This window comes from Lynx rufus, unplaced genomic scaffold (assembly GCF_022079265.1).
Source record: "Lynx rufus isolate CCGP_SWC_20201006 ecotype Redwood Valley unplaced genomic scaffold, mLynRuf1.p SCAF_7, whole genome shotgun sequence".
Classification (NCBI taxonomy): domain Eukaryota; kingdom Metazoa; phylum Chordata; class Mammalia; order Carnivora; family Felidae; genus Lynx; species Lynx rufus.
The window spans coordinates 89,202,906-89,267,923 of record NW_025814889.1 but is presented as its reverse complement, the minus strand read 5'-3'; the positions used below and the strand labels follow the sequence as shown (position 1 = coordinate 89,267,923).

General features: G+C 39.8%; 1 protein-coding gene and 1 pseudogene across 2 annotated transcripts; both read right to left on the bottom strand.

Annotated features, from left to right (window-relative positions):
- Positions 1-5,171: 5,171 nt before the first annotated feature.
- On the bottom strand, positions 5,172-31,658 carry RXYLT1 (ribitol xylosyltransferase 1). Of its 2 annotated transcripts, XM_047067226.1 has the most exons (6): positions 31,440-31,658; positions 30,493-30,648; positions 26,061-26,163; positions 11,465-11,779; positions 8,821-8,991; positions 5,172-5,865 (listed from the first exon to the last, which is right to left on the bottom strand). In XM_047067226.1, the coding sequence occupies exons 1-6, from the start codon at positions 31,606-31,608 to the stop codon at positions 5,448-5,450; spliced, it is 1,332 nt and encodes a 443-aa protein (XP_046923182.1). In that variant the 5' UTR covers positions 31,609-31,658; the 3' UTR covers positions 5,172-5,447. The 2 variants fall into 2 exon arrangements, with proteins under 2 accessions (XP_046923182.1, XP_046923183.1); XM_047067227.1 differs by lacking the exons at positions 11,465-11,779; positions 26,061-26,163; positions 30,493-30,648; positions 31,440-31,658 and adding an exon at positions 9,876-10,018.
- Positions 31,659-43,763: 12,105 nt separating this feature from the next.
- LOC124502614 (protein mago nashi homolog 2-like) lies at positions 43,764-44,548 on the bottom strand (annotated as a pseudogene).
- Between the last annotated feature and the right edge of the window lie 20,470 nt (positions 44,549-65,018).

Genomic DNA, 65,018 nt, shown 5'->3' with positions numbered 1-65,018 from the left:
CAGAGCATGAACGGGGGAGGGGCAGAGAGAGAGGGAGACACAGAATCGGAAACAGGCTCCAGGCTCCGAGCCATCAGCCCAGAGCCCGAGGCGGGGCTCGAACTCACGGACCGCGAGATCGTGACCTGGCTGAAGTCGGACGCTTAACCGACTGCGCCACCCAGGCGCCCCTGCCTTTTTTTTTTTTTCAAGATTTTATTTTTAGGTAATCTCTACACCTAACATGGGGCCCAACCCAGCGATTAAGAGTTATGTGCTCTCCTGACTGAGTTTGCAGTGCCCACACATGGCTATGTCTATCTTTTTTTTTTTTTTGATGTTTATTTATTTACTTAAAGAGAGAGAGAGAGTGAGAGAGGAAGAGGGGAAGAGAGAGAAAGAGAAAGAGAATCTGAAGCAGGCTCTGGGCTATCAGCTCAGAGCCTGATGCAGGGCTCAAACCCATGAACTCTGAGATCATGACCTGAGCCAGAACCAAGAGTCGGATGTTTAACCGACTGAGTCACCCACATGTCCCTTGGTTCACCCACGTGTCCCTCAAAATGAGTATTTTCATTCAATATTTGTTTTAAATTGTCAAAATGCAAAAGAACCCACAATGAACAAAAATATCAAAAGTTTGAATACAGACAAGATGGGTAGTATAACCTAGCAAAAGCTCACCAAAGAACTAAAGAATTATTTTATTATTTATTTATTGTAATGTTTATTTATTTTTAAGAAAGAGGCAGAGCATGAGCAGGGGAGGGACAGAGAGAGAGACACACACACACAGAATCCAAAGCAGGCTCCAGGCTCTGAGCTGTCAGCACAGAGCCTGACACGGGGTTCAAACTCACAAACTATGAGATCATGACCTGAGCTGAAGTCAGATGCTTAACTGACTGAGCCACCCAGATGCCCCAAGAATTATTTTTTTTTTAAAGAAAGGTTTTGATGCAACTAAAACAAATCCCAGCTGGAGTTTAGCAACAGGTAAGGAATAGAAAATCGGAAGGACATAATGAATAAAAGGTCAACATCAATTAGAAAACTGATTTTGACTTATTGACCCATTATCACATTTTTTGCTTTGTTTTTAGTGAGTTTTAAAAGGCTTTAATTAAAACGAGTATCTCAAACAACAGACTAGAAAAGAAGAACAAATCAAAAAGCGAAAACACCAACTTTAGAAACTGAGGTCTGACTGCATTAAGGAGGCCCCTTCTGGCCTGGCAGGAGATTCCTCTGTGGTTTTCAAAAACAAGGCTTCACTGTAGGTATATCCAGGAAGGTAAGTTGCAAGGATTGCTTCCATTTTCATTTCAGAAAGGTAAATAAGATAATATATTTAAAACAATTCAAATACATTTTAAGCAAGACAGGCTGTAGAAACCATGCTTGAACCTAAGATAAATTTAAACAAGTTGATTTAGCCATGCAGATATTCTAAGTGCAGCTTGTTTGTCTAACTTCTTTCAGTAAACAGTCTGAGAATCTATCATTTGCATTCGGATTGATAAAACATAATCCCTGTTATTATTTGAAAGAGGCAAGTGTGAGCTCTAGAAAGCAAATAAAAGACAAATGCAGCAGCATCGGAAAATATTTCCAAGTGCTTAATTTGTAATTTTATTTATTTATTTTCTTTAGCATTACCGGCTTTGCAAAATTTGAAGGTCGGCAGTGAGATTCATTCACAGAATCTGCGGTCCGCTGATTAGCAACATAGTAGGTATTCAACAGTTATTGTTGAGTGTGTTAGTTTTGCCACCGTCAGTCCCACATCAGAATGTAAAACATGCTATATTCACTTGCACTATTTACTCCTTTTGGCAAAAGTTATTTTAACTGTAAAAGAGGGCGCGTAAGAACCATTGCAATAAAATGATTTCAATAGAAGTACATCCTGACGGGTGAACAGCCCAGAGTGTAACTTCCTCTGTGACACTGCTGTGGCGGCCGCCTCACGTCCAGTACAAATGTAGGACCCCTAGGGACTGAGATTGCAAGTTGAAAAAAATAAAAAAAGAACAGGGGCACCTGGGTGGCTCAGTTGGTTAAATGTCCGACTTTGGCTCAGGTAATGATCTCACGGTTCGTGGGTTTCGAGCCCAGGGTCAGGCTTTTTGCTCACAGCTCAGTCTGGAGCCTGCTTTGGATTCTGTGTCTCCCTCTCTCTCTGCCCCTCCCCCACCTCTCAAAAACAAATAAACATTAAAAAAAAAAAAAGAACATAGTTTTGGGGCACCTGGGTGGCTCAGTTGGTTAAGCATCCAACTTTGGCTCAGGTCATGATCTTGTGGTTGGTGAGTTCGAGCTCCGCATTGGGCTCTTTGCTGTCAGTGTGGAGCCCGCTTCGGATCCTGTCTCCCCCCTCTCTCTGTCCCTCCCCTGCTTTCTCTCTCTCAACAATAAATAAACATAAAAAAGTAATTATTATTATTTTTATTGAGGTATAATTGACATATAACATTACATCACACTTAGGTGTACAACATAATGATTCAGTATTTGTATATATTAGTAAATGATCACCACAATAAGTCAACATCCATCCCCATACATAGTTGCAAAAATTTTTTCTTATAAGGTCTATATTAGAAATTATTGATACCATAAATAAACTTCATACTTCAGAAGTTCTGTTTGCCAGATATAGCTTTCACTTATTTTATAGATCAAATAATGTATCTTATATGTAAGGTTTTCTACATTATGTTTTCCGAAATTTGGAATTAATTTCAGTAACATCATATTATCTCTGAAGCAGATACTTGCTACCTGAAAAAAGATTATTTTATTACAAAATGTGCCTGAGCCAAATATAAATTTGAAGAGCCATAAAAGTATAGAACTTGGTAATTAATTGGAAGGCTAGGGAGAAATAAATAGGAATTTGCAGATTCTAGCTTGACAAACAGCATGGTTAGTGACACCATTTACTAAGATTAAGGTTTGAGAGGAAATAGGTGTGTGTGTGTGTGTGTGTGTGTGTGTATGTGTGTGTGTATTTTGGAAGAGGAAGACAACTAATTGTGTAGTTTAAGATGTTTGAAAGACATCTAAATGGAAACAAAAAAGTCACTTTAGGACCAGTGACACATGGAAGACACTATGGCAATAGGCCAGACAACTTGCATCAAGTGGGAGTGCAATTCCTTCTGGGAACTACCCTCTCAATGAGCCAGCTTTCAGTGATCCCCTGTGGGATGAATCCCCTGTGGGATGAATTCACTTGATGGATGGAGATAACTGAAACCCTTTGCCTGCGCTGATGGATGGTTCCATAGACCTAGTGGCAGTTAACCTGAGTAGCTTATAACCATCCCAGGAACCTGTCTTCTCCTCAAGCAATGCATCAGGAAAGTCTTGGTTCCAGCTGATCCTAGAGGAGAAAAAATTCTGCCCCAAAGTCCATATGCTGGTACTAAAAGATGCCATGAAATCTATTTATCCTTTAAATTCTACTCTAGACAAGTTCGGATGCTTTATCCATGGACAGACAGGTCTTTCTCTGAATTCCCATAGTTCTTTGTAAATATGTCTACTGGAATTCTTAGCACGAATGCTCTGTAATATTTGTGTAATTCTCTCTTCCAGCAGGCTGTGAGCTCTTGAGGACGGGACACAGTTTTTGTTGCTGTTGTTGTTTGTTTTTTAATTCCTTACATATAGGTACATTCCTGGTACATAGGGTATGTTGCAAAATATTTAATGTATGAATGCATTCAGCTGACTGGCTCCTTCTTGAGGTGTAAAATTCTGTATAAGTGACAGAAAAGCAACCTGAAATAGTGGAGTTCCCTCCCAGCATTGGCCTCAAAGCCTGTATTTCTGGTTTAGTGAAACTTTGAATTCAGACCTTGATGCGTTCTGGAGCTTCAAGCTTTAGGGACTCCAGTTTTGTCATGCAAATCGCCAGAACTATGTAGGCAGATTTCCAACTAAGTCTAGAGTCAACTGACAGCTTGGAGTTGCCCGTTAGAAAGTAACTCACAAACTCCGTAGAGTAAGGAAGGATGTTGGAAGACACTGGAACATTTCTTTTGATATGATTCACTTGTCTGTTGCCAAGGTCTTGACATTCCAAAGGCTTTGCTGGCAACAAATGGATCAATGCAGAAAGCATTCTTTGGAAGGTTGACAAGCAGCACCAAGTACCACATAAAGAGAAAGATGGTACCATCTTGTGGTAAAACACAGTACACAGGTGGATGAGTTTCCTTAGAATTGAATAGGGTTGTGGCAGGCACCACGATTCTCCAACGTGATGTGAAGATGAGGTCCTTCACGAGCAGGCTGCCAGACCTGGTGATATGGACACCCCTGTGGGAATTCCAGGTCTAACAAAGTGTGGGGGAAATTTAGACTTGTTGACTATCTAGGGCCATTCATATAATGAGGAGACAAAAATCTCCTGGAAGGGAACAATGGACGTAAATCCCCTCATTTCACGGGAGTTAAGCCATACGATTCCTGAGCGAATAAAAAGCGAGGTATAGTAACAGACTAACCTCAAGATTGCTTGTATCCATTCAGGAGCCCAAGGACCTGAAGATATAAGACTACTCACGCAGGCCTTACAGAGCCACTGCTCTCAGGCTATCAGCCAGGCTTCACGTGCAGCACTCCCCTCTGGGGGGCTAGTTTTACTCTGTACTTCAAGGACAACTTCTGTCCAGTTTAGGCACTAATTTTCTGGCTCTGTTTCCAGTATATGTTTTGTATGGATTATGACCAAATTGTACATCCAGGCACCTACTTCAACACAATCCAACAAAACTTGAGTAATCTGAACCTATAACTCTGTAAGATTTTTTTAAACTCTTTTTTTTAATGTTTATTTATTTTTGAGAGAGAGAGAGAGAGAATGAGTGGGCAAGGGGTAGAGAGGGAGTCACAGAATCCGAAGCAGGCTCCAGGCTCTGAGCTGTCAGCACAGACCCCGACGCGGAGCTTGGACTCACGAATCACGAGATTATGACTTGAGCTGAAGTTGTGTGCTTAACTGACTATGCTACCCAGGCGCCTCTCATATTTAAAATTTAACCTATGAGGTACCATGATCTTCATTTTACATAGAAAGGAACTGAGACTCACAACACTCAGATGGCTTGCTCAAGGTCCCCAGGTAGTAGGTGCAAAGTCAAGGTTTTAACCTAGATTTTGTCTGACTCCAAAGCCGTCTTTCTACCACACAATGCTGTGTTCCTAGGATGGGTTTAAATGGGCGAGAAGAGCCGATAAATGTTAAATCACCGAGTTTGTGAGTTTGAGTAACATTTAATTTCATTTTTGGGAGTGGCCTACTATGGAAGCGCTTGGTCAACATTACAGACATAATCTGTGGTCTACAAGTGTATCTCAAAGGACATTTATATGCACACACACACAAATACCCCCCCCCCCCCCGACTAGACATGATTTAAAAAAATCAGATCTTTGGTCAAAAAGATAATTCACAGTTACCCTTTATTATTCATTAAAAATGAACTTTCTAAAATATTAGTAAATCTCATTTTTAGCTCTGTTTTGAAGTGCTGATACCAGTGAAGTAACATTTTTCTTCTCTGAATCTTTTCTTGTAACACTAGAGTTTTCTCTTTCTCTAAAATAGCAGGAAGTTCGTTCCAGTTCTTAATAAAGATAAAGGGAGCGTCCATGGACTTGAGTAGCTGCAGAGGAGCGTTATGGTTAACAGACGTATTTCCACAGCTGCCAGCTGTCATTATGTCTTCTACCACAGGAACAGAGCCATAGGAGCAAGCCTCGTATATTCTGTAACATTCTGTGTTTACTCCTACTGGGCACAATGTGAGGTCACTCTGAAGCAAAGCATCTTGATAATTCTTAAGGCTTTCATTTGTTTCCTGAGGCTGCCACCTAAACAAATCAGAAAAACAACTGTAGTTTTCACTTTACTAAAGCAAGTCTTTTGTGAAAGCAAACGTCAGTTGTAAGAAATGGTAAACACATTTTAGAGATGACGGGCAGAAGAAATAGATAAAATCTTGCCCAAATAGATTTATTGAAAATATTTAAGAATGTGAAAAGTTTACAGCTGGTCATGTTTAAAATCTAGTAGTCACCTTGAAATTTCTGAACGAATGTGTATCCCGCCAATATTTTCTGTGTGCCAGGTCTCCTTTCCTTACCTCCCCCTCCAAAATTCTGCCTTTATGGAGCTCATATTCTAGGTCTAGTGGTGGAAATGGATAGTAATCAAGTGAGGTCAGTATCTTACTTAGGTGTTAATTACGTACTATGAAGAAAAATAAAGCAGAGAAGTGAGGAGTGAGTTTCTGAGCCAGCAGCGTTGCAGATTTAAATGGGTAATCAGGGAGCATCTCATCTCAGGGGCCTCTGAGCACAGAGCGAGAGGTGAGGCAGCAAACCACGCAGATGTTGAAGGGGTGAATCTAGTGAAGTGCAAGCATAAAAGCCATGGGACAGTGTGTGCCTGGCAAGTTCAAGGACCAGCAAGGAGGCCAGGGTGGCTGAAGCAGAGTGACTGAGGGGGAGAGGTGTAGAAGATGAAGTCAGAGCATCCCATCAAGCAGGGTTGTGATCAGGGGTGGCTGACCTGACCCATGTTTTATCAGAATTAATCCGGCCCTTGTGGTGAGAACAGACTGTCCAGGGGCAAGGGTAGAAGCTGAGAGACCTGTCAGAAAGCTAGACCTTCTCTCCTGACTGCTCCCATCTTCTCAGTGAAATAAGCAATAGGGTCAGAAGGTAATGGTGACTGGGAAGGGAGAAGGTACGAAACAGTCTTGTGGGAAAGGTGGAGAATACACAGACAAGGGAAATGTATGACTGCAGGGCACGTGAGAGTCAAGGTCATGTATTTAAAGCTAGGTCTACCGACACAATTCTGTGTGTGTGTGTGTGTGTGTGTGTGTGCACACACGTTGTGTGTGTTTGGCTGCCTGGTACAGGTATAGAGCAGATAGGAGAGCTGGATTTAACCACAGTTAGGGTTTGCTCCATTAGGGAACTAGGGAGTTGAATGTATACCAGTCATAGTTGACTATGAAATTTAAATGGGGAAAAGAAGAAAGCAGAGATGAGGTGAGCAAAGGACAATGAAAAGGTAGCAGGAACAATGAATTATAAATCTCAGCCAAATTGTTGGAGTCAAATATTTACAGGGAGTGAGATGGAATAACAGAAAATGGTGGTTACAGAGAGAGATGCTGGGACTTGAGATCACAGAGAAGACACAGTATGTGCTATGACAAGGTCTAAGAAATGACCATGACACTGAATGGCCAAACCAAATGGAGAACCAGATCACTGGATAAAGGGGGTAAGAAAAAGGTGATGGAAGGGCCATCTATATAGATTGGGCATTACGAAAAGTTAGGTAACAGTAACATCAGAGAGAGTGGGAGTGTGCCAGAACTAAACTCTGCAGAGACTGAAGGAGATAAACCCCAGGATCAGTAAATGATTTCAAAGAGGAAGAGCAATGAAAGGTTTTCTCTGCGGGCATAATATTTAAAATGGGAGATTTTAGGGAGGAAAACAGGGAGAATGGTCTGGAGGCAGCAATGAGAAGCAAGAAAGACACCCACTCCACCTCCTGGCTCAATGCTATGAGAGGAATTACAAGAAGAATTCTATTCCTACAATGAACTCTGATATTTTCCACTGCCTTCACTCATTCCTTTCCTGGTATGCTGTCCCTTGCGGCTCTTTACATCTGCGCTCTCTCTGCCTGCACTACCCTTCTCCTAAATAGACATGGGAGCGCCCCCCCCCCGCCCCTTCTTCAGGTCCATGTTTGCATGTAATCTTCACACTAGAGCTTTCTTTGGCCATTCTAGAACATCCGATGCTCTACTCCTGATTCCCAGTCCTTGCTACATCTCCCCTCTGCTCAACTCGTTTTACACAGCATTTATCATCTTCTGACACACAATATATTTTACTGGTTTGTCTCTTCCAACAAACATGTGAGTTCTAGGGGGGCATGGGCTTCTCACTGTTTTGTCCACTGCTGTATCCTTCATGGCTAAGATAGTTTCTGGCATACAGCAGTTGCTTGAAAAATATTTGTTGACTGAATGGATATAGCATGGTTACACTAACAGTAGAATTGGGAGTTATGCTTTCAAAAAGAGAGTATCTATTACAATTAATATATTTCTAGATCTGGAAGGACATTTTTTAGGCAGTTCTTCTCTGATTACTCTACACACAAAACTGCATTTATTTAAAAACAAAATGAATTAATTCCAAAGTTCCTTCCTTCACTCCATGAACATGTGTTTCATGACTACCATGTAAAAGATGGAAGAAAGTTAACCTATTAAATTCATCCATCCATCCATCCATCCATCCATCCATCCATCCACCATCCATCCACTCCCCATTTATCCTTGGCCTACTTTGTGTAGGATCCTATGTTGGATCTGGAGATTCAAAGAATAGCATGTCCTGTCCTCCTGTCCTCAGGGTGGTGTCAGGTTCTGATGATGAGAGGAGTACTTCATGCCAGTCTTGGAACACTGAATCTGGTCTGCTGAATATCTCAGGGATGAACCCAAGACCTTACTGGCACTCATAATGAATGTCTTGTGTGTCAGGTCTAGCTAACAGATACTGTTGCGGAATCTTAAAAATTGACATCTGCATAGGACAGTTACTAGTATTCCTCTTCAGGATGGATGATAGAAACCCAGTTTCTACACAGCTTTAACTACCAATATCTCTTCTGCAGAAAGACTGGTATGAATGAAGTTAACAAAGTCTCCTTGGAAACCTGTGCTGCTACATACAGCAACTCTCAGATTTGAGAACAAAGTGGGTGAATCAAGTAAACGTAGAACTTACTGTTCTCTTGCTGAAACCCAACAAAGCTTAGCATTCCCATCTTGTTTCAAAATGTTTATTAGTGCTTGTCTGGATGAATTTTCATAAATGGTTCCTAAGAAATTACATAAGTAGGGCCTTTCATTATGCAGCATTGACCAGCTTGCCTCCACCACAGGAAAATTCCTATATCTACAAAAATAAGTACATAGGAGTTAACAACGTATGACGATCAGATTGGCAAATTATCATAACCTAACATCTTAGGTAGCATGAGGGTGCAGAGAGAACAGATTTCAAATATGATCTTCTAAACTCCAAACTGTAATTTTCCAAGCTTACTTGGGAAAAGTCCCTTAATCTACTGACTTAAGAAAATAACCTCACATTGGAGTGTGGGACTCTTGATCTTGGGGTTGCAGGTTCAAGCCTCATGTTGGGTATAAGAGATTAAAAATAAAATCTTAAAAAAAATTTAAAAAGAAAATACCCTCACGCTGGCACCTTTTACAAAATTGATATAGAGATTAAGCGCATGAAGTGCTTTTGTTTTTTATATTCCTCAACTTCCATACGCTTGTAGTTATAAGGAAGGTTGAAATACCTTCAGAGTATAAATAATCTACATTCATAATGATCATGATTTAATGACTATTTTAGTTATATTTTTTGTCTAATTTTTATTATTTTGAGAGAGAGAGCGAGCGAGCGAGCGCTGGGTAGGGGCGGAGAGAGAGGAAGAGAAAATCCTAAGCAGGCTCTGTGCTGTCAGTGCAGAGCCTGATGCGGGGCTCAATCTCACCAACCGCAAGATCACAACCTGTGCGAAGTCGGTCGCTTAACTGACTGAGCCACCCAGGTGTCCCTTAATTACTGTTTTAGCCAGGCGATGGAAAGATTACAGAACACATACTGCTGTAGCAAAGAGCTCCAACTCCAAAGGCTTTTAAAGTAGATTACAAAGACAAACAAATGAAAAAACCTTGCAGCCATGCAGGAGAGGCCTGTTGCAATCAGCCCATTCTTATGGGCATTTGGAATAGACACCAAATTGTGCACCTGCGCTACAACCTTACCATATTGCCATTTTGGGCCAGTTCACTTTTTGTTGTGGAGACTGTCCTGTACATCGTAGGATATTTCACACCATCACTGGCCTCTGTCCACCAGATACCACTGTCACCTCCCCCTTCCACTTGTAACAAGTCAAAATATCTCCAGACATTGCCAAATGTTTCCTGGGGGGCAAAGGTGCATCGGGTTGGAAGTCACTGATCTATAAAAAAGTATTGGCCTAGTCCAACAATAACAGAATTACAAAGAGTTTCCATTCAATGTATGGAAACCGTATGAATAGCCTATGTAGTGTTACTGCAAAAGGGTAATTTTGTTTCAAAGCATTTTATAAGTATGAGCTCTACTCAAGGGATAGATTTTTCAAAGGGTCTTACACCCGGCTATACTTAATATAAATCTTTTGGTCTGGTTCTACCACAAACTTACTAAGTTGAAATACTGCAGCATGGGCCAGGAAATAGGTCTTGTGAATATGCTTATCTGATGATATTTGCGTAGCCAACCAAGTAGCAGTTTAAGGTCACATTTGGTAACAAGTGATAGTAATGAACAATGAGTATCTCATTCAAAACACATGTTGGTGAGATTTCTCCTAATTCATCCATTTGACAAGTATTTATTGTCTACTCTGTGCAGCCTTGGTTGGTTCCAGGCTCTGCTGGTAGTGTGAACAAGAGACAAATCCCCTGCTCTTAGGAAGTTTATGCAGCAGTGCTTGATCTAAGTTTAACTTACCTTAAAGTCAACTTGATTAAAAGCCCTCTATTAACAGAAAGATAAAAAATAAGCTTTCCATTTTATAAAGACTGTATAGACATCTTCAGAAGCCTTAGTTAGCTATTACTTAATTAGCCCCTCTTATTATAGAAGAAATTTGTGCCAGTTCAAGCAGTCTCGGTGGCAGATCTGAGCATATTATGATCTTCTCAAACCCTCAAGATACCATATGTTCCTGATTTCATATTGTTTGTCAAGTAAAATTTTGTTTGTTTTTACTATAAATTATATAGATTCTGTAAGTTGTTTTAAGAAGGCCTGCCGTTCTCTGTTAAACAATTCACCATCCTTTTTTTTTTTTTTTTTTAATTTGAGAGAGAGCGAGAATGTGTGAACTGGGGAGAGGGGGAGACGAGCACAGGGAGAGGGAGGGAGAGAATCTTAAGCAGGTTCTACATACACAGCATGGAGCCCGACATGGGGCTAGATCCCATGCCCCTGGGATCATGTCCTGAGCAGAAATCAACAGTCAGACACTCAACCAACTGAGCCACCCAGGTGCCCCAGTTAAACATCTCCTTAGGGCACTACTGATAAACTTGAAAATTCATCCTATACATTTGGAGTTTTTAGACACAAAAAACCCCTAATAACTTATATGCTCTCCTTGTAACATGCTAAAATACTCTAAAAAACATTATTATTATTACTGAAGCCTGAGACCAAACCAGATTTTTTTCCATGGAAAAGATTGTACGTGGCTTCCCAGATGACTCCAGAACTATGTTTATTACAAATTTAAAGCTCCGTTTTCCTGATTCAGAAATTCAGGTCTTAGGGTCTAGAAATATGTAATAATATTTGTACTTACGTTGCCACTCCTAAAGGCCACTGAAAGATATCCATGTCGTTAATCCAGGGGCTGTCATATATTATGAAAAGCAGCTCCACAAAGCCTCCATTTCTTTTGAGGAACTGGCTTATCCATTCATTATGACAATGTTCGTTTCCAAGCAACACAACAGCAAGATGCTGGAGTTTCTGAGTTTGCACTAAATTTTGTGCATAAAGTAACCACTGGGTGGCATAAAAGACCTTCGCTTTTTCTCTTCCATTTAGGATGAGTACCACATTATTCACATCAACAGGAAAATACCCTGGGACTACAGCTGGGCCAGTGATGAAGCTGTTAAAAACAAACAACAAAACAAAAACAAGAGACAAAAAAAAAACAGAACAAAAGTATTTGATGCCAGAAGTTTTATTTTTTTAACTATTTTTTGTTTTTACTTTAGACAGAGATGCGTGTGTGTGTGTGTGTGCATGTGCCCATGAGTGGGGGAGGCAGCAGAGGGGGAGGGAAAGAGGGAGAGAAGGAGGGAGAGAGAGAGAGAGAGAGAGAGAGAGAATATCCAAAGCAGGCTCCATGCACCGTGTGGGGCCCGACATGGGACTCATTACCATGACTCTGGGATCATGACCTGCTCCGAAATCAAGAGTTGGCTGCTCCATCAACTGAGCCACCCAAGTGCCCCTGATATCAGAAGTTTTAAATCATTTTACATAAAATCTACAATGAGATGTAATCTACATTCTTTCTAGAAACATAATTTCTCTAATACAAGTTTCTTTGAACATGTTTGAATGATAGAGCATGGCTGTCGATTAATGGGAAACTTGGTTGTATGCAGATCAATCGCATACGATAATCAGAAATGTGGTGGCTTTGGGGGTGCCTGCCTGGCTCAGTCAGTAGAACATGCAACTCTTGATCTCAGGGTCATGAGTTCAAGCCCCACAGGAATGGAGCCTACTTAACAAAAAAGACAAAAAAAGAAAAAAAATGTGACGGCTTTGTTGTTTTTAACCACATTCAAAATAAGCGCTGGCTAGAGTTTGAGGCGTTAAGCAAAGAAACACAGTTGAACAGTATGAAACTCCGTGTAGTTTACACTGGAAAGGTGTTTAGGTCAGTAGTTCCCATCCTCTTTAAGGTCTGAGTTGCCATTATGCCTTTATCTGAATGAACTGTAAGTGATGAACTGAGAAACGGATGCTGGTGTAAACATCCATGGAGGTTAAGTCTCAAAAACACAAGGTTAAGGGAAAAAGCAAGGTGCAGAATACCCACAGAATATGATAATTGTGTGCAAATTTGAAAGTATAATACAAAAATTATGCTTAAATTTTATAAGTATAAATATAAAAATGTGAATGGGAGGATACACACCAAATTCATTACAATGGTTGCTTCGGAGCAGGAAGAGAAAAGAAATGGGAACAGTACAAAGAAAGCTTCCCTTTTACTGGGAATATTTAATTCTTTTAAGAGGGAAGTTAAATATCTGAAGCAAATGGGAATTTTTTAGTTTTGGGTGATGGGTAAATGAGAATGTGCTCCTTAGCGTAATAAAAAAGTAATAAAAGGAACAGACATGTTTCATAACTTACATTTTTATATTATGTGCTCCTTTAGAACAACCAACAACACTGAATTATTTTATCTTTTAAAGTATTTATTTTTTTAAAGGATGTGTCTGCTGTGGGTTTTGTTTTTGTTTTTATTTTTCAAGCTCCGCATGCTAGGTGTGGAGCCCAATGCAGGGCTTGAATTCACAACCCTGAGATCAAGATGTGAGTTGAGATCAAGAGTTAGATACTTAACTGACTGAGACACCCATGTGCCCTTGCCTCTAAATTATTTTAACCTAAGTGTTAAATATAAAAAATAGCTTTAAGCTATGTTAAAATTAGTCACAGTGGTCCTGGATTCTTTATAACCTGCTAAACCATATAACCTGCTAGAGTCTTTATTTTTAAAAAGATTTTATTTTTTATTTTATTTTTTCCATTTGAGGGGGTAATTTATTTAAATTTTAATTAATTAACATACAGTGTAATATTGGTTTCAGGAGTAGAATTCAGTGATTCATCACTTACATACAACACCTGGTGATCATCACAAGTGCCCTCCTTAATAACCATCACCCATCTAGCCCATCTCCCACCTCCCTCCCTCCATCAGCCCTCAGTTTGTTCTCTATCATTAAGAGTCTCTTGTGGTTTGTTTCCCTCTCTTTTTTCCCCCCTTCCCATGTGTTCATCTGTTTTTTTTTTCTTAAATTCCACATGAGTGAAATCATATGGTATTTGTCTTTCTCTGACTTATTTCATTTAGTATAATACATTCTAGCTCCATCCATGTTGCAAACGGCAAGACTTCATTTTTTTTGATGGCCATGGTATATATACATATATACCACATCCTCTTTATCCATTCATCAGTTGATGGACATTTGGGCTCTCCATAGTTTGGCTATTGTTGATAATGCTGCTATAAACATTGGGGTGCAAGTGCCCCTTCGAATATGATTTTTTGTATCCTTTGAGTAAATACTGAATATTGCTGTACTGTAGGGTAGTTCTATTTTTGTTTTTTTGAGGAACCTCCATACTCTTCTCCAGAGTGGCTGCACCAGTTTGCATTCCCACCAACAGTTTAAGAAGGTTCCCCTTTCTTGGTATCCTTGCCAACACCTGTTGTTTCTTATGTTGCTAACTTTAGCCATTCTGACAGGTGTGAGGTGATATCTCATCATGATTTTGATTTGTATTTACCTAATGATGAGTGATGTTGAGCATCTTTTCATGTGTCTGTTGGCCATCTGGATGTCTTCTTTGTTAAAGTATCTGTTCATGTCTTCTGCCCATTTCTTGACTGGGTTGTTTTATTTTATTCTATTTTATTAAAAAATTTTAAATGTTTATTTTTGAGAGAGAGAGAGACAGAGTGTGAGCTGGGGAAGGGGCAGAGAGAGGGAGACAGAATCTGAAGCAGGCTCCAGGCTCTGAGCTGCCAGCACAGAGCCCGATGCAGAGCTCAAACCTACGAACTGTGAGATCATGACCTGAGTTGAAGCCGGTAGCTTAACTGACTGAGCCATCCAGGTGCCCCTATCTTATTTTTAAAAAGGTTTTATTTTAAAGTAATCTCTACACTCAACATGGGGCTCAAACTTACAACCCTGAGATCATTAGTCACATGCTCTACTGACTGAGCCAGTCAGGCTCCCCATAACCTGGTAGAGTTTTTAGTACAAATATGCTGAAATCCTGCTTTTATTGCTTACTATTGTTGGACAAAAAAACCTAACATTTATTAAATGCCTTTTATATAGATGATAGGCATTTTGCATAGGTTGTCATTTAACCTTTATCAACTCCACAGCATATTAATCCCCACTTTGCATTTGGGAAATCAGGCTTAAGTTACACAACTTGTAATGGCAACACTGAGTTGTAAGTTAAGACCTATCTACTTCAGAGGTTGTTTCCATGGCACTATGGTTAATAAATACTAGAGTTAGTAGATAATATTAAAAACCCAAGACCTAAATATATATTTTGTTTGTGTGTATGTATACTGTGTGGATTCTATGACTTTATTACACAATGACAGTAACCTACGAGAATGAGAACTGTGTTTTGTTTGTGTTGGACAGTACCTAGCATTGGGATGGCCAATGATTCAAGGATTCTTTAGCAATTTAAGAGAATCTGCAAAATCTGAGAGGTAGAGAATACTTTAGGGATCATGATAATAGTTATGACAGGGTTAAAAATTTATTATTGGTAGTATATGAACAATTAATTTCTCCTTTAGATTTATAGGGAGGCCTAATTCCTAGAGCACATGAGGTCTTCCAGTCTTACTTTCCTACCCTAGGTCAGTTTTACAAAGGAAGAAAAGGAAATTTTGAGAAAGGTTACATGACTTATATAAAGCTAGTAACACTAGATAGGCAATGGTAGAGATGGGCCTCAAACTTAGTTATTTGACATTTAAGTACATATATATCATGTGCCCAAACTATTTTAAAGAATGTCACACAGACTTCTGCACTATTTTTTTAAAAAGACATAAAACATTTTACTAAGGATAGTATCGAACTTATCTAATAATATTTCATTTCAATTTCTAACTAGATAAGACTGTGTCTAAAAATGTTTTTATCAGAATAATTTATAATAAGATTATCTAACAATACCAGGAGACTTTATGCCCTGAGAGATAATATCTTTACCTGTCATTGCTCATCCTTGATATAACTGCTTTAAAGTATTATTTATAAGTTACAGGGGTGCCTGGGTGGCTTAGTTGATTAAATGTCCAACTTCAGCTCAGGTCATGATCTCACGACTCATGGGTTCGAGCCCCCCCCAGGCTCTGTGCTGACAGCTCAGAGCCTGGAGCCTGTTTTGAATTCTGTGTCTCCCTCTGTCTCTGCCCCTCCCTCACTCACGCTCTGTCTCTCTCTTTCTTAAAAATAAACGTTAAAAAAAAAAAGCAATAGCGTTGTTTAAAAGCACAATAAAATAAGTAAATTCAGTATTCAAATTTTGCAAGTTCATTTGTTTTTAAAATTACATCTTTCTTTTTTAAGATAGGTTTATAATTAAAAAAATCATTTATTAGTTTGGTTATTAATAACCAAACGGTTATTACAATAACTTGGAAAATTCAAAAGATGTTTCCATCACTCATAATTCTGTGCCCATAATTCCAAAAACAGGGTTAGACAGCATTTTGTCATGTCTACTTCCAGTTTTTTTCTATTTATAGTATTATGTAATTAAAACTGAAGTACAGATATAATACTGTTTCCTGCTGTTTTGCAGATTAATAACATACACTGAGTGAAAGCGCCATGACCAATATTGTATAAAGTGCTTTACAACCATTACCCTTTATCCTTACAATCCACTGTTTCTGACTAAATTAGTTCCACTGCCCACGTGTAATCTCATTCTCCTATACACCCTTAAATCACAAACTTATCTGCCTCTCTGCCTTTGTTCATTACTTATATTTCCTGGAACACATTTCCACCTTTACCTTCCTCTTCTGATTCCCCTTTAATGTAAACTACCATAGCAATTTTATTCTGTATCACTTAATATAGCATTTAATATGTATTCTCATGTTAGTGTTTATTGAACTATAAAACACTGTGCAAGTGTTTTATCTATTACAATGTTATATAAAGAAATAAATATATATCAATTGAAAAATGCTTTATACCTCAAAGCCATAACCTGCAAATAATACTTAAAAAAATTTTTTTTTAATGTTTATTTACTTCTGAGAGAGAAAAAGAGAGACAAAGTGTGAGCGGGGGTGGGTTAAAGAGAGAGGGAGACAGACTCCAAACCAGGCTCCAGGCTTTGAGCTGTCAGCACAGAGCCCAACAGGGGCCTTGAACCTATGAGCCATGAGATCATGACCTGAGCTAAAGTTGGGCGCTTAACTGGCTGAGCCACCCAGGCGCCCCAACGCTGTTGCTTTATTAACTACCAGCAGGACTGGCCTGCAAAAGGGTGGTAGATGCTCTGGGCCCAGGGTATGTGTAGGATGTGAGGAGGAGGTGAAGATTGAGGCTTCTTTGAAGGAAAGGGGGTGGTCTGAAGTCAGGCCCGAGAGCCCCTTGGATTTACTTCTAGAAATGGGTGGACCTTGCAAAGGAGTCGTGACAAGCTACGGCCAGGCTGCCAATAAGGTTAACACATTCTCGGAGATTTAGCTGCCCATCAGAGTTGAGGTCCAGTTTCTTCATCGTGAGGTCAAGGACACCAGGGTCCTCTGAGTACTTTGTGAAGGCAGCTAGTTCTGTATTCAGAAAGCTCAGGGACTCTGTCTTGGAGAGTGTGCAGTTGTTAATAAGCTCCTTTCCAGCATACTTCTAGAAAACAAGAGACTCGATACACCACTCAGTCCCTGTAAGGCTGGACATCTTTTGTCTTGTCTGTGTGGAGCCAACGCAGAGGCGGTGACACTGGCACTGCCACAAGTTGATTTTTTTTATCTTCAAGTAATCTCTACACCCAACATGGGGCTCGAACGCAGAACCCTGAGATCAAGAGTCGCACACTCTTCAGACTCAGCCAGCGAGGTGCCCCCGGGTGCTGACTATTGTAAATAAGTTAAAAACCTTAAGCCAAACAGAAACAGATAAAGATAGAAGACATTTTATAATTTAGCCAGAAAAGGTAAACTATATTTACCTATCTTATAAAAATTTCAGTAACTCATAATGTTTTGGGCCTTTCTATCACAAAGGTCTCCAATAACTAGAAATATGCCATATCTGTATAGGAGGAAACCAAAAGATAACTTTGCACAGTATTAACTTAGCTGGACATTGCAAAACTTTTGTTCATATGTCATTAACTTGGGAGCCTACAGTAAGTGTTTTAGTACCTGGTTTTAGTTGTAAGTTAAAATAAAATAGTACAGTAAGCTGTGCTCAAATGTCACTTTCATGTGAAAGGAATACTTCTAATTTTATTGACTCACATAAACTAATGAAATGAGGTCTGAATCACTTGGGGCTCATTGGACTAGTCTTGGAATCTCCATAGCTCTCTTTTGCAGAGTGCTCTTATGTTCCAGCAGCAGGAACGTGGCTCTCATGCTCTGACTAATCGGCTTTCCAGACCTCGAGGTCATGTTTAGGTAATGGTGTGAGCCACAGCGTCAATGATGGGGAGCTGAGGTATAAATTTGAGGTTCCTAAACTTTCCTCATTCCCAGCACCTTCAGTGTTTCAGTAATTTCTTTTAGCCAAAAGAAATGAGTAATGGTTCAGTATGGTAAGTCATTAAGTCCAGGGGTGCCTGGGTGGCTCGGCTGGTTAAGTGTCTGACTTTAGATTTTGGCTCAGGTCATGATTTCATGGTTCCTGGGATGGAGCCCCACATTGGGCTCTGCACTGACAGCGAGGAGCCTGCTTAGGATTCTCTCTCTCCCTCTCCCTCTGTCCCTCCCCTTCTCTCTCTCTCTCTCTCTCTCTCTAATAAATACACTTAAAAAAGTCATTAAATCCAAACTACTTAGTATTTTTGTCCTAACTGCCCAAAAGTCACTGAGAAAAACAACAGGCACACACTGAAAGAAAAAAACCCCTATTTCATTCTTAACGAACCACAAATACCTTATAATGAGATGGATGTGTGCACCTGTTGAGGACTACACACCTTTGCAAACTTTTGAGTCAGAGTGGACACTGCCACTATCACTCCCTGTCCCACAGTGATTTTTGCACAGTACTTGAATTTTAGCACAGAAACCATGGAAAACCCAGCTCCACAAAGATATGACATCGCTGAAATAAATGTAGGGGGATATAATGTTGAGACTGTGAATTACTTCGAGCCAGTAGTTTGCATGGTGTCTGACAGATATGAAGTATAATAGTATTTCCCACAAATATTTAAAATATTTTGTGGTGCTGGGGTGCCTGGCTGGCTCAGTTGGTGGAGCATGTGACTCTTGATCTCTGGGTTGTGAGTCTGAGCCCCACGTTGGGTGTTGAGATTATTTAAAAATAAAATCTTTAAAAACATATATTTTATGGTGCCCCAGGGTGCCTCAGTACACAGTCTTGGAAACACGGACCTGGGTAAAGAAACTTCAGGGGTAAAAGAAAAATCCTATAAGATTCAAATAATTTTGTGTGTGTTGGGAGGTGTGTTAGTCAAATTGCCGTGGGTTGAGAGCGAGTGAGAAGTGAGGAATTGGGCATAGTGAATGCAGACGCTCTTGAAAGTTTGGATGAGAAGGTGGGAAAGCAATAGTGAGTGAAAGATTAAAGATGAAGGAGAGCAAGGTCTGGGAAGAAGCAGAAGGGAAGCACATGCGGAGGGAATTAACCTTGAACCAGGAAGTCTCAGAGCTAGGGAAAGACATAAGGTTAGGTGAGGGGTCAGATGGAGATCAGAAGGTGAACGTTAGAGAATATAATCATGGATCCACTCAATTTTCTTGAGGAAACAGGAGGCAGGGTTGTCTGTTGAGAAACAGGGAGTCAAGCAGGTGCTGTGCAGTGAGCTGGAGAGGAGTGGACAGACCTGCTCCTATTCCTGTATTTGCTATTTTGACCGCACACCAGCTATCCTGCCATGCAGGCTAGAAACGAGGGGGTTGTCAGATTTGCTTCTTGCTCTCATCCTCACATCTAATAATCCCTAAATTCTGATAGTTGGGCCCCAAAATATTTCTCAAACTTGTCCCTGGCTCCAACTGCGCCAGCATATTCTTATTTCACCCCTTACTTATATATCTGTTGGTCTGTTGGATACTTATAGTCTCCTAACTGGTCTGCCTGCACCCAGTTGTCTCCTTCAAATCATTTTTCCACATGGCTACTAGAGAAATCTACACCAAAAACATACCCGACAATACCACTATCTTGTCTAATCATCTTCAGTTGCTTTCACTGCCCAAAAATAAAGTCCAAGAGTCTTAACGTGGCACACATGAGGTCCACCGTGATCTGCCCCTTGCCCTGCACTCCCAATCTCAGGCACCCCATGCCATCATGATGCCCCAGGGGTTCTGAATGGTCTACAATTCCATGACCAAAATGGCTGTTTATCAGTTTTTAGTCTCTGATGTTGCCTCTGTGGGAATATAATCTCTCCTCTCACTGCTTTGCTAATTCCTACTAATCTCTGAAGACTCAGCTCAGCAGTCACCTCCTCTGGGAGGTCTTTCTTGATAGGCATCATACCCCCAACTCTACAACTCTACTTAGACTGGGTTAGTTGCCTTCTGTATTTCCCTACCTACTAACATGATAGAGTATTCACATCCTTATCAATATGCTTTATATGGGGTATGGAAATTATTTATGTATTTGTTTCAACCACTAGTCTGTGAACTCCCTGCGGCCAGAGAAAAGTATTTTGTTCACTTTGAAATCCTTAGAGCCTAGTATGAACAAGTAGTATAGGCTTCGGTAGATGCTGGATGAATAAGCATAATTCTCTCTCAGGGAGTTATTTGCCCTACCAATTTATTTAAATTCTCTTGCTGCATGTAAAGTATGAATTAAGTTACAAAAGTTCAATTTAATCATAACTTTCCAGCTATACATTTATTATATAAAGTAGGTCTTATTTATGAGATATTATCATATATTCACGCGTGATGAAAAGTACATTTTCATTTTCTAAGGTTATTAGTCAAGCAACAATCATAAAATTCCATTAACTGAAGAATAAGCATATTTAAAGAGCTCATACATAGAATTTTTAGAACAGTGATTTACTCTTGTGCATTTCTTAGCATATATTTAATAGTCAGGACTTATAATTTCCAATATTTTTTCTCTTCTCCTTGGCTTAGTTAAAATATCTCCTCCCAGCAAGTACTTTCAACATGTAGAAAGGCCAGAGAAATCATTCAAATTTTGAGTTTTAAGCTGAGTATGAACCGAATATATTTTTTAGAATCCAATGTAACTGTTTCATTTTTTCTAAATTCAACAAGTACTACTGAACTAACACTATATACACACCACTATGATATTAATAGAATTATAGATAAGATTACTAATTTGCCAGCTATGAGTCTGGCAAATGCCAGAATAAGTAAAAAATTAAGTAAAATAAGTAAATAAGATACGAATCAGTGCAGGGGTCCCTGGGTTGTTCAGTCAGCTAAGTGACTGAGTGTTGGTTTCAGCTCAAGTCATGATCTCACGGTTTGTGACCCTGAGCCCCGTGTCAGACTCTGTGCTGATGGTGCAGAGCCTGCTTGGGATTCTCTCTCTTTTCTTTCTGTTCCTCCCCTGCTTGTTCTCTCTCTCAAAATAGATAAACACCAAAAAAAAAAAAAAGAACAAAAAAAAAAAGAACAGGGGTGCCTGTGTGGCTCAGTCAGTTAAGTGTCTGCCTCTTGGTTTTGCCTCAGGTCATGATCTCATAGTTCTGTGGGTTCGAGTCCCCCATCAGGCTCTGTGCTGCTGGTGTAGAGGTTGCTTGGGATTCTCTCTCTTCTACTCTCTCTCAAAATAAATAAATAAACTTAAAAGAATAGTAAGTGCTGGGGCACCTGGGTGGCTCAGTTGGTTTAACTTTCAACTCTTGATTTCGGCTCAGGTCATGATCCCAGGGGATTGAGTCCCGTGTCAGGCTCCATGCTGGAGCCTGCCTGGGATTCTCTCTCTCTCCCTCTGCCCCTCACTCCCACTCTCTCTAAAACAAAAACAAAGGGGCGCCTGGGTGGCGCAGTCGGTTAAGCGTCCGACTTCAGCCAGGTCACGATCTCGCGGTCCGTGAGTTCGAGCCCCGCGTCAGGGTCTGGGCTGATGGCTCAGAGCCTGGAGCCTGTTTCCGATTCTGTGTCTCCCTCTCTCTCTGCCCCTCCCCCGTTCATGCTCTGTCTCTGTCCCAAAAATAAAAAAAAAATAAAAAAATAAAAAAAAATAAATAAAACAAAAAGAAAAACGTGCACAAGATGCGGTGCCTGGCTCAGTCAGTGGAGCACGTGACTCTTGATCTCCTGGTTGTGAGTTTGAGCCCCACACTAGGTGGAGAGATTACTTAAAAAATAAAATCTTAGAAAAAAAAAGAATACACAAGCTGTACTGTCCACACGTCTCTTAGGCACTGAATTTTATATCAATTTTGATTAATAAACAGTTTTTAAAATTTTGGTTTTACGAGCTAGGTATACTGAATTCATGAGCGGCCTTTACATTTGAATAGCTGCTGCAATTCACCCTGCTTTTGTGGTCGGCATTACCATCATGACTCCATACCTTGCCAATTCAACGTCTGTGATGGAATAGTCCGACTCTCATTCTCACATGGCTAGAGTGGGAGAATGCGAATTATGAAAGATTAACTACATTGTCTTTGTTTACCAGTGAGAATGTTATCTGAAACCCTCACTGATCTATGGTCCAGTGTTTGACTTAATGGTAGTCCCAGTAACCATTAATATTACGTATAAAAGCTTTCACTTACGTAGATGGTAGCTACACTTGTGGTGAGCACAGCAAAACATACAGAGTTGTTGAATCACAATGTGGTAGACCTGAAACTAAGGTAACACTGTGTGCTGACCATACTAAAAAAAAATTGAATCATATACTTAAAATGGGTGAATTTTAAAAAAATCTTATTTTTTATTTTTGTAAAAAAAATTTTTTTTTTAGTGTTTATTTATTTTTGAGGGAAAGATACAGAGTGCAAGTGGGGGAGGGGCAGAGAGAGAGAGAGGGAGACACAGAATCTGAAGCAGGCTCCAGGCTCTGAGCTCTCAGCACAGAGCCCAACACAGCACTTGAACTCACAAACTGTGAGATCATGACCTGAGCTGAAGTTAGAGGATTAACCGACTGAGCCACCCAGGCATCCCTAAATCTTATTTATTTTTTTAGAAACCTCTACGCTCAACATGTGACTCAAACTCGACTCTGAGATCAAGAGTTCTACACTCCTCTGACTTAGCCAGTCAGGTGCCCCCAAATGGGTGAATTTTATGAAATACAAATTAAAACTTAGTAGTTTTAAAAATCCTCTTTTAAAAGAAGGTTTCATTCATTGTGATGAGTAGTGAGCTCCCTAACTTCTTTTACTAGTAATATCTAGAAATTCTAAAAATAGAATCAGGCATATTTATTCTATCATGATCTTTAGAAATAAGTTCAACTTTTTCTTTTTTTTCCCCAACTTTTCCTTTCCTTTCTCTTTCCTTTCCTTTTCTTTCTTTTCAACTACGCTTCATGTCCAGGGCAGAGCCCCAACATGGGGCTTGAACTCACGACCCTGACGTCAAGATCTGAGCTGAGATCAACAGTCAGACGCTTAACCAACTGAGTCACCCAGGCACTCCATTTTTTTCAACTTTTTCCTAAGTAGCAGATGCTCATTGAAAATACCATAATTGAGCCCTGACGACAATAAATTAAGTAATTTAGCATCTAGCCTTCATTTTATCAAATGGATAGTCATTTATATATCTTATATAATGGCTGCACATGGATATTATAGGGTCTTGAATGCAGTCTTTTAAGGATGAGCAAAGGCCATGATGAACAGAGGTAAGATTCCTCCTAAGAAATTAAAAATGAAGTTGCCTCATGAAACGAAACTGTAAATCAATCTATGATAGCTATGAGTAGAGACAGGCAAAGTTTCTTCAAGAGACAGATTGAGTCCCAGGCAGGCTTGTAACCTAATTGAAGGTATTAATATAAAGAATGTATCAATAAGGTTTTTGTGGAGGAACATGAAGGTGAGATAATATTCAATACTGGAAACACAGAGAAGGAACTGAAAGGTAGGGAGATGTTGCAGTACCTATTTAAGTAATAGTAAAAGTAATAAAACTAGTAACAACACAAGACTTCTTTAGTGATTACTATGTGCCAGATACTGTTCTAAGCACTCTATACCTGTTAATGTTTAAGCTTCAAAATAATCCTGTGAAATAGAAACTATTATTTGCCATATTTTAAATTTATGGAAATCCAGGCAGAGAGGTTAAGAGATTTACCCAAGTTCAGACAGCTAATAAGAGATAAAGCGGGGGCACCTGGGTGGCTCAGTTAAGCAGCTGACTCTTGATTTTGGCTCAGGTCATAATCCCAGTCATGGGATCGAGCCTTGTCAGGCTCTGTGCTGATAGTTCGGAGCCTGCTTGGGATTCTCCCTCTCTGTCTCTATCTGCCTCTGCCCTGCTAGCATGCTCTCTCTCTCTCTCAAAACAAGTAAACAAACACTAAAAAATAAAGAGGTAAAGCTGGAATTTGAACTCAGATATTTTGGCTGCAGTACATGCTCTTTTTTCTTTAATTTTGTTTTGTTTCAGAGAGAGAGAGAGAGAGAGAGCGAGCGAGCATGTGCACAAGTGGGGGTGAGGCAGACAGAGAAGATGAGAGACAGAATTCCAGGCAGTCTCTGCCCCACGGACACTGCGGTGGGGTGGGGGTGGGGGGGCGTTGCTTAAACTCACAAACTGAACTGAAATCAGAGTTGGATGCTTAACAGACTGAGCGACCCAGGCGCCCCCACAGTGTGCAGCATTTCATCAGGCTGACTCAAAAATTCAGTTTACCATAAGTGTATTCATATCCTGAGCACAGACCACATGTGTTACTGATTCATGGTGAACAGAGTCATTTCTTCCCTCTGAAACAGAGACCTGAAGTACTACATGTAGTTAAACCCCATATCTTGATTCCATATTTAATCAAACAACCCTCATATAAATTGGGTATTACTTATAGTCCGTCTTTACTTTTCAAGAATGACTACTTTGAAAATATACATGAAATCAAATTGTTTTCCAAGTGTGTATAAAGTCAACAGAGAATGAAAGGAGCAGTGAAAATGCAAATGAAATTGAGATTAACCATAGCTTTCTTCTTGATTTCTGTGGGAAATAAACGGAATGCTAATACAAACCTGAATCTTTGGTTGGCATTTTTTCCCCCAATAGTACAATTTTTATATGGAATAAGCACTTAAAAATAATTATTTTTATTTTTTATTTCAATAAGAAAGCAAAATCTAATAGAAAATAGCACTCTTTCATATAGCAAAATTATCACATTTTTCCTAAATAAAATAATCTTAATTCTACCTGTTTAAAAATCTTTAGGGGGTGCTTGGGTGGCTCATTGGTTATGGGTCTGACTCTTGGTTTCAGCTCAGGTCATGATCTCACAGTTCATGGGTTTGAACCCTGTGTTGGGCTCCACGTTGACAGTATGGGGCCTGTTTGAGATTCTCTCTCTCTCCTTCTCTCTCTGCCCCTCCGCCATTCATGCTCCCACTCTCTCTCTCAAAATAAATAAATAAACCTAAAAAAATCTTTAGAAAATATGGAATCATAGATAAAAATTTTATGCAATCTAAAAAAAGATTACTTAGTATTTCATTACAATGGTAATCTATACAAATTAAATCATGATAGAACTCATATATAAATACATTTTTATAAAATTTTCAAAGCTCATAACAACAGCTTTGATACTACTTGAGCATTATAAATTTTTTTTTAATGTTTATTTATTTTTGAGAGAGAGAGACACACACACACCCAGAGGTAAGCAGGGGAGGGGCAGAGAGAGAGGGAGAGACAGAATCCAAAGCAGGCTCCAGGCTCTGAGCTGTCAGCACAGAGCCGGACATGGGGCTCAAACTCACAAACCATGAGATCATGACCTGAGCTGAAGTCAGATGCTTAACCTACTGAGCTACTCAGGCACGCCCACTAATTGAGTTATTATAAAAATATGGGAACATGACTATTATATGAAAAGAGAAAAATGAGAATATTTTTAAGTTTACATATTATTCCTTCAAGATATGGAATGTTAAATGCTTATCAACAATCAAATGTTACAAAATCTGGAGCATGAGCTTTCCCATATAATCAGCAATGTTTCAATAAAAATGAAACAGACAAAATTTTAAAAAGGAAGTATTTTGTAAAACGTTCAGATAAGCTGTAACTACAAATATATAGTCATGAGTTTACTTCTCTATTCTTCACAAGTTGAAGTGCAAAAACTGTCTCTAAATATATTTTCCTCTTATTTTATTTTTCTTCTAGTATTTACATAAAACATTGCACAGAAATACAACAAAGGTTAATGTTGCACAGTTAATACCTGTAATGTGTTCTTCCTACAACTGAATTTCCTTCTCTCCACTGAGCAGTCACATCAGTGGGATCAAGTAAGCCTTCAAAAATATGCTCCCAGAGATACAAACCTGGTAATTAAAAAAAACAAAAACAAACCCATTTACTGTCTGGTTTAGTCTGGTGTGTGAGATGAGTTTATGCTCTGCTCATTTACATAATTTGAGCAAGAAACCAGATTTTATTCCTCTTTGGTCCCTTCGTAGGCAGTTCTACTAAGCAATAGCTCAAAATCATCAATATGGCAGTTAATGTGTGAGAGACGGAATTCAGAGGTTGACAGTGTGACATGTGGCAAAATGTGGGTTATAATAAGGACAATAATCTTCTTACTCTAAATTTGAGAAACCCCTAATTGTCACTGGACTTTTACTACCTGCTTTATCCTGAAATGTGTTATAATATAAGTTACTATATGATTAGAACGGTTTCTAGTTTCTGTATCGTAACAAACTAGGGGGATTCACGATTTTGTGCCAAACACAACCAAAGAGGCTCAGGTATGCATGTATACAGTCACTACATCCAGGAGATAGTAACCCCTCCTCACTGGAACACACATCCCTCACCACATGATGCCCTCTGCAGACAAATGCCATTGTACCATTCTCCTTACGGCAGCCCCTGGTATTTTACCATGATCTCACCTGAATGGAAGCTCTGAGAGGAGAGGAAAGCAGTGGCACACAATGAAGTAACCTGGGAGCCCTGTTTTACTTACACTGACAGATGTGTAAGTATGCCCCGGGGAACTAGAGGACACACACAAAATAACCGTGTTTCAATACCTAGCCAATCAGATACAGCTTTCCAAAAGTGGTAGCCAAATAATGCCTCCCTGTCCACCCAGTATGTCCTAAGATGTGATCTCTAGAATCTATGAATATGTTATCTTACATGGCAAAAGAGACTTTCTATATGTGATTAAGGATGCTGAGGCAGGGAGATCATCCCGGGTTATTTGGATGGGTCCTATATAGCAAAGGGTCCTCACAAACAGGAGGCAAGAGTGTCAGAGGAAGGGAAGGAGGTCTGAAAATGGAAGTAGAGGTCAGAGTGATACGGAGCCATGTGCCAAGGAATTTGGGTAACCTCAAGAAGCTGCAAAAGTCAAGGAAACAGATCCTCCTCGAAAGCCTCTAAGAGGAATACAGCCTTGTGGACACATTTTAGTCTTCTACCCCCAAAAATGTAAGATTCTAAGTTTACGGTGACTATAGTTAATAATACTGTTTTGTATATTTGAAAGTTTCCAAGAGAGTAGATCTTAGAAGTTCTCATTGCAAGAAAAAGAAAGTACACGTACATGTGATGATGGATACTAACTAGACTTATGTTGATAACTTCACAATATGTAAATATATCAAATCATTATGTCATACACCTGAAACTAATATAATGTTAAATGTCAATTATTTCTTAATTTTAAAAAAATGAGAAATTTGTGTTGTATAAGCCACTCAATTTTTGGTAACTGGTTATGGCAGCTATAGGAAACCACAGATTATGATACCTGGGAATGGAATGCTACTATAACAAATACTTAAAAATCTGGAAGTGGTTTGGAATTGGGTAATGGGGAGAGGCTGGAAGAATTTTGAGGAGCAGGACTTAAAAATGCCTAGATGAGAAGGGTGCCTGGATGGCTCAGTTACGCATCCAACTCTTGGTTTCATCTCAGGTCATGATTTCATGGCTTGTGAGTTCAAGTCCCACGTTAGGCTCTGAGCTGACAGCTCTTTCCTTTCTCTGCCTCTTCCCTGCCTGTGCCCTCTCTCTCAAATAATAAATAAAAAAAAAAATGGCTAGGTAAAATTGCCTTGGACAGGTTATAGGTAGAAGTATGGGTGTTAGTGACTCAGCTAGTGAGAACTCACATGAAAAAGTATAGTAGAAAAGAACCCCTATGTTGGTTTTTATAAATATCTGAGCAGACTGTTGGTAGAAATATGCATGTTAAAAGTGCTGCTGCTGAGGGCTCAGAAGGAAATGAGGAACATGCTATTAGAAACTGAAGAAAAGGGGATCCTGGTTATATTAGCACCAGAAAGCTTAGCTGAATTGTGTCCAGAAATTATATGGAAAGTGGAATGTATAAATGATAAACTTGGATATTTAGCTGAAAAGATTTCCAAGTAGTATTGAAGCTGTGGCCTGGTTTCTTCTCGCTGATTATAGTAAATGTGAGAGGAAAGAGTGATTGAGGGAAAAACTGTAAAGCAAGGAGCCAGGACTTGATGATTTGGGAAATTCTCAGTCTATTCAATTGCAAAAGAGGTGGAAAACTAGGAGATTCACTGTCAGGAAGGCATGCTCTGGAAAAAAGGCCAAAGATGTAGGTGAATATCTTTTTTGCTAGTGCCTCAGAAGGGATAAAAAGGTTAAAATATTCAGTCACATAGAGGGCTCTTTGAGGATATTAGGTGTGTCATTTATGGATCTCCTCAGCCATCTCAGTAGAAGGCAGAAATAGAGATGGGATTACCCAGGAAAGACCTGTGGAGGAGCTCTTGTGTAATGCAGTGACATACATGGGAGACCCACAAAGACTTGAGAATGCTGTATCAGCAGAAACACTGCTAGCTTGGATTAGAGGGGACACAGAAATGTTGAAATGAAAGAAGGGTGTTGGACTCCCAAAATCCTATCAGCAGGCTGAAAAAACCCATTGAGCTGCAAGCATATACTACCATTCATGAAAAAGAAAGGATGACTACAGAGGTAGAGCAACTTTGAGCCAAAAGACTAGAAGCAACTTTGAGCCACAGATTATTCTCAGGCCTTAAAACCTAATGATTTGCCTGGTTGGATTTAAGAATTGCTTGGACCATGACTTCATTTTCCTCCTTTTTTTTTTTTAACTGTTTTTTTTTTTTTTTTTTTTAATGTTTACTTATTTTTGAGAGTGAGAGAGATAGAGTATGAGCGAGGCACAGTCAGAGACGGAGGAAGACACAGAATCTGAAGCTGGCTCCAGGCTCTGAGCTGTCAGCAGACAGCCAGACACGGGGCTTGAACTCACAGACTGTGAGATTATGACCTGAGCTGAAGTTGGTCGCTCAACACCCAACTGCCAGGTTGGGTGCCCCCAGGGGCCCAGGTGCCCCCCTCCTTTTTGAATAGGAATGGAATTACAATCCTTTATGCCTGGGAAATAGGTTGATGAAAAGTAGTGTTTGATAAAAACTCAGCTGGCCACTTTGTGCTTATTGAATTGAAAAGAGAAAAGTCCAGGGGTGCCTGGGTGGCTCAGCAGGGTAAGCATATGACTCTTGATCTCAGCTCAGGTCATGATCTCATGGTTCATGAGTTCAAGCTCTGACTGGGGCTCTGTACTGACAGCACAAAGCTTGCTTGGGATTCTGTCTCTCCCTCTCTCTGCCCTTCCCCTGCTCTCTCTCTTTCTTGCTCCCTCTTTCAAAATAAATAAATAAACTTAAAAAAAAAAAACCAGAGAAAAGTCTAAAAACATGAAAACCTGTTAAGATATAGATTTAATTAAAAACTAGAATGGGGAAGTGGGAATTTACAGAAAAATTAATATTACAGATTTTATAAAGAAAAAATTGCTAGAATTTGATTGGAGCTTGGGAGGTCAGGGGTGATCTTCAAGGATGTATATTTGGATGCAAGGGCGAATGAATTTATGAAACGCTAAAGGCAAAAGCATCATTCTCCAATTACTTTCTCCCGATCTGGCCCTTTCTATCCATATCCCTTACTGTACATAAATCCAACTTATGTTTAAAGGTCCAGTAAAGTTTCTTTTAATTCACTAAATTCTTTCTGACTCTTGTAACTCTGAGGATCCCATTCTTTAATTGAGTGTAATATATAACTTGGAACACTAGACTCTTAGGATACTCAGAGCAAAAATACTTTTGTGGGCATTCAAGTTTAATCAACTATATACCATATCCCCATTTTACATATGTATAATGAACACAGACATATTAAAGGCTCTGAGACTGTCTTGCAATAAAGAACCTTGTTTAACTTTGTTCAGTTCAGTGTTTCCCAAACTTGTTTGGCCATCAAGTACAGAGGCCACATCTTATACTTGTGCATCAAGTATCCCATAAACACATAGATTCATGAAAATTCAGAGGACATGGGCATTTCTACATAATAATGCTTACATTCTACTTTGTGTCTACATATAAATCTGTACTCTGCTAAAGACCAACAATAGGATATTTGTGTACGTGTCTTTATATATACACAGATATTGTTTAACAGAAAGGAGGAATATTAGGTAAAAAAAAAAAAAAAAAAGCACCATGATGCCTTAATTAACAAATGATGACATATCCTAAATGTATTAAAATAAATTAATTTAATATTAATAAAGTCCATTTTAGGATTCTTTTCACATGTCTTAGCTCTATACATTAACTTACCAATGGCAGCTTTGCCCCAGATTTGTACATGGAAGTCTGTTTTCCCTTTTGTGGATTTATTTAATATTTGAAGACTAGTTTTAAATCTGTGTTGTTGCTCATTTTTTTCATCTCCTTCCCAAGGATTCCATTCTTCACTTCCCAAAGTAGATTGTTCTGTGTTTTAAAAAGAGAGTGTTATCAGTAAGGTAGAGCAGTCTTTTAGATAAATTCAAGCCATTTAAATTAGATGTTAGGGAGTGCTAAAAGCAACTGAATTTGAACTGGTTAAACACATACAATTAAAAAAAAAAGGAAGTCAAAATTTAATTTTTATTAAATCTTTATTCTGAAAGATCCTAGAATGTTAACAGAAGACACAAACTTCTCTCTCCCAAATGAAACCTACAATAACTGGATAGCACGTATCAAACTACAAGTTTAACTTTTGCAATTCTTTATAGGTTGTATATACACACGTACCCTACACATAAAAACTTGACTTCGGAATGTAAAGTGTCCAACAGTTTTAGACACTATTGTGCAAAATTCTGGAAAAAGGGAGAGAGAAATCTGAGTCGGAATCTGACATAGGTCAAAACACAGGACAGAAGATCACAATTTGGAGGCAAAACGCCCAGGCCTTCCCAAGTCACTGCATGATTAGAAAAGGCTCTTTGTTTCAATGAGGAAATAGAGGTCTTAAACCCAGCTGCATCTCCAAGCACTGGGCGACCGGCCACGCCTTGCGTACTCCAGACGTGCTATGCAGGAGTGCGCCCCTGCCAGCTTTGGGGGTGGGCAGTGAGGATGGCGTGCGAGATTCGGGCGAGGACTGAGGCACCCACACACGCCTCAAGCCCGAGCCCACGGCCGGCAACCGAGGGCGGGAGGAGGCGAGAGGCACCCGGGAGACCGCGGGCACTCCCGGACTCGAGCGCCAGGTCTGCGGCCACCCAGTGTCCTACCTCGGCCGCGCCTCTCCCGCGCCGGGGCCACCCCCTTCCTTAGGCCCCGAGAAGACGCGGCCGGCGCCCGGCGGCGGCGCCCGAAGAAGACGTGGTAGGCGGCGTAGAGGGAGAAGAGGCAGTACAGGGCGATGAGAAAAGAGCAGAGCCGCTTCCGCGTCAGCCGCATCCCACTCGGGCTTCCCGTCGGCCACCGCCACCCGGGAGCCGGGCGGGAGAAGAAGCCGCACTCAGCGCCCGGGCTCCGGCCGCTTCAGGTGCAGGCCCAAGCCGGGGCGGAGCGACTCACCAGAATCTGCCTCGCCCCCGCTCAAGCCCCGCCCAGGGGCCGCCCCGGCATCTCCGCCCCGCCCCCGTGCCCGCCCAGCCCAGGCCCCGCCCTCAGCCCCTCCCAAGCCTCCCCGAGGGCTCTTTCGCCCCGCCCCCCGCAGGCCTGGCACCTTCACCCGCTTCCCTTTGGTACCCTGTTGGCCTCGGTCTTTGGAATTGGGCGTTGGGAGACCACGTCTTCCTGCGAGCTGCTCCCTGACCTCTGAAGTGTATCCGCGGCCTCTTTCAACCCTGTCCTCCTCCCTACGTGTATAAAATCGTACCTGTTATCTGACTGTAAAGGAAACAAACGAAACAGCGCCCACCTTGATCCACGAAGTCCATGTGGAAGCACGGTCCCATGCCAATTTTTGTTCTCCGTCCTTAGTATAGGGCCTGCAACTTTACAGATGAAGGAACATACATGTCCATTAAAAAAAGTTCAGTGGTGGGGCTCCTGGCTGGCTCTGTCGCTTGGTGGAGCACGGCCCTCTGGATCTCCCAGTTACGAATGGCAGGACATTGTGAATGTAATTAATGCCACTCAATGGTACACTTAGAAATGGTTAGAATAGCAAACTTTGTTATGTATGGCTCACTGTAATAAAAATATTTGAGAAAATTAAGTTTTGTTACTTGAGTGGAAACAGGAGTACAGTCTTTTGTCAAATATGGGCAGTAAAATTGAACCTTGTCAATAAACTTTGTCAAGCCCTTGTGAAATTTTTTGTCGATTGGGTTCACTATTTTTTAAAGTAAGCTCCATGCCCAATGTGAGACTTGAACTCATGACTCTGAGATCAGGGGTCACCAGCTCTACCAACAGAGCCAGCTAGGCACCCCTGTGTCTAACACTTGTTGTTCAACTTGGTAGTCTTGGTAGCCAGACAGCTTGGAGGACACAAGAGTGGAATAGGACCTCAGAGCCCTCACTGGCTATGTCCTGACTGATTGAACTCTCCAACTTGATGCAGTTTTCTTAATATTTCTGGATAAAGTTTCCATCTCTTCATTAGTAAAAAACAAACAAACAAACACACACAAAAAAACCCAAAAAACAACTCACCTTTCAGAGTGCCTCAGTGGCTCAGTGGGTTAAATGTTTGACTTTGGCTCAGGTCATGATCTCGCCCTCCCTGAGTTTGAGTCCTGCATCTGGCTCTGCGCTAACAGCTCAGATCCTGGAGCCTGCTTCAGGTCTGTGTCTCCATCTCTCTCCGCCCTTCCCCTACTTGCACTCTCTCTCTCTCTCTCTCAAAAATAAATAAACATTAAAAACAAAAATAAAAACTTACCTTTCCAGAATTTTATGTTCTTGGGATCTGGTCTCTGTCTTCCCTAGTGACATCCAGATAATTTGATAAGGAAAATTTTATGGCTGGAAGGAAATTTGGGTCCAGAGGGATGAGGTGACTTGATCAACATCTTATACTTTTTTTGGTGTCCGAGCTGAACTAAAAAGCCAGCATCTGTTTTAAGTTCTGTGTTCTTGACATTATAGTAACTATGTCCTGGTCCCTCATCTCATTCTGTTTTTTTTTTTAATTGCTTTTTGTTTTGTTTTGTTTTGCTTAACAACATCAGATCCTAATGATGAGCTGCTTGAGTTTAATCATAGATCTTAATGATCCAATTTCCAATTTGACTTTGAATACAGAATGTTTGATTGTTCCTCCATATTAAATCCACTATCAAAGGATGACTCTGTGCCATAGTTGAGAATATAAAACAAGGTAGTACAAACTTTAAAGGCAGTTCCAAAGAAGCTCTCAAAGTACTCTGAGCACAATCAGTGGAATTATTATGTATATCCAACCAATATATTTATACAAAACTAGATAACTGTCATCAAATGAAGGGGTGAAAATTCCTTTGCTTACAGATTCTCATTTTTGGTCTTTTCTCCTAAAAAAATATATGTTTTTGTTTTTTGCTTTCCTATGGCTATTCTTCTTAGCCTAATATTAGCTTTAGCATATATTAACTATATAACCTTAAGTCAAGTTACTTGCTATCTTTCAGTTTTCTGTCAAGTGGGGTTAATATGATTTTTGAAAAGAAATAATTTCTTTTCTTGCTTCTGCTCACTTCCTTTGCCCAAATAAAATATTTCAGATTTGGCTTTTGTTGTTGTTGTTAAGAATCTTTAGAGTGACATTTTGAAAAAGAAAACAAAGCATTTTTAAATGGAAATAAATGCTGATAATGACTGTGAACTTGAAGATATCATTGTTTAGAAGCAGTTAAGGCACAGTACTGAGGAAGTATCAGCTCTGAGCCATAGTGAGGAATCAAATAAAACTTCATAGTTTTCTAGATGGAAGGATGGTGTTACTACTTTTTTTTTTTTTTTAGGTAGGCTCCACACCCAACAAGGGGCTCAAACTCATGATCCTGAGATCAAGAGTTGCATGCTGTACCGACTGAGTCAGCCAGGTGCCCCTACTGTTACTACTGGTATAGAAGGAAAACATGATATGAAGAGACATTTTTTTTTTTTTTAGAGGTGGATGATTTGCCTTACTGTGTTTTTGGCCCAGTAAATTTTATTTTTATTTTATTTTATTTTATTTTTTTAATTAAATATAATTTATTGTCAAATTGGTTTCCCTACAACACCCAGTGCTCCTCCCAACAGGAGCCCTCCTCGATGTGCCCAGTAAATTTTAAAGGAAACTCAGTAATTGAGGCAAAAATGAAATGTTTATTATCAGGATTAGATGAGACTAGGGCAGCAAGAGTACATTGTCTTCAGTCACTAATCTTTAGTGCATCGTCTTAAGGCTAATAGATGCTTAATATGTGTTTGTAGATGATAACGCATCACCAGCCTTGGGTCACTCTACAGATAAACTTTTAATAGTGTCCCTTGTGCCTAGTATAGGATCTGGCATATTTTAGGTTTTCAGTAAATATTTTCTGTTGAATTCTTATCAGTATTAAAAAATGAATTTATGGGGATGACTGGGTGTCTGAGTTGGTTGAGTGTCAAACTTCAGTTCAGGTCATGATCTCACTATTCATGGGTGCGAGCCCTGTGTTTGGGCTCTGTGCTGACAGCTCAGAGCCTGGAGCCTACTTTGGATTCTCTGTCTCCCTCTCTCTCTGCCCCTTCCACCACCACCCCCCCTTAAAAATAAATAAACATTAAAAAATTAAAAAAAAATTGAGACCAACTGTAGCCACGTAGCTTAAGTGTCAGGACTGAGAACTCAGGCCATCTACATTAACATGACTTTTCTCTAGTTTTAGTAAATTCTTGCCCAAGAGCATAAGGCCATAAACTAATAACTAACTTCACTGTTTATTTCAGGAAAATTTCTGCAAACTAATTGATCTAAAAAAATGCTTGCTCTTCTTGGCAAGTATCTCTTTTAGCTGAAACACACGGTTTATCTGGGCAAATACTTGGCGTATAAAACTTATGAAATACTTTACATATGAAAAAACATCTTAGCTATCAGGACTTGCTTCAAAATCATTGTACTGGTGTGCTCACCCATTAGGATGTTCACCTGTCTCGATTTGTCCAGGACTGAAGGGTCCCCAAGATGTAGGGTTTTTAGTGCTAAATCTGGGAAAGTGTTGGAAAACCAAGGACAAAGTGGCCACTATACCACCAGCCCTAAGCTATTATGTCAAAAATTTTGCTCAATGCCCAAAACAATTCCTTGTTTTAAAAGAGCTGTCCTGGGTACCTGGGTGGCTCCATTGGTTAAATGTCCAACTTGAGCTCAGCTGGTGATCTCATGGTTTGTGAGTTCAAGCCCTGCATTGGGCTCTGCGATGACAGTGCAGAGCCTGCATCAGATCCTCTGTCTTCCTCCCTCCCTGCCCCTCCCCAGCTCAGTTTCTCTCTCTCTCTCTCTCTCTCTCTCTCTCACACACACACTAAATAAACATTAAAAAAAAAAAAAAAAGAGCTGTCCTAAACCATTTGTACTCAGACTCCCATAGCCTATGAAGTATCACCTGCTATCTTCCTCCTTCTGAGGCTACTAAGCCTCTGTCAAAGAGCACTGTTCTCCCTTATGGTAGTAGATTTAATAAATTTGGCTTTCCTTGATCACCAGGTTATTCTGGTGGTCTCTTGGGAAGATAGCAATTGTTTTATGTATATTTTTATTTGGCCTATCTTTTCTGTGGGAATGACAATTATTTAAGGAAAGGGAGTATTTACTTTATAAGTACATAAAACACCCACTGTATCAATGTACACTCAAGTGCTACTATCTGATGGTTTTACTATTGAGAATAATATGCAAGATAAAACAAGTATGGGGTTGAGGTTGTCTTAAGTAGGGAAGAAGACCATACAAATTGAGGTGTTGTCTTCAAACTACAAATGTCTGTATAATTTGAATATAAATTTTGGTTATGTGTTTAGGTTACAAAGGAAGGAATCTTCTTTTCTTTTTTATTTTATTATTTTTTTTAGTAGGCTTCATGCCTAACGTGGAGTCCAATGCTGGGTCCAACACGGGGCTGGAACCCATGACCTTGAGATCAAGACCTGAGCTGAGATTGAGAGTCATTGTTTGACTGTTTGAGCCACACAGGCACCCCACAAAGGAAGGAATATTCTAATTGATCTAAATATAGCAGTATTCATTTTTCTTTCTCTTTGTTTTTAATGGCGAGCTATGGCTGTGTATCACTGTAATCTCCTTAGTCTGGGATGGGTGAATGAGAGAAGGAAAGGGAAAGAGAATTGGTGGCGAGTGGAGCAGTGTGGAAGAAGGGACTAAATAAATACTGAGTTTGGAGCTCCAGAGATAGGGAACCAGCCCAAGGAAGGTAAAACATGGGAGGGAGTACAGAAAGGAACACGAGATAAATTAAACTAAAGCAAGTCTAAAAATTTTGTTTGGTGAAATTTTCATCTCTGTATGCAAAAGGAAGAATTATTAATCAACAAAATATAAAGAAAGAAGTCCTAATGCCCTAATACCTTCTGCCAACTGCCTGAGAAATATTGCACATTTATTCTTAGAAATCCATAGTACAAATTTCTTATGATACCTGGCCAAAATTCTCTCCTAAGTTTATTAAGGTGTAAGTAATACTCAAGAAGGGCATTAACTACTTTTGGGAGATATTTTACATCTTGGCCAAAATCCTTTGTTTCAAACAAAGTGGTTTTTTTGTTTTTGTTTTTAATAGATACTTCTAGTAGGGGTTGGCCATGTAACAAATCTTTAAGTCATTAGCTATAGCTATATTAAATTTATAAGAATCAATCCCAATAAGATACATTTTTTTAAAGTTTATTTCTTTATTTTGAGACAGAGAGAGAGAGAACCAGCAGGGGAGGGGCAAAGAGGGGGAGACAGAGGATCCAAAGCGGGATCTATGCACCTATGGGGGCCTCAAACGCACAAACCACGAGATCATGACCTGAGCTGGAATCAGAGGCTCAATTGACTGAGCCACCCAGGCGTCCTGAGATACATTTTTTTTTTTCTACGTAAGTATGATGATGATACAAATAAGTGAAGAAAATCTACTGAAATTTATTGACATTGGGAAATCGTGAGCACATTGTAATGTTTTTTTCAACAACCAACCAAACAGCAAATAAAAGCCCAACAGATACAACTAGAATATGAAGGTTAGAGACCACAGAACCATAAGGTGACATGGAAGGTACAGATGAGTAGAAACAGGTTCTGCGCAAACTTCCCTTCCTTTGCCAATCTTTCTCTCACTCATGCCCCTCCCCCAGAAGCCTCTGAGCTCTGTACACAATTTCATCACTGCTTTAATGTCTCATCACAATTTTTGTTTACGTATTGCACGTAATCCACTAGCTTTAGTCAAAAGCTATTTAAGATTATTACTGTTATATTCCTAAATGCTATGGATATTCGTGGACTCTATTTTACTATAAGCTTTCTGGGTAGGCGTCGCAGCCACTGAGAGGGTTTCAAGGCAGCTGGACCCATGTGGCTCCATTTTTAATTTAGTATCAATTTGGTATTTCCTGGTTTTCTAATAGCTTGGAGAAGTCTACTGTAGGGCCCTAGGAGTGATACAAGTGTTTAACACTTTTAGAGCTGTTTAAACCTTGCTGTGTTTTTTTGCTCATCTCATTTTTGTGCTTATAAGAATGTCCACATTTGGTATATTTCTCAACTTTGACTTCCCATCACTAGGTCTTGATGGCTTGTACATATTCCTTTAATTCATAATCTTCAGACATTTGTATTTCTATTAACTCACCCTGATAGAAAGATACCCCAGACTAATACTGCACATCAGTAACTGAAGTTTACTTTTATTTTTATAAACCCAGTTGTGTTTATTTTGTACCAGGGTTACTGCTAGTACCCTGGATTGGATAGCATTCCAGTTTTTCTACGGCCCTAGAACTGTTTATACAGCACAGAAAATACTTGATCCTTGAAAGCTTCATTGTACTTTTCATTAATATTCATTGGCCCTAGAACTATTTTTGGAGACAGTTCTTTAATAACATTTAATTGGCTTATTCGTGTTTGTAATACTTCATGAGTCTGTTTTGGCAATTATAATTTTCCAAGAGAATAATTTACTTCAATGGGATTGAAAAATATTCAGATACATCCCTTATCTAATTTCTAATTTCCTTTTGGGGGGTTTTTCTTTTATATTAAAATTTTCAGATTTTCTATTTTATTTTATTATTTGTTTTCCCCTTCCTTTCCAACCATCTTCAGATTTATTTATCAGTTCTGATTTTTTTCTATTTTGCTATTACTAGATTGTGCATTATTTTTTTCTTCCTTCTGTTTTCCTGTTTGACCTTTTCCCTAACTTTCTCAATTAGAAAGTTTAAAATTTTTATCAGTCTTTCTTAATAATGAAACATAGAAACCTATTAATTTACCTCTACAACACTGGTCATTTTCTGAAAGTGCAATGTTTTTACTCTTTGTTGTTTGGGTATTTTTAAATCTAGTAGTGATTATAAAAGAGTGTGGGGTATTTTAATCACCAAGTGGTAAACATTTAATTTGGCTTTTTAATTTTACCAATGCAGTGGCTAAAATGATATTCTGTTGTTTTAATGAGCATTTCTCTGGTTAATAGTGAGTTTAAGTAACTTTTATTTAATTAATTAATTTCTGTTTTCCTCTTCTGTGAATTGTATGTTTTGAACAATTTTCTATTCATTGCTTATCTTTTACTTTTGATGGTGGGGCTTCTGTATTTACTTTATATTGCAATAATTTGTGTTTTTTTTTAAGTTTATTTATTTATTTTGAAAGAGAGAGAGAGAGAGAGAGAGAGAGAGTAGGAGAGGGGCAGGCACAGAGCCTGACATGGATGGGGCTCGATCCCCAAAATATATTGTATTCTTCTGATTTTTGGCTGTTCTATTACTTTTATTTATATTGTCTGTTATTGTAAAGACATTCTAAATTTTAATATAGCTAAATTTATCAATCATTTCTTTTATAGTTTGGGGAGTGTGTGTGTGTGTGTGTGTGTGTGTATGTGTATGCTTTAAGAAAAAGTTCTCTGGATAATTCTGTTGCTTAAAATTGTGTTGGGGACATGTGTGTGGCTCAGTTGGTAGAACTTCTGACTTTTGATCTCCGCTCAGGTCATGATCTAGCAGTTCATGAGTTCAAGTCCCACATGGTGCTCTGTGCTGACAGTGCAGAGCCTGCTTGGGATTCTCTCTCTCTCTCTGCTCCTCCCCAACTTGTGCACCCTCATGTGCATGTGCACCCTCTGTCTCTCTCTCAAATAAATTTTAAAAAGTTGCATTGGATTTACAGAATAATTTGGGTAGAGCTGACATGTTACAATATTGCGTATTCCCACCACTAGTGTTACAAGTTATCCCAGTAACAATTATTGATAGACTATCCTTTAATGACTGATCTGCCAGACCTCCTCTGCAACATCAGGGTTTCTTGTATATGTGGGTCTTGTTCTGATTTTTCGGACTTTCTAGTGTCATTTACTACAACCATAACCATCTCAGTTACTATATGCCACTGTCTCAGTCACTATAGCTTCATACTAAGTGTTCATATATGTATGGCAAGTCTCCCTAACCTGTTTTTTTCTTTTTAATACTGTCTTGGCTATTCCCGGCCCTTTGCTTTTCTCTGTACATCTTAGCATTAGCCTGCCAAGTTTCACTAAAAACCTCTCCTGAATTGTAAATGAAATTTTATGGCATTTATAGAATAATTTGGGGATAATCGAGTTTTTATGAAAAAACTTTTAATGTTTATTTTATTTTATTTTTTTTTATAAATTTTTTTTTATAACATTTATTTATTTTTGAGACAGAGAGAGACAGAGCATGAACGGGGGAGGGTCAGAGAGAGGGAGACACAGAATCTGAAACAGGCTCCAGGCTCTGAGCTGTCAGCACAGAGCCCGACGCGGGGCTTGAACTCACAGCCCTCACAGACTGCGAGATCATGACCTGAGCTGAAGTCGGCCGCTTAACCAACTGAGCCACCCAGGCGCCCCTTAATGTTTATTTTTGAGAGAGAGAGAGAGAGAGAGAGAGAGAGAGACAGAACATGAGTCGGGGAGGGTCAGAGAGAGGGAGACACAGAATCTGAAACAGACTCCAGGCTCTGAGCTGTCAGCACAGAGCCCAATGCGGAGCTCGAACTCACGGACCGTGAGATCATGACCCGAGCCGAAGTTGGCCGCTTTTACCGACTGAGCCACCCAGGCGCCCCAAGATTATTTGTATTTCAATGTTTATTTATTTTTTTGAGGGAGAGAGAGAGAGAGAGAGAGCATGAGCGGCAGAAGGGCAGAGAGAGAGGGAGACACAGAATAGGAAGCAGACTCCAGGCTCTGAGCTGTCAGCACAGAGCCTGATGCAAGGCATGAACTCACGGGAGCGTGAGATCATGACCCGAGCTGAAGTCGGACGCTCAACCGACTGAGACACCCAAGCACCCCAAGTTCATTTGTATTTTAATATATGCCTACGTCATTTTGCATTTGAAAATATCATTTTGTATTCGTGCATATAATTTCATTTTTAAACATATCATTTTTGTATTTGAAAATATAAATATACATCACCGAAAACAATATACATTCTTGTCCCTGGGCTGATCAATCCTGGATCAAATCATACTTTTCCTATTTTTAACTAATCAATACTGGGGCAGGCAAATCTAGCTTTGCTACTTGCTCCAGGAAATACTTGCTCCTGGAGGTTAAGATTGTAAACCAATTCAAAGAGTTTACTTATCAAGAACTTGCTTCAAAATCCTAGTTTCACTGTGTTCATCCAATCAAAGATACAATGTATTAAATTCTGATCCCAGCTAGTTCCCTGTCCTCCAAGATTTACCTTGTGATCACCTAGCCCAGGCCCTAGAACCCTGTCTTTATCTTCCTCTTCTGAGACATTTTACTCAGACTCTGTCAAGATTCTGTCCTTCCTTACTGCAGTGGCTCTAATAAACTTGGTTTTCATTGATTAACAGGCTTTTCTGGTGTTCTTTTGGGGAATGGAAAACTTTTGTTTACAAAATACTGTTGTTGACTCCACTGTTGGTATTTGTCATTTTTTAATTAATTAATTTCTTATTTTTTAAAATGTTTTATTTATTTTCAAGAGAGAGAGAGAGAGAGAGAGGGAGAGAGAAACAGAGTGCAAGTGAGGGAGAGGCAGAGTGAGAGGGAGACACAGAATCTGAAGCAGGCTCCAGGCTCTGAGCTGTCAGCACAGAGCCCAATGCAGGGCTTAAACCCTCGAACCATAAGATCATGGCCTGAGCCAAAGACAGATGCTTAACCAACTGAGCCACTCAGGCGCCCCAGTATTTGTCATATTTGAATGTTGGTAAGTTTTTCCTTGTTAGTTCCTTAGATAAAGGTTGCTCAGTTTCCCCTGGGGGGAGTTGGATCTGTCCTGGGTAAAGGTCAAATGAAGATTACCTTGAGTTTTAAAAGTGTCTCTAGGGGCGCCTCGGTGACTCAGTCAGTTAAGCATCTGACTTCGGCTCAGGTCATGAACTCACAGTTTGTGAGTTCGAACCCTGTATCAGGCTCTCTGCTGTCAGCGCAGAGCCTACTTTGGATCCTCTGTCCCCCTCTGTCGCTACCCCTCCCCCCCTTTCTCAAATATACATAAACAGTAAAAAAACCAAAAAGGGTCTCTAGAGACTGGATTGCATTTTTGAGTTTCAATAGACCAGGACCCATTTTCCTTTCTTTTTATGAAAGTCTAGCATAGAACAGACGTTTGTTGAAGTACAAAATCCATGTAGGAAGGGGCAAGTTCATGAGCATACAGCTTAATGCACTTTCACAAAGTGAACCCCGTTCTGTAACCTGCACCAAAATCAAGAAACATTACCGCAGAAGCACCTTAGAAGCCAGCCTTTTGCCCCCTTGCAGACAGTGCCATTCTCGTCTTGCACAAGAGTGATCACCATCCTGCCTTTCAGCACTGTTAGGTCTGTTTGTACTTAAACGTCTTGTAGTTTTCTGAATGACTTCTTTCATTCAACAATACATGTGTGAATTTCATGCATGTTTCTGTGTGGTGGTATTGATCATTCTCATTGTTGTACAGTGTGTCAATGTGGGAAGATACCACAGTTTATTTACCTGGACTAATTTTAATATTATGTTAGCTTTTGGCTCTTGTTCTAAGCAGGTCTTGCATGTTAAGATCCCACACATGTAAGTGTAGCAGTCTTGGGATTTTAATGCTTCCGGGCGACTTTGTTTTTCTTCCAAGTTTCTGAGCAGCCAATAAACTAATTCATAGTTCCTAGTACTATGGGCAGAATCCTTCCCCCCAGCTTTTAAAAAATAGATAGGCTAGAAGGAAATTCTGGACCTTATGCAAGGGTTCAATTTTGCTCTCTTGCTTCACACAGGCCTGAAGTCCTATCTCCTGTTCTGAGGGGACATGTGTGGTTTATGTTAATAAATAACTACTCTCTTTCCAACATAAATTGTTATCACTATTAAATTATCCTCTTTATTACGTTTAAGTTTTTAAATTTTTTAAAATTTTTATTTATTTTTGAGAGAGGGAGAGAGAGAGCATTAGCAGGGAAGGGGCAGAGAGAGAGGGAGACAGACGATCCAAGGCAGGCCCTGTGCTGACAGCAGAGAGCCCGCTGCTGGGCTTGAACCGATGAACAGTGAGGTCATGACCTGAACCGCAGTCGGACACTCAACTGACTGAGCCCCCAGGCGCCCCCACATTTAAGTTTTATTTTTATTTTTTAAATTATTTTATTTTTTTTTAATGTTTATTTTTGAGAGAGAGACAGACAGAGACAGAGCAGGAGTGGGAGAGGGGCAGAGAGAGAGAGGGAGACAGAGAATCCGAAGGAGGCTCCAGGCTCTGGGCTCCAAGCTGTCAGCACAGAGTCCGACTCAGGGCTTGAACTCACAGACTGCAAGATTGTGACCTGAGCCAAAGTTGGATACTTAACCCACTGAGCCACCCAGGTGCTCCTACATTTAAGTTTTTAAAATTTAAACTCTACCTGAGCTGATATTTCCTTATCCACTTTCTTTTTGTCTGTTTGTGTGGTTTTTTTTCAGGCTTTGACATGTTTTATTAGAACATAATTTCAACAAAAGGTTGCTTTTATTTACAGAATTTAATATGTGTGGGGACTGTCCAAACCACTTGGACCCAAATGAGAATAGACATTAAGCCTGTTTACATATTTTATTCATTTTAAAATGTTTGTTTTTGAGAGAGAGCACGCAGGAGGGCTTGAGCATGAGTGGGAGAGGGATAGAGAGAGAGGACAGAGAATCCCAAGCAGGCTCCGTGCCACCATCAACATAGAACCCACGCAGGGCTCAAATTCAGGAAAGGTGAGATCATGACCTGAGCCGATATCAAGAGTTGGATGCCCAACTGACTGAGCCACCCAAGTGCCCCTGTTTATGTATTTTCTTATTTTTAATTGGCGTATAAAAAAGTTCCGCATTTATAAAAATCCCAGTATTATAAATGACAAACTCATCCGTTAATTAAATATAAAAACAGCTTTAAAAACATACAACTTAGATTGGTTTCATCTTGAATTGTAATCCAATAAGACTAAAAACTAAACATTCCAGGTCCTATAACAAATAGTAAAATACTTGAAGGCCTTCAGGATCCTTTGACTGATTTATGTCAATAAGAGAGCCTATTTTTTATTTTTTTGCACGGTCTACAAACAACTTTTTTGAAAATAAACAAGAGAACCTATTTTTTTTTATTTTTTTAATTTTTTTTTATTTTTATTTTTTTATTTTTATTTTTTTTTTAATTTTTTTTTTCAACGTTTATTTATTTTTGCGACAGAGACAGAGGATGAACGGGGGAGGGGCAGAGAGAGTGGGAGACACAGAATTGGAAACAGGCTCCAGGCTCTGAGCCATCAACCCAGAGCCCGACGCGGGGCTCGAACTCACAGACCGCGAGATCGTGACCTGGCTGAAGTCGGACGCTTAACCGACTGCGCCACCCAGGCGCCCCCCAAAAGAACCTATTTTTGATGTGGTAAAAGAAATGTGTTCATCTCCATTGACAATTCTAAGCTCCAGGTGGCTAACTCTGTCCGAGGGGGGCCACAAAGCATCTTCTTTTGTAATTTCACTGTCATCAATAATTCTCTTCAGTTCTCCCCTTACATTCTTGTGTATTTAAGCCCCCTTTCTGATCATGACATCATTTTTGTAATTGCTGTGGTTGGCATCTGTAAGCTTTCTCTCTGGCTGAACCTCGTACTCCAGAAACTCATGTCCAAGCTTGCCTTGTGCCCTACACAGCAGCACAGGTAGAAATCACTGGCCATAGTCATTTTTGTTCCCTCTTTTTGTGTTTACAATTTCAATCGCTCAGTTTTGACTTTTCCTTTCTTTTTTTTTTTTTAATTTACTTTAGGTTTAACTCTTAAGCAGCACATAGTTGGATTTTACTTTTTAACTAGTATTTGCCTTTCATTATGGGACATTAAGCCTTTTGTGCATGTGGTTATAACTGCTTTGTATATCTTCTGCTATTGTGCTTTATATCTTTTGTGCAACCTTGCTCTTTCTTTCGTCTTATCTTTGCTCTACAGAGTTTCTTTAATTTGCTGTTATCTTTTCCAGAGACTTGGAAGAGCTTTTGTGACTGTTTTAATTTTGTGACAGTTTTCGTAGGTTTTGTTTTTAGTGAAAGGAATTTTTAGCCTATATTTCTAAAATTATCAAAGTAAAAAAATTAAATGATATATTTTGCTCCATTTCTTCCTGTAGAGAGACAGGTCCTAAAGGTGCAGTGATGAGAGAATTGCAAAGCAGGGGGCTAAGACTCTCCAGAGCCGAAGCATCGCTCCCCTGCCTAAAGCCTCTTTTATTTTTGCAAATTGTCTTGATGACACCATGCACATACAACATAGTATTTGGCATCTTGACGGGTCCTGCACCTGCAGTGTATTCCATACTGGGTCATGAATACATCTGGCGCCAGACAAAACATTCTTATCCCAGGCCTGGCGCCCGTATGATGTCCGTCTGGAGAGAAGAAGCAGTCCCGGCAGCCTTCCGTCCTGGGAATGAAACTGCTTTCAGTTCCTTGCTCCTCCGTGGGTTTCCTTCAGGACATTCTTACAGTGTCTCCGGCTTCTTGTTCTTCAACGGCTTCCTCGTTTTTGTAAGAATAAACTGGGTTGAGTTGCAGATGCCATTAAATGGCTGATTTGACATTCTACATTCTATTTTTCGGTACATGGCAGTGATAGAATGTATTCTTGTTCACCAATGTTTGTATCCCTTCCTTGGAGGAGAATATATATTCTTGGCCTGTTGATAGACATCAGGCATGAAGAGAATTTGCCCCTTTGGATTCTGTGTCTCCCTCTCTCTCTCTGCCCTTCCCCGGATCATGCTCTGTCTCTCTCTCTCTCTCAAAAAAATAAACATTAAAAAAATAAAAAAATATATAAATGTCTGCTGGAATATCCAAGAACCGTCCTCAGGCAAAGCAGTTCTGCTTATCGGGACAGCAATTAGTAGTCTCCTCAAGAGACACAGGTAGAGAGGACTTTAAGAACAAAGTATTCAATAATGAAGAGTTTTGTCCTTATCCTGAAGGCAGCAGGAATCTGGTGATGGTCTCAAGCACACATTTATTTATCCAAGAAAAAGTATTGGACAATGGCTACGTGCTCCTCACTACTTTTACTGATGGCACCAGCTGTGAGCAAAATGAGGTCCTGCTCAAAGGGACCTTCCTTGTGGCAAGATGACAAGTTCTGTTCCAGACACTGTGGTAACACGAGCACAGCCAACCCAACAGTCTCTGACAGTCCTTTTATTGCCTTAAAATTTACTATGAGAAAGTTTGCATCAACTATTGGTGGTGTCATTCATTGCATAAGTATGTGTGGAACTATGTGCATGTGGAACTATGTGCAAGATGTGTAACACAGTCAGCCTAAAAAAACAGCATCTGAACAATTTGGGCCAAGTTTCCACTTTAAACTAAAAATATTATAGGCTTGATATGTGTCTTGTGATTAAAATAAATGTTGATGAAAGGAATTTAAATAATATATATTTTTTTAAGTTTATTTTGAGTGAGAGAGAGCGCGCACATGAGCGGGGGAGGGGCAGAGAGAGAGGAAGAGAGAGAGAGAGAATCCCAAGCAGGCTCCGGGAGCCAGACACAGGGCTCGATCCCACGAACCGTGAGAACATGACCTGAGACAAAATCAAGAGTCAGACGCTAGACCGATTGAGCCACCCAGCCCCTAAATATTATTTGTAATAGATTTTGTGTTCCTTATTCTAACAGTGTAGCTGCTTAAGTTAGCAAAAAGAAAAAAAAATTAGTTAATAGAAATGGAATCATCCAAAGAAAATCCCCTGAAAATTTTGGAATCAAACAATATTGTCAAGATGCATTATTCTAAAAGGCAGAAGGGAAACTGCATTTATTGAAAGTCAACAGAGGAGGGAGCTGCAGGCAGAATTTTAACTGTACGAACACAACTATTTTTATATTAGAGATTTCTGATATATACTAATACAAATGATCACACTCTTCAAAAAATTTTATTACACATAAAAATGACATATTTCTGTATCTGTGAATTGGCAGTGTTTCCTTGGGGGAAAGGAAGGCCACAAGGTTAATTCTAGATTTGTGATTAAAGGTATTTGCATTCAGTAACACTTCTTTCATAAGTAAACCATGTTTCCAAGGTTACACCAATCTGGGGGCACAATCGAATAATCATCACACTTTAAATTAAAAAAAAATTTTTTTAACGTTATTTATTTTAGAGACACAGAGACAGAGCATGAACAGGGGAGGGTCAGAGAGAGAGGGAGACACAGAATCTGAAACAGGCTCCAGGCTCTGAGCCGTCAGCACAGAGCCTGACGCGGGGCTCGAACTCACGGACCGCGAGATCATGACCTGAGCCGAAGTCGGCCGCTTAACCGACTGAGCCACCCAGGCGCCCCATCACACTTTAAAAGAAGAAAGATTTCTCTGGCTTTGCCACCATCCACTCTGCATGGACACTTATCTTCAAATAGTGGCTTACATGTGAGATGCTCTGATGTTTATTTGCTTCTTCTTTCACTGGTTTGCTGATGATGCCTTCTGTGTGCAGCACCTACATAAGGCCCAGGGCCAGTGGCATCGGTCCTACACTGTACCGCCCCGCCATACTCGTACAGGTGGGCTGATATCGGCGCCAAGAGCCTTTTGTCACTGCCATACTGCTGGCATGGTGTCCATTGACTGTACAAAATGCTGTCACCGATGCCACTTATCCTCTACTCGTTTCATCCTAAATGATCCCTTTACTCTTATTTCCATCAGGCCTCAAAATCATCTCAGCCTTGCTTACAACCCAGAATAAAGGCAGCTTAAAATCAAGCTTGGATCTCAAAACCTCTTAGGATAATTTTATTGTTATTCTTCGCAAGAGTCAGAGGTAGGGGAGGGGGGCCCCTATCGGTGAGTATATCTGAGACAACAGAATCTAGTCTGAACTTGTTCATGGACGCAAAGGATACAAATATTTCCAGCAATTATTCCTCAAATAACCCATTATCTATAATTCTATCTATCTATCTATCTATCTAGATAGGCTAGAATAGAATAGAATAGAATAGAATTCTATCTATTCTATCTATCATTCTAAAATATAATCAGAGTTGTGCATATTGTTTTCTGGTCTCAGACCAATTCTAGTCGATGTGTATGAAAAAGTTTAATTTAGGCGACATTTACCTCTAGAGGTAATTTATGCTTTTTGGAATGTATATAAAATTTATGCTTTTTGGAAAATATATAAAATTCTTTCTTTCTCTTTTATAAAACAATTCTCACGGTGCCTGGGTGGCTCAGTCAGTTAAGGGTCTGACTCTTGATTTCGGCTCAGGTCATGATCTCGTAGTTTCTTGGGTTGGAGCCCTGACTGGGCTCTGCGCTGACAGATTCTCCCTCTCTCTCTCTGCCCCTCCCCTGCTTGCACTCTCTCTGTCTCTCTCAAAAATAAATAATAAATTAAAAAAAACATAATTGTCCATGGGTCTCTCACATTTCTGTATGTTCTGTGAGCTAAGGCATTGGCCATCTTTGTTCTGGAGTATACTTTCAAGGATGTTTGCATAGCAAACAGTCTTAGAAGATGGGGGCAGTGTCTTCTCCTGGAAAAAAAAAGGCAGGATTGTTCACCGTCCACTATCAGAGAGATAACGATTTAATCCGGGGCAAAAAGGTGAGGCAGGCTTACCATCCATTATAAAAGCTTTCTGTGCTTGATGAAAACATGCTGTGTGTATAGCCTCCATTTGCAACCCCCACCCCACACAGGTACATGTATTTTGATTATGCTGGTAGACTATGCCTGGTTATATGCATTTGTCAAAACTCATTGACTCTTAAAATGAATGCATTTAACTGCATGTAAATTGTACCTGAATAAAATTGATTTAAAGATGTGGCACCCAGAATAGACTGGAAAAGAACAGAACACAATGCATTGGTTGATAACTCATTAGCATTTAGTAGAACTGGACTATTCTCTACTTTGTTATTTGCTCTATTGAGTTCTGTGAATTTTATTAATAAATTATTCAAAAATCGTTAGTGGGCAACCACCATGTGCAGATACTATGCTATCAGTGATATAAGAAGTAGATAGAGGAGCACCTGGGTGGCTCAGTCAGGTAAGCCTCTGACTTGGGCTTAGGTCATGACCTCATGGCTCATGAGTTCAAGCCCCACATCAGGCTCTGTGCTGACAGCTCAGAGCCTGGAGCCTGCGTGCCATTCTGTGTCTTCCTTTCTCTCTGTCCCTCCCCTGCTCACACTCTGTCTCTCTCTCCTTCAAAAATAAATAAACATTAAAAAAAAAAAGAAGTAGAGATGGTGTCAGCCTTTTGAAATACTCTCAAGTTATCATAATAGAATTAGTACAAATATGTCATATGGAAATAGAAGAGACAGTATAAGTTTTAAGTACTATACTTTTCTGCCTCACCTATGAAGTTACAAATTCTCTGAATATCAGCAGCAGTTATTGGGGAATACAAATTACTTTTTAAAAAAATGCTTTATTTTTTAAGTAATCTCTATACCCAACCTGGGGCTTGAAATTACAACCCCAAGATCAAAAGTCACGTGCTGTACTGATTGAGTTAGCCAAGCACCCCAATACAAACTACCTTTTAAGGGATTGATAATAAGAGTTCAATGAAAGAAAAATAATTGCATTTAGGTAGTTTGAAATTAGAGCAAGTAACAGAAAATGTAAGCTTTTAAGATTGTATGGTTTATATGGCTTTTGAGCCATGATCCCTTTCAGGGGAAAAAAAAAATCTGAGATTCTGTTACTATGAATACTTTCAACTATATTCAACAAATATTATCCATATCATGTGGTCTTTGGGTACATGAGTAATAGCTGACATTACCTCTTGTACCCAAAACACATATTGCGTATGTTTTACTAAAAATATGTTTTGTGCAGTCACTTGTGTGCGGGGAAAATAGAGGCTGTCACTGGAGCAAAGGGAAGTCGCTGCGGATGTCAGAGGACGAGTGAGTCGCATCAGGACTCCTCACCGGAAAAAAATGAAGGGTGAACTCTTCTGTGGGATTTATTCCGCTTGTGTTGCCTTCTTAGGAAGAGATTTTGATACTCATCTGTTTTGCACGAGGATATAGGCGAATCTAAAGATATTGAAAGCTTTTTTTTTTTAAAGAAAGAGAGAGCTAAACCAAGAAACGCTCTTTTTAATTTTTTTTTTTAAAGTTTATTTATTTTTGAGAGAGACGGAGAGAGAGACAGAGTGTGAGCAGGGGAGGGGCAGAGAGAGTCAGAGACACACAACTCAAAGCCAGCTCCAGGCTCTGAGCTGTTCGATGCTGGGCTTGAATCCATGAACTGTGAGATCGTGACCTGAGTGGAAGTCAGAGGCTCAACCCAGTGAGCCACCCAGGTGCCCCAAGATGTTGAAAGCTTTTACAGTTCAATTTATTTTGTGTCTTGAGGAGCAGATTTGTCAACTTGTAAATTCCCTTCTGTTGGCAGTGAGATGATTTGCATGAGGAGCAAAATCGGTGGTTGTTCTAAAGAAGAAAGGAAAAATACTTCATAGAAGTTTAAAAAAATTGAGATATAATTGACAAATACTGTTGTATTAGTTTTAGGTGTACAACACAGTGATTTGACATATGCATGTATTGCAAAATGATTGCCTGAATCAGTTTAGTGAACATTCATCACTACACGTGGTTATACATTTTTTTTCCTATGATGAGAATTTTTAAGATCTACTCTCTTAGCTTTCAAATATACAACACAGTATTGTTAACTATAGTTACCATGGTGTGCATTACATCTCTAGGTGTTATTTATCTTATAAATGGAAGTTTGTATCTTTTGGCCACCGTCTCTGGCAACCACTAATATGTTCTCTATACCGGGGAGCTCCTTTTTTTTTTTTTTTTTTTTGAGATTCCACATATAAGTAAGATCATACAGTATTTATCTTTCTCTGTCTGACTTATTTCATTTAGTGTAATGCCTTCAAGGTCTATCTATGTTGTCACAAATGGCAGGATTTCCTCCTTTTTTATGGTGGAATAAATTCCTGTATATATATATATATACACACACAGATATATATATATATATATATATATATATACCACCCATATGAGAGAACACTTGTGCAGTGTTGGTGGGACTTTAAGTTAGAATAGCCACTATAGAAAACAGTATGGGGCGCCTGGGTGGCTCAGTCGGTTAAGCGGCTGACTTCAGCTCAGGTCATGATCTCGCGGTCCGTGAGTTCGATCCCCGCGTCAGGCTCTGTGCTGACAGCTCAGAGCCTGGAGCCTGTTTCAGATTCTGTGTCTCCCTCTCTCTGACCCTCCCCCGTTCATGCTCTGTCTCTCTCTGTCTCAAAAATAAATAAACATTAAAAAAAAAAAGAAAGCAGTATGGAGGCCTCTCAAAAAATAAAAAATTGAACTACCCTATGACTTAGCAACTCCACTTATGGAAACAAAATCACTAACTCAAAGAGATATCTGCATCCCCATGTTCACTGTAGCATTACTTACATTTGTAAAGACATGGAAAAAAAAACCCTAAGCATCCATTAACAGATAAATGGATAAAGGAAAAAAAAATATACACACACATATATACATACATACTCAGACACAAAAATTCACATTATTCTGATTGTCATGCATAGTCACACAATGTCAAACACACATAATACTTTCTCCAGAATAATGACCTTGTAATTATAGTTTGCATATGACCAAACTAGCTTATACATTTTTTGATAAAAGAAAGGCATTGGATAGGAGAGTATAAATACATTTGGCCGAGGCAACGATTATAAGATTTAACAAATAAGTGTTGTCTTTCAGGGATTTGAAGTAGACACTTGTGAATAGATTTTTCCTGTTGGTCTTTGAATGCTATAAGAAGTAGGTACTCCAATTGGAAAAACTCAGTTTCAAACATGTCTGATTGTGGTTGACAGAATTATGGCCCCTAAGAAGATTCATAGTCCCTAAACCCTAGGACTATGAATATGTTACCTTATATGGTAAAAAGGGAACTTCGCAGGTATAATTAAGGTTACTAACCATTTGATGTTGAAACAGAGATTCTTGGAGTTTCTAGTAGATCCAATGTAAGCACATGAGCCCTTAATCCAGAAGAAGGCAGAGGAGGAAGTTAGAGCAACGCAAGAGAAGTCAGATGGATTTGAAACTCTGGAAGGATTTGGAGCACTGCTTCTGGCTTTGAAGGAGGAGGCACAAGCCAAAGACAGTGGGAACCTTCCAGGAGCTGGCAGCCGGGAAGGAAATGGGGACAAGTGTGTCAGCAACCTGAATGAGCCTGGACATGGAATATCCCTCAGAGTGTCCGGAAAAGAGTCTAGGCCAGCCAGCCTCTTGGTGAGACTTTAACCCAAGGACCCATCTGAGCCCTTCTGGAATTCTGACCTCCACAACTGTGAGATAATAAAAGGGTAGCGTTGTAGTTCACTAAACTTGTGGCAATTTGTTATAGCAGCAACGGGAAACAAATACACTGGTCATGTGTGGAAGTTGGAAAGATGGCCACTGGAGAGGTCATGACAAAGTTGCCCCCTAAGAATGAACTGGGTTTAAGAGAAGAGAGAGTGGGATACTTGGGGTTTTCTTTTGGCAGTGTGTCAGTGTCAGAAGATCGAGACATTCTGAGCATACAGCTTTGTGTATCTACTCTCAAATCGCTGGCTGGTTCAGATCCTTGGAGTCATGCTTAAGCCTTAATCTTTCATAAAGAAAAAAAAGCTTGAGCTTTTTCATAAAAATTTGCGTAAGACACTGAAGTCATACATGCTGTGTTTTTGTTTTGTTTTTAAATTTTTTTTAATGTTCATTTATTTTTGAGACAGAGACAGAGACAGAGCATGAGTGAGGGAGGGGCAGAGAGAGATGGAGACACAGAATCCGAAGGGGGCTCCAGGCTCCGAGCTGTCAGCACAGAGCCTGACACGGGGCTTGAACCCACGAGCTGTGAAATCGTGACCTGAGCCGAAGTCGGCAGCTCAACCGACTGAGCCACCCAGGCAGCCCTGTTTTGTTTTTATAGCACAGGTATCAGTGTTTAGCAAAACTGAGTTAAGGTTATATTCCTTACAGGAAGGTTTCTACTGAAGCATGCTGATGCCCAGTGTCCATATACCCAGTGGCCTGGGCGATGAAAAAGCTACTTCAGAGAAGACTTAATGGAGGAACGTGTTTCTAGACTTCCCATTGAATCCATGGAGTTCTTAATAGCTTTAGAATTATAGTATTTTTGTGTTGCTGATTTTTACTTCAGTTGTATAATTTTCTGAGATAAACTAAAGTTACTGAAGAAGATGATTTCAAGATCTGTATCTCTAAACCTTAAAATGTATAACCTGAATATAGATTGGGGTCCATGCCCTAACTTACATTAAAAGGTGTTGGAATTCAGCATTACTTACAAATTTTTAAATATTGAAGCAATTACATATTTTGGTCTAAAAGGGCTTATTTTGATTCCAAATCTTGTATTCCCCAAGGGTAATATAACTTAGCTTAATGCTATTTATACGTTGAACTTGGGGCTATCGAAATTTCTTTCACCAGAAGTAAGAGGCATTAAATAGATATTGAAAAGCCCTACAAAGTCCTGAGAAAAAGATCTCCAAGTTACATTATGACTTCTATGGAAATCTGGAAATGATTCATAAAATCTTGGCTAGGTTATGAGTTTATGTATGTAAACTTTCCTAATCCTTATTGTACTGTTGTAGATTGCTTTTGCCAAAAATTGCAAAATAAAACTTGTTTATATGGGCTAAGTTGCTTTCTAAAAATGTAGTTTCAAGTAGGAGACTTGGGATTACTGGGGGGTGATTCCAGGGAAGAGGGGAACAGGGTAGAGGTGCATAAGAGAACATGGAGAAGTAGGGAGCACCTTGACTGTGTTGCAAAGCTTATGTTGAAAGACATGAAAGCTAATAGTGGGGCAGTTAGATTGTTACTTAGGGTCAGTGCAGGAAACAGAAACCACCCTAGATAATTGAAGCGGTAAGGAATTTAATACAGGGAGTTAGGTACTTACAAACTTTTGAGAAGGGAGGAAGAGCAGATACTAGGCTGGGTCTCCAGGAACGCCTTCAGAATAGTAGAGAACTGACCTACAGGGGAGCTATGGCCCTGAGGCCACATAAAAAGGCTATGCTGAAGTCAAGATTGTCAGCTCTACTGCCACTGTGCTTTCGCCTCTGGACACCTACGAAACCAAAAAATGGATGCTTGTAGCTGTGTGTAGCTTCTACCTTTAGGGATCCAGCTCAAGATGTTGCTGCTTCTGCCAAATTGCCTTTCAATACCCAGCAATCTAGAACAGTCATTTCCAAGGTAATATTTGCTAGCAGACTGCTTGGAATTGATTGGACGATGACCCTGGGTGGTTTCTACCCTTCAAACCTTGCCCACTGGCATAGCTTGTACTCCAAGCCTTAAGTCTAAGGGAGGCCAACTAATAGTTTTAGCCTTCTGGTTTCCCTAACTACAAGACAAGTGGATAAGACTTTGTCAGCAGGTCCATAACTTCCACACATTTCTCAACTTCATGGAAGGCTGGGACCAAAACCAAGGAATCTAACTCAATCTTAGAAAAATAGCTCACATATATTGAGCACTTACCATCTTCCATGAATACTTCAAACCACTTTTCTATATAGTAGCTTGTTCAATTTTTTCAATGCTGTGAGAAATTATCCCCTATTTACAGATGAGGACACTAAGGCACAGAGAATTTAAATTACTAGACAAGGGTCACAGAACCAGTAGCTTGAATTCATGAGTGATGTTCTTCGATACCATGTTCTATTGCTTCTTGAAGACAGAGTCAAGGAGGTGGTAATGCCTCAGTTAAGTATTGAGCATGAATGGTGATTTTCCAGGTGAGAGGAAAAAGCTTTTTAGGGAAAGCTATAGAGTCTGATTCATTCAGTGAATTATTGGTGGTTTGGTTCAGCTGCCGTGTATGGCATGGGATAAAGTAGTGAAAGACGGCATTACTGAGGTAAGTGTGGAATAGGTCCTAATGGGCCTCTGATTGTTGAGCGTCTGACTTTGACTCAGGTCATGATATCACGGTTTGTGTGTTTGAGCCCCACGTCCGGCTCCACACCGACAGAGTTGTGGCTCCCTCACAGAATTGTGGAGACTGCTTGGGATTCTTTTTCTGCTCCTACCCTTCCCTCTCAAAATAAGTAAATCAACTGCCCTAAAAAATAAATAAACATCACAAAAAGAAAAAAAAAAAGATCAGAATTTCATTTTATAATTACATCACAGAACATGAGTCAAGCAAGACAGTAGTTGCTTAGGAACTGATACTGTCTGGATGAGAAAGGAAGAGAGGGTGGAACAGTAAGAGGACACAAGGAAAATGCAGGTCGTAGGCTCACAGCTACATAGCGACCAAGGAGGTGGAGGAAAGAGTGTGAGATTATCCCCCGATTTCTGGGTCTAGTACCATTCATTCGGTCACGGAGGGGAGGGGAGGTAGGTTGCCTTTTGGACATATTGCAATGGAAGTACCTGTGGGATATGAATGGAAATGGTTGGTAGACCCCTGACTCCAGCCACTGAAGATGAAAAGTAGAACCAGAAACATTCCGACTGTAAAAGCCTCTGCTCTGGACAGCCCCGGGAGGAAAATAAATATCCAAATAATCAGTGGCTTGAGAGGTTATTAGATTAGTGTTGTTAGGCATCCCTCAGACACCTTTTCTCGTTATGGACAAAGAGAGATATTCAGCATTCCCCCCTGAGAGCTATGAAGACTATGAAGACTATGAAGTCATTAGTTCTTATTTTTTAAATTTTTTTTTTTTTTTTTACCGTTTATTTATTTTTGAGACAGAGAGAGAGACAGAGCATGAACGGGGGAGGGTCAGAGAGAGGGAGACACAGAATCCGAAACAGGCTCCAGGCTCTGAGCGGTCAGCACAGAGCCCGACACGGAGCTTGAACTCACGGACCGCGAGATCGTGACCTGAGCCGATGTCGGCCACTTAACCGACTGAGCCACCCAGGCGCCCCTGAAGTCATTAGTTTTTAGCTGATGAGGGACGTGTGCCTTAAATTCTTGGGGAACCTTTCTCTATGCTCTTGGTTTGCTTGACTGAGAACTATCCTCTAGTATCGGACCTGGGACAGCCATCCTAAGTCTGTCACTCATAAGGTTTTCTAAAAGAAGACAATTTCTCCCCACTCACCTCCATTGCCATAAAATAGGATTAAGGAGGTAAGTACCTAGTGTTTTGTTGACCACGGTAAGAACCAGAAAGAATTTGCATTTAGCTTCTGGTAATAGAGATCTGACTATAGTGATGTAAACACATGAGCATTTCTTCTTTCATATAAAAAAGTCCAGAAACTGTTATTCAAGTGCTAGTGAGGCAGCTTTATGTAGTTTTCAAGGACCCACTTTCTTTGACCGTTTTCAAATCACATTAGGACATGGCTTTCTTCCAGAAGAAGAAAAGCCTCTTCTGTAAGAAAGAAAAGCCTCTGCCACAGAATGATCCCAAGGAGTGGTGGTCCCTGCAGTTAGGCATTGATGAATCAGAGATTGAGGAAGACTGAGAAAACAAGAAATGTAAATTTGGAACAAAAAATAAACAATAATTTTCTTTTATTTGATAACTCCTTTGTGACTAAAAATTACGTTATTAACCCAACAGTCTGTGGACACATGTCTGCAAATGGGCTTAATGCGCCTTTTGAAACTCTTGGAACTTTGTGAAAATTTCTGTCTATAGCAAATAATTTTGTAGGGAGGGAGTCCACAAGGTTCCTCAGATTCTTAAAACCATCAGCGCATGCTGAAAGGGTAAGAACTACTGTGCTAGAACATAAAGTCTAAGCAACTGCATAAGCCTACTTGGATCCAAAATATTCGCTCCTGTCCCACCTTACATGCCAATGACTCAGCACAGAAAACAATGCATTTTGATTATGGCATGTATGTTCAGTTCTCTCTCAGTCTAAAATTCCCTCTGCCAATTTTCCATTTAGTAAATGCCTAGTTAAGTCCTAGAAAACAGTCAAAATATCATCTTTCCTGGAAAACCTTCCTTATCTCCATACATAGGATTGTTTTCTCTTCTGGGATTTTATAATAGAGATAATGCCTAAGATAACAATAATGCCTAAGCTTAAAGCTAAAGCTGCCACCAGTAGAAAGCTGGATGGAGAAGGCATGGGGTTAGATGTCGAACAGATGGAAATGAAATGAGGTATGGATGCAGAGTAAGGTTTATCATTTGGGGTGTAGGACTCTGGCTGCTAAGAGAATGGGAATGGGTGTGGCTTATGTGGCTGAAACCTGCCAGTCTGATATATTTTTAATGCCATCTGGGTATTTTCTTGTATTTTTTTTAACATTATTTTTTAAATGTTTATTTATTCATTGAGAGAGAGAGAGAGAGAACATGAACAGGGGAGGGGCAGAGAGAGAAGGGGAGAGAGAATCTCAAGCTGTCAGCCCAGAGTCTGACTCGGGGTTTGATCCTCCGAACCTTGAGATCATGACCTGAGCCAAATCAAGAGTTGGTTGCTTAACTGACTGGGCCACCCAGACACCCCGACATTCTCCTGTGTTTCAACTACTTTGTTGAGGTATAACTGACGTACAAAAATGTATGTATACTGGGCATTCTTTCTTTCCTTCCTCCCTCCTTCCCTCCCCCCCTCTTCCTTCCTTCCTTCCTTCCTTCCTTCCTTCCTTCCTTCCTTTCTTCCTTCCTTCCACAGGCCATTCTTAATCCATTCTACCAAGACCTTATATTTGAAATAATGAAAAATAATAATAACCTCTTATGCATAAGCATGGTTCAATTCCATTTAATAAAACTATAATTATATCCAAGATTCTCTTCTAAACACCACAAGAGCGACAGAGATCATAAAATGCAATACTTTTTAAAGACGCTTAGAGTGTAATAGAGAAGTTTGAGCAAGTATGTAATGTAATACCTGATAGAATGTAATGATCATTAGGAGAAAGTCCAAATAAAGTAACATGGGTTTGCAATAGGAAACGATTTCACATTTCAGAGATCATGAAATATTTATGAAGGATGTAATAAATGAGATAGACTTTCAAGAATGAGCCAGATTTCCAGGGGTATAATGTTGCAGAAAATGATCTAGTGTAAGCATGAGGGGAGAGAGAGAGAGAGAGAGAGAGAGAGAGAGAGAGAAAGGGTTTTTATTTTATTTAAAAAAAATTTTTTTTAACGTTTATTTATTTTTAAAAATTTTTTTTCAACGTTTATTTATTTTTGGGACAGAGAGAGACAGAGCATGAATGGGGGAGGGTCAGAGAGAGGGAGACACAGAATCTGAAACAGGCTCCAGGCTCTGAGCTGTCAGCACAGAGCCCGACGCGGGGCTCGAACTCACGGACCGCGAGATCTTGACCTGAGCGGAAGTCGGCCGCTTAACCGACTGAGCCACCCAGGCCCCCCGAGAAAGGGTTTTTAAAATCAACCATGATCAGCCAGCTTGGTTGAACTGCAGAGCATGGGTGGAGGAAGAGGAGAATCAAGGCTTGAAAACTTGATGGATTCACATTTTGGAGGAATTTGAATAAGACTGAGGAGTTTGTACATAATCTGACAAGTTGTAATTAAAACAAAAAAAAAGTTGTAACAGGCAATTGTCTTTCATTTTGGGCCTAGTACTTGGACCCTTTACCCTCTGGGGAATTCTCTTCCTTACGGGTCTGGGGAAGGGCAAAGACTTAGAGTCCATACAAATGTTAAATATTTGCCTTTTCCTTCTCTCTTACAGTGCAGGCTGTTAAGTGACCCAGACTCCACCACACCACACGAAGCTTTGTCTCAGAAACCAGTGCCAGAGGAAAGGTCAGAAGCTCCTTCTCATCCGGCAGGAGCAGCAGCAAACCTGTAAGAAATGGCAGTGGCGGTGGACCAAGAGCCAAGGAGCTCCCGGTGCAGAGGCTGGAGTGGTGTGACGGCAGCAGTTTGGGGTCAGGGTGGCCGCACTGGTTCCTGCTCAGATAGCTCTGTGGAAGTTGTGCATTGCTGTCGGCAGCTTTGCTTCAAGTCTTCTCATTTTTTTTTTTTTTATTAAAAAAAATCTTTTTTTGAGAGAGAGAGCGCTCCCATGCCCGTGCACAAGAGCGGGAGTGGGGCAGAAGGAGAGGGAACGAGAGACTCTTCAGCAGGACTGAAATCAAGGGTTGGATGCTCAACCGCCTGAGCCACTGAGGCTCACTTCAAGTCCTCTTAAAAGTTTCAGTCAACTTGCCAATATTCCTTACAAATGTTTCATTGTGGAAAATTTCAAACACGCAGAAGGAGAGATCTGATTCCGACTTGATTTTTGGCGAGAATATAGGTGGTACTTCTGATCGCAGCAAGTCAGGAGGCATAAAATGATGGGACGTTTCTCTTTTTGTACTGTCATGATCGATCAAGTGGGTTCAGGTGTTATCAGCCTGGTCCGTCTAGAGTAAGGTTCCAAGCCGCTTTTTTCCTGGTAGCGTTGTTGGCGTTAGATATTGGCATGGCGTGAATAGGAAATTAAGGCTACCCTAGGGTGGATTTATGGGACCAACCCATGTCTGTTCATTATTTTTTTTTCTGAGACAATTCCTTTCATCTCTTTGGCTTCAGAACTTGTGGCCCTTCCTTTGTGGTAAGTGACTCTTCCTTCAAATGTCAGAATGAGTGAGCTGCCTTAGAAATTTATAGTTGACAATACTATATTATATACTTTAAGTTGCTAAGAAAGCATTTTACTCTCTAGATCCATCCTTGTTATTTCAAATGGCTAGATTTCATTCCTTTTTTTTTTTTTATGGTTGAGTGATATTACCTTGTGTGTATATATCACTCTTTATCTGTTCATCAATCGATGCACACTTGGGCTGCTTCCATAGTTTGGCTACTGTAGATAATGATACAATAGGGGCACCTGGGTGGTTCAGCCAGTTGAGCTCCTGACTCATTGGCTCGGGTCACAGTCCCAGGGTTGTGGGATCGAGCCCTGTGTTGTGCTTCACACTGAACGTGGAGACTGCTAAGATACTCTCTCTCTCTCCTCCTCTGTCCCTCTCCCCTGCTTGTGCTTTTTCTCTCTCTAAAAAAAAGTAAATAACGTTGCAATAAATATAGGTGCATGTATCTTTTTGAATTTATGCTTTTGTATTCTTCGGGTCAACACCCAGTAGTGTGATTACTGTATCATATGGTACTTCTATTTTTAACATTTTGAGGAGCCTCCATACAGTGAGTGCACCAGTTGGCATTCCCACCAAAAGTGCAAGAGGGCTCCTTTTTCCTCCACTTTCCTTACCAACACTTGTTGTTTCTTGCGTTTTTGATTTTAGCCATTCTGATACAGGCGAGGTGTGTCATTTGCAAATGTCTCCTCCCACTCAGTAGGTTTTTAGTCTTGTTGATTGTTTCCTTTGCTTTGCAGAAGCTTTTTATTTTAATTTGGTCCCAGCAGTTTATTTTAGCTTTTGTTTCCCTTGTCTCAGGAGACATAATCTAGAAAAACATTTCTATGGCCCAGGGCAGAGAAATTATTGCCTGTGCTCTCTTCTAGGATTTTTATAGTTTCAGGTCTCACATCTAGGTCTTTAATCCATTTTGAGTTTATTTTTGTGTATAGTGTAACAAAGTGGTCTAGTTTTATTCTTTTGCATGTGGCTGTCCAGTTTTCCCAGCACCGTTTGTTCAAGAGACTGTCTTTTTCCCATTGCATATTCTTGCTTCCTTTGTCAAAGATTAATTGACCACATAATCATGGGTTTATTTTTGGGCTTTCTATTCTGTTCTATTGATCCATGTGTCTATTTTTGTGCAAGTGCCATCCTGTTTTGATTACTACAGCTTTATAGTATATTGTGAAACCTGGGATTGTGATACCTACCTCCAGTTCTGTTCTTCTTTTTCAGGATTGCTTTGGCTATTCAGGGTCTTTTGTGGTTCTATACAAATTTTAGGACTGTTTTGGGGCGCCTGGGTGGCGCAGTCGGTTAAGCGTCCGACTTCAGCCAGGTCACGATCTCGCGGTCCGTGAGTTCGAGCCCCGCGTCAGGCTCTGGGCTGATGGCTCGGAGCCTGGAGCCTGTTTCCGATTCTGTGTCTCCCTCTCTCTCTGCCCCTCCCCCGTTCATGCTCTGTCTCTCTCTGTCCCCAAAATAAATAAAAAACGTTGAAAAAAAAATTAAAAAAAAAATTTTAGGACTGTTTGTTCTACTTCTGTGAAAAATGCTATTGGTATTTTTGACAGAAATTGCATTACATCTGTAGATTGCTTTGGGTAAGATGGACATTTTAACAATATTTGTTCTCCCAGTCCATGAACATGGAATATTTTCCTATTTGTGCCATCTTCAATTTCTTTCATCAATGTTTTATAGTTTTCAGAGTATAGGTATTTCACCTCCTTGTTTAGGTTTATTCCTAGGTATTTTACTATTTTGGATGCAACTGTAAATGGGACTGTTTTCTTAATTTCTCTTTCTGTTACTTCAATATTAGTGTATAGAAATGCAAGGGATTTCTGTATATTGATATTGTATCCTGTGACCTTACTAAAATCATTTATGAATTCTAGTAGTTTTTAGTGGGGTCTTTAGGGTTTCGATATATAGGATCAGGTCATCTGCAAATAATGGAAATTTTACTTCTTCCTTATCAAGTTGGATGCCTTTTGTTTCTTTCTCTTGTCTGATTGCTGTAGCTAGGACTTTCAGCACTATGTTGAATAAAAGTTGTGAGAGTGGATATCCTTGTCTTGTTCCTGAGCTTAGGAGGAAAGTTCTCAGTTTTTCCACCATTGAGTATAATGTTAGCTGTGGGTTTTTCATATATAGCCCCTATTGTTTTAAGGTATGTTCCCTCTAAACTTACTTTGTTAAGGATTTTTATCACGAATGGAGGTTGTATTTTGTCCAATGCCTTTTCTGCACATATTAAAATGATTATATGGTTTTTATCCTTTCTTTTGTTGATGCAATGTATCATGTCGATTGATTTACACATATTGAACCATGCTTGCATCCCAGAATAAATCCCACTTGATCATGGTGAATGACTTTTTTTAAAGTTTTTATTTAAATTCCGGTTAGTTAACATACAGTGTAATATTAGTTTCAGGTGTATGATGCAGTGATTTAACACTTTTGGTACAACATTTGGTGTCATCACAACAATCTCACTCCTTAATCCCCATCGCCTATTTAACGACCCCCCCCCCCCAACCTCCCCTGTGGTAACCATCAGTTTGTTCTCTATAGTTAAGACTGTTGTTTGGTTTGCCTCTATCTCTCTTCTTTTTCCCTTTGCTCACTTGTTTTGTTTCTTAAATTCCACATATGAGTGAAATCATATGGTCCTTGGCTTCATCTGGCTTGGCATAATACTCTCTAGCTCCATCCACATCATCTTAAATGGCAAGATTTCATTCTTTTCTATGGCTGAGTAATAGTTTTTGCCAATATTTTGTTGAGGGTTTTTTCATCTAAGTTCATCAGAGATATTGCCCTGTAGTTCTCCTCTTTTTATGGTGTCTTTATCTGTTTTGGTATCAGTGTAATGTGGGCTTCATAGAATGAATTAGGAAGGGTTCCTTCCTCTCTAATTTTTTGGAACAGTTTGAGAAGGATAGGTATTAATTCCTCTTTAAATCTTTGGTAGAATTCATTTATGAAGCCATCTGGTCCTGGACTCTTGTTTGTTGGGAGTTTTTGATTACTGATTCAGTTTCATTGCTGGTCTGTTCAAATTTTCTATTTACCAGTGTCACTTTTGGGAGGTCATGTGTTTCCAGGAGTTTATCCATTTCTTCTAGATTGCCCAATCTGTTGGCATATAGTTTGTCATAATATGAAATAGGTCTTTTGAGTTACTACTATATCAGGTTTTACAGAGGAAATAAAACAGTATAGGGACATACTCTTGTTGATTACCTGCCCTGGGAGTACCAAAATATATGTAAGTAATTGAAAACTTGTGTACTTTGGGGTTTTTTTGGCCTTATATTAAGGGGAGATGAGATAAGAATCTGTTCTGCTGTGGTTTGTGTGGCTCCAGTTTTTTTGGAATGATAATGAACTTTAAAATACAAATATTTCCCTCATTGATATAGTAATGCATGGTCATTAAATAAAGCTATTAGGAAGAATTTGAAAATTCTAAAAAGCAAAAAGAAGAAATAAGATTAGTCATAACTATATCACCTGGAAACAATCACTTTTTAATGCTTTTGGTGAATTTCTGGCCCCATTTCCCCCCCATAGTTGAAACACTTCTACATGTAAAGCTCTTGGAACAGTGCTTGATACGTAGTAGACGTTCAGTAATGGTTAGCTATTGTTATTGTCATATGGTATTTTAAATTCTCTTAACTTTATTTGATAACAAAAATATTTTCTCAAGTTATAACTAATGCCTTATAAATGGATTTTAAGCTATGGCTATCCGTTGCATGGATGTAACTATTTAACCATTCCTTATTTATTAAAATTTTTTAAATGTTTATTTATGTTTGAGAGACAGAGAGAGAGGGACAGAGAGTGAGTGGGGGAGGGGCAGAGAGATGGGGAGACACAGAATCTGAGGCAGGCTCCAGGCTCCGAGTTGTCAGCACAGAGCCCGTCGCAGGGCTTGAACTCATGAACCATGAGATCAGGACCTGAGCCTAAGTCGAACGCTTAACGGACTGAGCCACCCAGGCACCCTGACCGTTCCTCATTTTTTGATATTTAAGTGATTTCCAAATTTTGCTTTGTTCTAAATAACATCATAATGGCCTATTTGTATAATCAAGCTTCCTAACCTAGAATTGTTATCATGTTTAGCAGCGGGGCTCATATCCTCTGTCTAGAGTATTCTGTCTATGTGCCAGTACTTTTCTTAGGTGAAAATCACTTATCTTGGCAGCTCAACCTTGTTGGAGGCAACCCAGTGGTAGGAATGCCTCCATAAAAATTTCTGAGCTGCCAAAGAGGATACCATTCAATCTAAGCACTAAAGAAACCGTATCCTACTTCTGATAGAGTGCTTTCACAGAGCCCGTTCATTTTCCATTTATGTGCAATTCAACTACTTTCTCGACTGATTTCCTAACTCTTATCAAATAGGAAGTGGAAAATTTGAATGCAGTTCAAGGAAAGCTACCAGATGGAGGTACACTGGAAACTGCAAGTAACTGCAGTTACTTTGGCTCAAGTGCCGAAGGAGAGGGAAAGACTGTAAATTCAGATCAAAGGACACAAAAGCACAAGACTGAGGCCATATCATATAAAATTAAGGTAAAGAAATTCGTTTTCCTAGTGGTGTGTTAGTGAGTCATCATTAGAATCAATAAATATTAGTAGATTTATTTAAATATTTGTATCGATAGTAAGGTCAGGAATTCTATTTAGTTTTCTGAATCTCAAGTGTAAAGTGTTATGTTAATTTTAATAACCCATTTGAAGCAAAGGCTTCTAGTTGTTCACAGTATAAAAACAAAGCACTTATTAGCCTCTAGTGATTTACATGAATATACAATTTTAGAGGAAAAAAAATCATTGTATTCTAGCTGGCAACCCCATATGAATGCTATGGTTTTCCAGGAGATCAGGGGAGAAGCTGGTTCTAACTGTCATTAGCTTGCTATGAAATCCTGGGCAGGTCACTTAAGGTCTTTTGACCAGTTTTATTACCTGTTGAATGAGAACATGACCCAAATGCTCTTACCAGCCTATGAGCACAAACAAGGCCACACAAGTGCTCCAATTACGACGGCTCTTATTCCTTGCTCACCATGAATCCTACCCACAACCCTGCAAAATCTCTGATTTTTATTATTTCTGATAATTATTCTGCCTATTATTTCTGATATCCCCCAGTGGTGAAGTGGGGAGACATCTCAGGTGTTGTCTTCAATGAGTCTGCTCCAATTTTCCACGGTCTCTTCTTGCCAACGTGCTTCAACACCAGTTCTTTTTGCCAGTGCCTTTTTGAGAAGGGTGATTTCCAGATCATCCATCGGTAGTGTCTGAGTCTCAGGGTACCCCAAACTGCATGAAGCCCGTGGTAGAGTGAGGATCAGTCATGGCCTTCTATAAGTGCTGTTCAACATTTTGTCAACACATCACCAAACCTTCTCTCTTTCCTCTCAGAGATTCATGGAGCCATTCATTAAATTAGCTTCTTAAGAATCTACCCCCA

Excerpts from the sequence above, each read along its gene's own strand:
- RXYLT1 (XM_047067226.1), bottom strand. The coding sequence starts at position 31,608 with ATGCGGCTGACGCGGAAGCGGCTCTGCTCTTTTCTCATCGCCCTGTAC. Across the intron at positions 26,164-30,492 it reads CTGGGGCAAAGCTGCCATTG|GTTTGTATCTCTGGGAGCAT; the intron begins GTAAGTTAATGT and ends TTTAATTACCAG. Across the intron at positions 11,780-26,060 it reads GTAGGAAGAACACATTACAG|CTTCATCACTGGCCCAGCTG; the intron begins GTATTAACTGTG and ends TGTTTTTAACAG.